Genomic DNA, 68024 nt, shown 5'->3' on the forward strand with positions numbered 1-68024 from the left:
CATTGCCAACTGTACATGCTCAACTTTGTGTTACGTTTTTCTCGAATGTCATACTCAAAGTGTTGTCTAATCATATTTAACCTTTTCTATTCACTGTCTGCAAGAACAATCATATCATTAATGTACAATGAAAATGGTGTTTAAAAAAATAAACTGCGTTTATTTACAGATTTCTAAAATAAATTACAAACCGCACTTGATCTGAGTTAGTCACGCGCCACCATCACATCACGAATAGAATAAAACATTAAGCTTGTAAAAAGTTAAGTCCACGGAGCAAGATTCGGGAGAACATTAAAAGTTTCCATTCCCAATGAAAAACAGTGATAACCGGTGAAAAGACGTCTAAATCGCACTAATATAAACATTTCTCTGCACTGATTCCAGCAGCAGACGCAGAGCGTTCAGAGCGCCTGTGCTGCTCTTCGGTCGCTCCATCGCTGATCAATGATTGAACTGAACAAAGGCAGAAGAGGATCAATTTCTAATAACTATCAATGCAACACCACCGATTTCACCAAGCAAAAGTCTCTAAAAGCAAAAATTTGTTAACTACAAGGTACGACACCTCCTATGTTATCGTATTCGGCATAAAGGTAAAAGATAACACTAACCTGAAGCCGCCGTAGATCAAATTTCTTCCAATATTGAAACATCGATCCCACATCGGCGGCCATCTTGGGGTATATTGAAGAGAATTTTTTCACCGGCTACAATAAATATATGGGCTGGATTCCCCTCGTTAAACAACGTTGACGCTTACTCGCTCCACATGAAAAAAAAATGTTATGAAAATAAGAGTCAGTAAAAAACTTAACGTGGATATGTTCAGCAAACGAAGGCAATACACGCACAGTCCACCGTTTACATTTTAAAAAGTACAAGAATATCCGAGCTTTAGAGTAGGTTCGAGGATTAACTGGCCAATTGCACTTGATTTTGGTTTGGTAAAGTTATCAATACTGACGTAACGGGTTGATCAATATCGTCTGGAAATGGGAAGGAGAACAACAGAATAATTAACCAATGTGTAGTCGCGGTATGTGGTATGAGTAATATATATTTGTCTCGTTTATCTTTTTTTTTTTTTTAGAAAAAATTCTAGAGTAGCCAAAACGACTTAAATACATCACATACGATATATTCAAATAATCTCCAGGGTAAAAGTTAGTTATATCTGGGATAAAGACAGCTGGTTTTGGTTGGTTTTATAGGTATTGTTTTTAAGATAAATCCACCAATGTTTTAGCACATGACAGTTTTCCATGAGGAATATGAAGATATACTATAGTGTTCACCCATTCATCACAGAAATCAATGTAATATATCGTCAGAAAGCTACCTAATAATAAAATGCAACTGAAGCGTGCGCGATAAGGTTGGTTTATGCATTTCATTTCTATTGTGACAATATTGTGGTTTCGCCATGTGGCAGGTGCATCGCACAGGTAGAACTGAGAGAGTTTTAACAATTTCCGAACTAATAACCAGTCACCATGATAGTTATGATGCACTGTTACCTATCTCTTTCATAAAACCTGACTATTAGATTATTAATATTACAATGAATACAAAGCTTAAACGCGAAAAAAATCTTGATATTAATTCTAACATAGTAAATATATTTATCGTGTCATATCAGTGAGTAAACATGATACTTCAAATCAGCATGCAAACAGATCACGTCTATTTGTTGTTTTAAAGCAGAATTTTGAAAATCTGTCGGTCATTTGTCCAGGTTTGTCTAGGGATTAGGTGGGCCAAATGGTCAAAAAGGGGAACTGCAGGGACTCGTTCACCCTCCTGTAGCTCAAGAATTCAATGTTAATAGCATTTAAAGTCCAGATTTTTTTTCACTGTATTCATTTTATCACTCCAATAAACCTTAATTGTCGCTACATAAATACTGCTACTGCTCCCTGTCAACTCATTATTCACCCTAATTCAACATTCTTAATTGAAAACTCGGAACAGTTCTTTTCGACACTTGCTCCCTCTGGTGGAATATTCAGTCAGCTTCAGTTGGTCGTAACAATTCCGTTACAAGTCCGGCTGTAAATGGTATTGAACAGTCTGACAATAAAATCTCAGATGAAGCTTTGAATTCTGTATTGAAACGGTGTGAGTCACCGGCAACACTGTTATCCTGAGTGACTTTCAAAATGAGATATGATTCCCGCTAGAATAACCATTTTCACCCCACCTTTACGGTGGGGTATTGATGTGACGTTTGGAGATTATTTTTTTTTAAATATTGGGCATTATTTAGTCAGGCTTCTGTTATGTTCTGTTAGGTTTTTTTTTTATTTGTTTTCTCTTTTTAATAAACTCCTGCGATCACCAGATTATTACTTGCTATTTAGAACTGAATCAGTTTTTGAAATGTAATATTTTGACAATGAGAAGATATGAGCAATTACCACATAGGCATCCAAGTCATTTTTCTTTTTGTTACTTATACAAGACTCAAGTCAGGTCTCCATTTAAGAGGGAATTCTGATGTCGTTACAAATGGCAAGTCACCTTGGGGAAATACAAATCGTGCTTATTAAAAGTTTTTGCTTTATTACTTTTTATATGTGGCTTGAGGGAGGAAGAAAATGTTGGGGATCTTATAAAGAAGCAATACGTCTTCTTTTCATAATATTCGTTTGAAAATTTGAAATTTAAATCAGGACTAATACAAAAAGATGTTTCATCCACTCATATTGCTTTTGTTCAGGCAGAGTCATGACAACCAGTGAGTAACCGTTTTCATCAGAAGATTCACTGGAATATGTGTAAACAGATATTTTTGTCAAACATCTGGAAATTGATCATCTTTTGCAATAAGCAGTGACCCATTCCGTGACTGAAAATATATAGTGACATTTTACAGTAGAGTAACTCTTCTTTTCAATCAAACAGTGAAATTCTGGAAATGAGAAAAGAATGACCCATTTCAAAGTCATTTAAATCTCAGTTATAGAATTGTTCTGAAACCAAATGTGATAATGAGGAGAATACAGTGCAGGCTGTAACATCTATTCAGACTGAATGTTCGTACAGTACATCTCATGAGATATAATATATCACCCTTAGGCTCAAAGGGACAATTATAATTTCAATTATATCTGAACATCATTCTTCATCATTCTCCATATAGTCTTACATTCAGTCTATCTAGTGTATTTCTGTTATTGCCAATAAATGTTTGAATATACTTTGAGTTATTTTAACTAGGAGTAATTGAGAATTATAATTTCTTTGTTGGATTTAAGATACTGATAAACCCTCAGAGACCAACTCAGGGTACCACGACAGATGAATGTTGAGAGTGCCATCTGGTGGCCGAATGAGGAAATATCAACTCAAAATTGACTGACGACCAAAGGTAGCAGTTTCCCTCTTCAGATAAGACCAACCATATTGAATCAAACATACTGAAAACCAGTTAACAAGTCATTCGGAGAGATAAAAAAGTGGTGTGTGTTTTGCCTCTCTGTCTGTAAATATTCATATTATTTATTTGCTAAATTATTGAATCCTTCTTACCCCCCCCCCCCCCCCCCCCCCCCCCCCAGTAATGACCCCTCATATACAAAGACATATGAAGCAGCAGCTGCCTCTTCTGTCTTCAACTCAGAACAATCTATATTTAAGGGAAGGTAGACTGAGAAAGATACAAAACAGAACAAGATATTCAGAGCTTTCAAACAGGACTTCTCAAAAAAAGAAAAAAAAACTCTCTGGCAAAAAAAGCAGACACAGACACAGACACAGACAGGAGTCATTCACCTATAGACAGACAGTATTATTCGCACTGAATATCTGTAGGTCTGCAGTGTGTGCAGCTTGGTAGTATTGCCTTTGTTCAGCTAAAAATAGTCTGAACGTGCTCTTCTCTGTGGGTTGCTGTGTTGAGGAAAACATGTCATTTCCCCCTTTTTTCTCGCCTGCACATTTTCACATACTGTTATCACGTTGGCTAAAATGACCCGACTTCAATTTCCTGGACATATATTATGTCAATCGCTTGCTTAATATAGACAATATGTGTATAGACTGGGGACATACCTAAATATGGACGATTTGAGTGGGATGTTTAGAATGCTGGAAAAAAACTAAGCATTGTGTATGGCTCCCTCTCCCTCCTAAAATGGCTGCGGTGATGTTTACGGCACGTCACAAGATCGGGACCAGAGGGCTGACGGGTCTTATCTTTCCTGACATTGGTCGAGCGGTTCCCTTTGGACTCACGCCTCTAATGGGAAAACAGTCACCTGGTATCATTAGACATCCGGAGATTTGGGCTGAAGGGCGTGTGGAAGACTGAAGAGAGACAATATACCATGCAGTGGAGCATTGCACTTTGAAATCCAATCCATTCATCCATCTCTCTCTCTCTCTCTCTCTCTCTCTCTCTTGCGCTCTCTCCTTTACTCTTCCTCATAAAGAGCATCACCTTTTAGATTCTCATAAAGTTGAGTTTCTGTCACAACAGTGATCAGAAAAAATGGTCATCTTCAAGCCTGGTATGTGAGTTTTGTCTTCATGTACCAGTTCCTCAAAGAGGGTGGATTAAAAGTTTGAAAACAACTTGTAACTGTCAATGAGAAAACATTTGGAGTTTCCCACAAATCTTCGTATACCTAAAAAAGGATTTGTTTTTGCTCCTGTGCATCCAGATAGTCATGATTTAACCAAAAATGTACCCCTCTCAAAAGATCAAATCTCATTTTGTTTGAATATGTGATAGTGAGAACAAATAGGTCACACCTGAACCAAGTTCAGAAACACACAACTGTTAAGCAATTGACTTCTATTAGAATAATCCCCATTGTGAAACCACAAGCACTAAATAAATATCCAGGAACATTGTTAGTCTCTTTCCCAAAGAAGGAAATATGGAGCAGCCACTGAATTGGAGTAAGCCTGAATCCAACAAGTTGTGCCTGTCAATCAAATTTTATACCAGCTGAAGCAGTGAGATCATAGGAAAGGTCCAACCCCCATTCCATTACCTATCAGCTCTGTGATGTGTTAAACCCATAGGCTCATCTTCTAAAACCCATTTCAACAGGATTCTGACAATGGGCTCAAGGTAAAAGCCCAGCAAACTGGTTTGTATCCCAGGATAAGGAGAGAAAGAGAGAGAGAGAGAGAGAGAGGGTATTTATGGCAATGAGGCAGGGCAGGGATCAGCACAGGGGTGTATATAAAATCATCATTGGCCTCCCCATTATGTCTCTCCTCCACACAGGGTTCCATTTCCTCCTGGAGTCTGACAGCAATGGTGAGTGCTCTCCATCCTGGTAAAAAAAAATCCCATTTGCAGGGCTGTGGGGGGTTCCATTGACTCCATACAGGATGTGCTAATGAGAATGTTTTCAGAAGGAAAAGCAGAAGTGTCTGAAAGAGCTACAACATTTTATGGTCACTGAGGAATATTAGGCTTGTGCGTGCATCTGTGTGTGTGTGTGTGTGTGTGTGTGTGTGTGTGTTTCATGATGAGGTGTGAGAGATTCAAAGGAACGAGGTATGTCTGATGTTCAACTTGACCATCTTGTAGTTACAACTGCTTCAGTCTGATGTTCAACTTGACCATCTTGTAGTTACAACTGCTTCATTTGTTGGCAAGAAAAAGACTAAACCTGATCCCTGGCTGTAAAATAAAATGACAGCTTGAAGAAGTTTTTTTTTTCTCTTACCTCATGAAAGATTCTCTGTATTTATTCTAAGAATTATTGTTTTTCTCCACAATCTGGTAGAGCAGTCCACAGATTAGTGAAGTTCGCACAGATATGGAAGACCCAATAGTAACAGAGTTTGATGGAGGAGAAATGTTATTCACAAATGTTTGTACAACTGTTTCCCACTAACACTTTGCGTTGTAATGAACTGATTCAGCTTTCTGGGATTTCTCCACCTGGATTATTGAGCGTGCATCAATACATTTGTACACACACACCACTGTAATAGTACACCCAGGCTACCTGCACAAATGTTATTTTTAAATTCAAGTTTTGTCAAATTCTGTGTCATCTTCTTACAAACAGATTCTGATTCTAGGGTGCAATGTAATGTTCAAAAGCGGTACTTTGACCTTTAGAACTACAACTGTTTGGGGGGGGGGGGGTGGTTGGGGGGGGGCTTATCCACAATGAGAATCCAAAAGCAGCTGTCCATGGCGCCTTGGATCTGAGTCTGTGATGACACAGAGAAGAACCGCAGTGCAACCCTCTGGTTTTTTGTTTTTTTTTTTTTTTTCCAATTCTGCTGCAGCAGTGTAAATAGCTGAACATAATCCCTGCCTCCATGGGATTACCACTCAAACGTGGCTCTGAGATGGGGCTGTCAACATTCAGTCCTACCATGTAATCCCACATCTGATCCCTCAGACTGAAGAAGGACTTCTCCCTCACCATGCTAATTATACAGCATAGAGAAGAGCCCAGATATTTCCATTCTGACATAAGAACTCTACAGTTCTATTGTGATGAAGTATGACACATGGGACATGTTTTTTGTGAATGTGGTGACATTTAAAATCTGCACTGACAGCAGTATTTTCTGAATATTTTAAAGCAAAAGGAAAAAAAAAAAGTTAAATTACGTTTGACTGAGAACACGTTCACATTCCTTAAAGTTGGTAAGCGTCTGAAGCAAAATGTGAACTGGCCATAAAAAGATTTTCGGCGTTATTAAAAGTGTACTTAAAGTACTTTGATCTCACTATATTGCGGCGCACGGTGACGGTCCACCGGGAAAAACTAAGAGCAGAATGATTAAAACGATGTGATTTAAGATGTTTCCATTTGCAGGCACCTAAAAAGGCAAAGAAAAGAGCTGAAGGGGCCAACTCCAATGTATTCTCTATGTTTGAGCAGGCGCAAATCCAGGAGTTCAAAGAGGTAAAGGCCCTGAAAAAAAAAAAACATTTTAATCTAAATATAAAAATGTGATTAACTTCTCTGTTACCGAGCTAGACTGTCTTCCCCCTACCTGGCTATTCACCAAGCAACAGTAGCCTCCTGTTACAGTTACTATAACTCCTTGACTGTTTGTGTGTGTTTGTGTTTGTCTTGAGTTCAGCTGCACTTGTGAATAATTTAGAGTCTGTCAGTGGCGATTAGAGCGGTGAGGTGATTTACACACTGAGCAGACACTGTCAGCTCTCTGAAACCTGGGCAGAAAATACACAGGGACACACATTCTTCTCCGATTCAAGTCAAGCATGGAAAGAGCAAACAAACAGGATAAACATGAGACTGATTCAGAGTGGCAGTGATAGGCACACATACATACGTGCATATGCATGCACACACACACAGACACACACACATACACACACACATACACACACACACACACAGACAGACACACACACACCCACACATACACACACACACACACACATACACACACACACACACACACACATATAAGCTTACTCAATCTTTCTGTCTCCCATATACACATACAAATACCCACTTAAACACACATTTACCATCACAAAGCAGATACAAAAAGAGAGGAACAGACATAAATCCGTACAGACTTCACAAGATAGGCAAAAGAAAGAGACCTATACAGTTATAAAAGCGAATGGAGTAAACAGGTGGTGGATGGATGGAAAAGGATTACAGACTCATATTTTTTTGGTGTCTCTGACTATGAGTGAAAAATAGTTCTCACGCCCTCTCCTCTGACACAGGCCTTCACCATCATGGATCAGAACAGAGACGGGTTCATCGACAAGAACGACCTGCGAGACACATTTGCAGCACTGGGTGGGTTAACCAGGTCTCCTAACACAAGGATTCTCCTGCGTGTCACTGCATTTCCGCCCGGTGACCGTCTCACCAGACAGCCGCGTTGACCTCTGTGCTTGTTCCAACCGCAGGCCGGCTGAACGTGAAACAGGAGGAGATTGATGAGATGCTGAAGGAAGCCCCAGGACCAATCAACTTCACCGTTTTTCTCACCATGTTCGGAGAGAAGCTTAAGGGTAAGGGAACCACTCATCGCAAAGGCACGAAAGCGACGTCATCTTAATTTACATAACATAGGCAAATGTTTGGAAGCATACCTCTCGAAATCAAGACAATTTTAATACAGATTTGTACGTCTTAACAAAACTGAGGTTTGAGAGAAATGTTTCCAGGCCTTAGGGAGCACACAGCCTCTCACGCAGTCAGTTCAATCGTCACTTCGCCTGTGTCTATCACTAGGTGCCGATCCAGAGGAGACTATCCTCAACGCCTTTAAAGTTTTTGACCCTGAGGGAAAAGGGACCTTGAAGAAGGATTTGTGAGTGTGCAATCTTCTCCTTTACTCCCCTGGGATTAAACCGCACCGATTAAAACAGGCTCAAGTCCCTCAGTCTGCCTGTGTGGTGTGATAAAGTTTGTAAGAAAATGTGCTGGCTGCCCAGGGTCTGTTTCCTTCATATTTGGTGACTGAACCCACCATAGGATTAACAGTATACTGTGAAATATCAATATTACCTATAACAGCTAGACAGTGCAGGGGAGCTTGGGTAATGTTTACAGTAAGACTGTGTTAGGCTCTGTATAATGGCGGTAAAGGTTTACGTAGACTGACTGAAATCCTTTTCTTTTTCACAGTGTTACTGAGATGCTAACAACCCAAGCAGACAGATTTTCTCGAGAAGAGGTCTGAAAATGTTTTGCGGAGAAAACTAAATTATAGAGGCAGAGGCTTTTGCATTAAGAGGGCAATGTCAGTGTGTGTGTGCATGTCATTATGCATACACATACACACACACACATATATACGTATACAAAATTGATATATGACATTGCCCTCTTAATGCAAAAGCCTCTATCAACCATAAATCTCATGAATCAAAATGTTTTGTGCGATTTTGACATACGTAGTGGTTCACTAAAGGATCTTTTGAGCTATACTCAGTTGTCTGTCTTCTCTAGATGGAGCAGATGTTCACGGCTTTCCCACCAGACGTAGCTGGAAACCTGGACTACAAGAACCTGGTCTATATCATCACGCATGGGGAGGAGAAGGATCAGGAGTGAATCTTCCTCCATCTGCTCCTCTTTTTCACTTTCTTCCGAAGCATCAGCACGTGCAAGAGTGAAAGCATAGACTGAGAGTAAAAGCATAAGTCATTATGTTTTTCACGAATAACTTCAATCAAAATAAACACACATCTAAAACATGAACAACTGATGGTTTGTATCTTTGCTTTTTTGAAGCTTTAAATGTTAAAATTTAAAGACGCTGTTAGTTTTTCAATAAATCGTGGTAGCACTGGCATAAAATCAGTACTGCTGTCACTTTGCATTAGACAAGAAAACTGATCTGTACTGCCACCTAGTGTCACTCTAGCCATTTGAAAGCTACTCTTAACAAATTACCTCAAATAACCTTTCTCTACTGCGATGGACTGGCGACCTGTCCTGGGTGTTTCCCCGCCTTTCGCCCAATGAGCGCTGGGATAGGCTCCAGCACTCCCCGTAATTAGGACACATGGCTCAGAAAACGAACGAACGAACGAACGAACGAACGAATGAATGAAAAATTCTCTTCTAGATATCGTTCTTAGGTACCACATATTATCATAGGAATAACAGTCCAGCTGACTTTTGAGGTTGTTATTATTTAAACCAAGCTGAAATATGAATGGTCCACATGTCTTGTTTACACTATAAAGAAGATTAAAACTTAAGCGGAGAGAGTAACGTGTGTAACTCATTTCAGCACAGAGCTGCAACCACTAATTGACGTAATTAATTGTTTTATTGATTATATAAGAATGATACACGAGAGAACGAAACATAAAATCACGTAAACTGTTTTAAGGGGTCACACGACAGATTTAATGAGAAAATTGTGTTAACAGTAGTATTGTTATATAACGCATACGTGTATCACGTGTATGCTCTATACCATTTGTAAGAATGGAAACCAGGAACACGTAATTGCTGAGTGCCGTATTAGTTGTGATACACAGCAGGAAATGCCCGCTGGCAGAATGTGATTATCCAGGCTTTGACTGGGCTTTCCCAGTGGTTTGTTTTTTTGTTTAGTAGTTTGTCTGAGCTCTTTTTAATTGTTCCGACTAAGAACGCTTAAGTAGAAACAGGAGAATAGCTGTCTGTAAGGTCTGGCAGTTTTGTGGGACAGTATAAAAGAAGGATAGCAGGAACCTGTGGTGGGATGTAAAAAAAAGGCAGATCCATATACATTTTGACATAAGGGTTAGAAAACATCCACACATCTGTAATAGCCACCTCACTCCGAAGGAAATATAAGTCTATAAGACAACGCTGCGCCTAGACGTTGGTGTTAAAATATTTTTACGAGATAGAATAAGCCGTTTCCGCTCGAAAACATAAATAATGTCATTGAACGAGCATAACATTGAACAATTGATAGCGATGATTGTGACAAATAACATAATTACAATTACATATGATGATGACAAAGGCTTATTCCACTGTCTATTTGCTAAAGTTTTCGACAATTCTGTGTTAGTTTCCCCTGATTGTGGTTGTCTCTGACGCAAATAAATAATGGAAATATTACGACAATTTCAAGGCGCACTACGCTCAAGTGAACACAGGAGGGAGCCAGTCTAACACAGTTGCTCCCACGCAAAACGTCATGCACAGCTAATAGGCATTTTAAAGTTTGCAGGTTCAATGTCAGTGTGAGAATATTTTGAGCGACCATCACCTAAGATATTTAGGCTAAGAAAGCCAAACTTTAGGCCTACCATTAACACCATGTACACATTTATAACGTAAAACAATACACGCATTAATTGCCTTAACACTTTGAACAGAGATTTTAAAAGTATGATTAAAATAATGTCACTGACATAAAATTAAAAAATGATTTATAGTCAAATGTACTAAGCTCACTGGCTGGAACATTTCGTCTGGGGCGGTCTGCGGGCAATTTTAGGGAGCTCGAATTGCGTAAGAACTCGTGACGTCAGAACGGTCACAAGACTCTACTAGTTGGGTCTTTCGCAGTAGTTAGCTAACAGTGCAGAGATGTGGGCAAGGAAGCCTGCAGACAAGAACGATAATGGAACACAATGGAGGAACCGGTTCTGTGAAATAGCGTTGTATAAATAATTCCTTAACATTTTAGGTCTCGGGATACAGGATTGAAACCCTTAAAGGATTTATTTTTTATTGTTATAACGTTGTCAAAGGCAGAGTAGTATATTATCGCGTGGCGTATTGTTTATTTATTAGGGTTGTTTTTTTTTTCAAATCGAACAACCAGTTTGGATGTTGTTCTGTGGCCAACAATAACTAAGCCGAGGCAGAACGTGGATCCCATCTTTTCTCGGCTAACTGGCCTTGTGGCTGGTTGACACAGTTGGGACCGGTGCTTAGGGGATGTTGTCCGTACTCTCCTATGGTAGACTGGTTGCCAGGGCTGTCATCGGCGGTCTATCCCAGACAGACAGCCGCGATTACAGCCTGGTGACAGCAAGCTTTGGATTTGGGAAGGATTTTCGCAAAGGAATTCTCAAGAAAGGGATGTGCTATGGAGACGACGCTTGTTTCATTGCACGACACAGATCTGCCGATGTCTTAGGTAAGTAAGGCTAGTTAGCTTGCTAGCTTTCATTCGACAGCCTACGCTCTGTTCCGTAACTTAAATGTTCCCTTTATTATAAGAAAAGAAATGTGTGTTTGACTAACTTAACACATCGAATGGATAATGTTAACAAGGTTTGGTATATTGTGGTGATACGGCATGACTGGTGCTTAAAGAGTGCTCGCTTTCCTGTGTGCCACATTGTGTAACATAATCGTTGTGGTGTCGGCTACAGTGACGGGGTTGCTCGCGATTTTCTACTTGATCTTATCTCTTTGAAAATACATCTGCCGTTCAATAATCAGCCACGGAGATAAGCGAACATGACAGACATGAAGGAAAAGAAATTTATCAGACTTCACGAGTGTTGGGACTTTCGCTAAACATGCATTAGCGTAAGGATTCATGAGCTGGCAACAAAACAATAGTGACGTTTGCCTTTGTGGGCGTGATATTCATTTTCATCCAACCAGCTGCAACTGCTCTGCATGTGACTGTTGTGAGGTTTTAGAAATATCTTTTATAGTCGCCGCTATAGAGTAAAATACCATTTATATTTCAAAACATATAGGAATGTTATGCTCAGAGTGTAAAAAAATGGCCATATTCAAACTGTTAAAGATCTTGACGGAAGCAGCTCGAGGAATCTGTAATGATGTTTCTAGAAAAACAGGTTGCCGTTGCTAACTGTGAGAGCTATTTGTCCGTTTGATTTGCGTCTTCGAATATTTGTACATATAGAACGTTTTGTACCTAAGAGGTCAGAGGGGTCATCTCGGGGGCTGCCCGGAGAAATCACTTTGTCTTAGCCGCAGTAATGCAGTCCTGTTTATAGACCTTTGAAGTTATCAAACAAGCAGTACGTCACAGATTACAAATGCGTACAACACTGTTCTCAAAATAACTTTTTCACACAGTTCTCGAATGTATAATGAGCAAACAACTTCTGTCACGAAATACTAGGTGACGATGGACTAAAAAGAATGTTGGCGTTGTACCACATTTAAGAACACTAGAGGACGGTAAGATGGTACAAAGGCGGTAATGGACACAGTAGCGTAAAGGCCTCGTTTGCCTAAAGAACAAAAGCCCATTGTGTACTTTGGTGTGTTGTCTTTACGGATTAAATTAATATTGCAACACTACTGCTTTCAAATATTAAAGATGTTCTATTAACCAGTAGCTCTACATCTATCATACCCATTTGACAGTATCGATATAAATAATAACTGCAGTATTCGGTAGTATTTCAGTGTGGTTAGGTTCCACAAAGTATAACAAGGTCTCATAACTGTCCTTTATCTGTGTGTTGATTGGTGAATGAAGGTTTAATGTTAGATAACACATTGTAATAATCGAATTGATGATCTAATATAATCCATGACAATCCGATTAATGTTTTTAAATGAATAGACTATATCCAAGATCATTTGTCTGTAGAGAGGCAGACTGATTTTAATGGCATCGTGTCACCAGGTCACACCCCATCGTAGATATCCTTGTTGGCCAAACTGCCTAGACCTACTTGGCACATACTCTTACTGATCTTACACAAGGCAAATTAACCTAATTAATCCACCTGTAAAGCAGATGAGTACTGATGCCTGAAGGCTTCTTGTACTGATTTAAGTGGAAGCTGAGCTGAAAGGTTTTTTGTTATCTCTAAAGGCACTGTTTAAAAAGGTGTTTACTCTTAGTTTGAGGATAGTATACATTTCGTGATGTAGTAAATTAACAGAATCTGACAAAAGAGGAGGCAACTGCGTGCTCAAAATGTTTTGTGCAAGAAGTGAATGTTGGTTTTGAAATTCTCTAATCTTCTCTCGATGTCTCTTTCACTCACTTCGGTAAGTAGCTTTGCATACGACATTTGCAGCACTGCAATCGATAGCAAAACCCAGAGGAGATGCAGGTTGACAGAGACTTGCCTTGTATGGAAACCTAAGAGGATTCCTGCATTGTGTCTGTGGAGCCTTTTGGAGGAACTGCCTTTCTTGGAAAAGTTTCCAAAAGGGATACAAGCCATGAGGTTATGAGGGTGGAGTGGTGGCTATGTGCCACAACATTCTTTCTCGATTTATGGACATTTTTCCTCACTCATTTAGCGTGATCATAAAAATAAACATGAGCCCTCCTCCCTCACTAGGTATGAGTTCTCAGAGAGATCTCACTGGATGACGCCTCCCTTCTCCTGTTGTCGATTCTATTCACAAGTCTCCCAGAGTTGTACATGTGTGAAAACACAATTTGATACCTCTCGGTTGACCGCACTGAAGCAGTAGAATAAAAATCTGTTATCGTGAGAATATCAACCTATGTGCTTTCAAGATTATGAATCTTATAAAAGCAACTATAATCACAAGTATCAAAACGGACTGCAGAACACTTCCCAGTTTTTTTTTGTTTTTTTTTTTGCTTTTTTTTTCCCAGCATTCAGCAATGTGTTCATATTTTGCCTATGAAACACATGTTTATTGTAGTAGCTGTGTTTTCATTTGCAGTCCCGACCGTTCAAAACCAACAAACTCTTCCTTTTTCCAATAGGTGTAGCGGATGGAGTGGGTGGTTGGCGTGACTACGGGGTCGACCCCTCCCAGTTCTCTGGGACCCTGATGAGAACGTGTGAACGGCTGGTCAAAGAGGGACGTTTCGTACCTAGCAACCCAGTGGGCATCCTCACAACCAGCTACTATGAGCTCCTTCAGAACAAAGTACCTCTATTAGGTGAGTGCACTACCATTGTCTGGTTCATAGAGGTAGAAACTAATTATTAAGATGTAAGAACAGTGCACACAAATGAATAGCCTGCAGCTATTCAGGGAAAATTATAGGTTGTAGCTTTTGTTAAGTTGATGGGTCTAAATGTGAAAACACATTGAAAGGTGTAAAAATAAACTCAAGAGCAGCTGTTTGTTGGTGAAACACTGTCATTTGCGTGTTTTTCAGATAGGTTTTTTTTTTTTTTTGGAGACTTTTTTTAAATTGCTCGGTTGATGCTGATATTTAAAAGTCATAATAATACACATCCTGTAAAACCGATCCAAATCCATTTGCTTTTCATCTGATCTCGGGGCAGCTGATCCCACTTAGACCCACTCTCCTTTGTTAGGCTACACTGACTGAAGTGAATAACAGTTCATTGTCACAAGAAATTGCTGGGAGGCTTGTCCAGACTGTACAGATACAGACAGCAGTTATGTATTAGCGGTATGAGTCATAGAGAGACTCTCCACAGGCCTTTGTGTGTCGTGAGTTTTGAATCTGAGGCAATGCTTCTTTCTGTTAAGGCGATTGCATGCGTCGATATGCTTCCGCTATTCACTGCTTGCACCAACATGTGGGTTTAAGTAAACACATTCATTGTAAAAAAAAAAAAAAAAAAAAAAAAAAAAACCCAGAAGAACGAAAGAAGAAAGAATGAATAGCATGTCCAAGGTCTGTAACTTTCCACCTCGGGAGTTTTCCAGCACTACGGTATTGTTTAGGCGTTTTATTTTTCCTGAACTATGTAGTAAATGTTGTCTCTGATGGGATGGAGCGTTCTGCCAAAGAGCAGGTCATGCTCTGACAAAATGAGTCACTCGCCGCACTACTTTGATTGAAAGTGTATGGAGTTTGTTTTGTGGTCGAGATGATTCATCTGTTCCAGAGTTTAGGCAGACATTTTCTGTTTTTGACCAATTATCGCAGGAGTTCTGGTTGAAACTCTACAGAAAGACCTCACATGACACACATTTGGCTCTTTTTATGGTCAAAAGGGACTTTTTGGGCCCAAAGTCCCTTTTTGTGTCCTCCCAAGAAGCGGCCAAAACGACAAAATAATCGTTAGGCTGGTAAAAAAAAAAAAAAGGCAGGCTAACTGTATGATTTTCTGTACTTTTGCCTACATCATTGTGATATCTTTTTTTTTTTTGATGTGGTTTCTCAGGAAGCAGTACAGCCTGCATAGTTGTACTGGACAGGCAGAGCCATCGCCTCCATACGGCAAACCTGGGTGATTCGGGGTTCCTCGTGGTAAGGGGCGGTGAAGTGGTGCATCGGTCTGACGAACAGCAGCACTATTTCAACACCCCGTTCCAGCTCTCCATCGCACCCCCTGAGGCTGAGGGCTCGGTACTCAGCGACAGGTATGACAACCCCTCCATTGTGGCTTTAATACTGTGGCTTTGCAAGCAGAGATTCTCCGCTGGTGCTTCAATGAAACATAATCCTGGCTTGGAACGGAAGAGTGTGATTAGCTACTCGCGCTAAGGGCTTTTAATGTTAGCTTGGCTGGATTAATGTCCCCTGTCGGTGGGAAGTGAACTGTTAGGCAGAGAAGGTTCTCTGCAACCGGCAAAATGATGAAACACTTTGCCCGTTGGTGACCAACTCTCGCTGTCTCACAAGGGTTCGCCTTCTCAAAGCGCTCATCAAAAATTAAGAAACAATCCAGGGTACGGTTTGCCGTCGCTTAACCTGGGTTATCTTAAATGGAACTGGCAGATGTCAACGAGGTCACACGTTACGAGGGCAATGGTGGCCATGTGCCGCCTTCCACCTCATTCCAGTGGTGTGCCAAGATCTTTGCCGTGTCTGGTCACCGGGGAATTGTGTGGGAGGAGGATCGTATTGGATGACTGCCAATACATAGTATTCGTCCAAAGTCTAATCACCTCGGGAGGGGGGCGGACTAGAAGCCCTCTCAGTATCGACCAATCCGGTTTCTCTTACAGCTGCTGTTTTTTTGCCCTTTGTACTGTTACAGACTGAGTAGTTCTGAGAGCATCACGTGTATCTGTGGCTTCTAGGCACTGAACCCAAATAATTTTTTCTCCCCCTTTTTGAGAAACTCTGCACCCTTACAGTAAAACAAAAAGCTGACTAAATTAGGTGGAACAAGTCTTCTCGTAGAAACCCATATTGTCTGAGCCTTCACAATAAGCTGCCTTACTTGATTTTTGCAGTTTTTGACTCATGCTTGACATGTATACTTAGGAGTAAAAAACGAAGATAATCTCACTAAGCACATACTACTATAACTATATACCACAAAGACAGTTCCATCGCATGAGCAGTGAAGCTTCAGCCTTGGACAGAACTGATGTCTGTCCAATAGGTAGGCCAGTAGAGTGATGTGCTTCGCTGCCAGATGTTCTGTGCTTCATACTCGGGGCTGTATCCATAATACTTTAATCTGCTCTACTTTTTTCTTTTTTTTGTCCTATTCCAGAAGCATGTACAGCATCACTTTTAAATCTTTGTGAAAATTGTGTATAAACTTTAAATGGGAGACCTGTTACAAGGTTGTTTTTTTTTGTCAAAGTTTTAAGCACAAAGTACATGAAAGCTTTCCAGGAACTGAACTTGATGCCTGAGTGGTGATCCTGCCTCTATGTATCCTCTGTGCATTTCTCCGTAGTACAAGGACTGCTTTTTTCCAAAGAAAACCTAACGATAGTTTTTATTTTCAATCTGGTGCCCTTCTTTGACCACTACTCTGTGAGGTAGAGATGATTTCTTGTGTGTAATAACAGGTCCTTGTTAAAGAGGCATAGTCTGTAGTTTGTACTGAAACGCACCGCAATAATGCCCAAAACCTCCAAAACCAAAATTTATGGACATATCACATAAAAGAGGGGGACACAGAACCTCGTTTGCTAAAGTCTGTTTGAAGACGTAACCCAACCTCTTTTTAATTATTTCTTTTTTTAAGTCCTTGTCATAACGTTTAAAACTTACAAAATACTTATACATCAATGGTTTCTATGACAAAGAGGAAAACTGTACAGATTTTTGGAGCGCAGAGGGGGGAAAAAAAACCAAGCCTCCGTCATAACCGTGGTCTAAGCAGACCACAAACAGTGCGCCTGCATTTTAGGCACAAACGGTAGGAAATGATGTGTAGACCCTTAGCCGCCTGAGGATGAGGGAAGTGGAGCTTGTGGCTAAGCTTACAGGGTTTCACAAGGCCCAGACACAAGCGATTTCTGTGGCACACCATGTGGGCGAGCCAACCCAAAGGATGTCAGGGATGGCTGGACTCGGCCGCAACCTGGTTAGACTAAGCAGGGCGCAGTGAGGAGGAGGAAGGGAAGGTTAAGCGGTGCAGGAAACCGTATTATCCTTCTGAACCAAACCGTACGCTCCACAGACGTCTTCTGTCAATATTCAAATGTTGCAAACACGAAGGCGAGAGTTCTCTCAAAAAAATAAGGATAATGTTTTATGATTTATAGCTTTTTTTTTTCTTACAAACTGATTTAGGTCCATACTTGAAGAAATCCTGAACAGTAAAGATGAAGAGGAAGAGCATGTTTTTGCTCTTTAGATAACTCTGAAAAACGTCTTTCCGTTGAACTTTGACAAAGCTTTTGCTTTTGTTGGCTGACACTTAATCTCTCCAAAAACTTAACTAGCTTGTTATCTCCCGCGTCATGAACTATTCCAAGTCTGAGAGCCAATTTACCCGAAGTTCTCATGAATCACACAAAAAATCCACCTCTATCTCCCATAGTCCCGAGGCTGCTGACAGTTCATCCTTCGATGTCCAGCTGGGAGACATCATTCTCACAGCAACAGATGGACTCTTTGATAACATGCCTGACTACATGATCTTACAAGAACTCAAAAAACTCAAGGTACTGATCTAACTCTTGGCACACACTCTGTAAAGATCTTTTTTTTTTTTTTTAGGTTAGATTAAAAGAATGTGATAGCAGTGCTTGCATCTCGCTCGTTTCAGAACACCAACTACGAGAGCATCCAGCAAACGGCCAAAAGCATCGCGGAACAGGCTCACATCCTGGCGTACGATCCCAATTACATGTCGCCCTTTGCGCAGTTTGCCTGTGACAACGGCCTGAACGTACGGGGTGAGTAACTAGCATTTCCGTGGTGAAGGTAACTCTGTTGCTTCTCAGGAAGTACATCTGCTGAGGAGTCTTCAACAACAACCAATTTGCTCCTCTCTGAAGCCAAGCGAATGAAATCAATGTATTCTTTGTGCAACAGTTGTCCAAAAAGATTGTATTAAAAAAGAAATGTAGCGATGATATACAATCTTGCTGGGGGGTTTTTTTCCTACTGCACCATAGTGTCTCCCAGAGGTCTATTCATTCTAGTACGAACTTCTGACGAACAATGCAAGGCGTGGAGCTAACAGATGTTCTGCCAGTCTGTCAGTCTTTCAGTCATTGTCTCTCACACTGGTGTTTTCTGTTTTGCATCTCTACAGGAGGAAAGCCAGATGACATCACAGTTCTTCTTTCCATAGTGGCAGAGTACACAGACTAGCATTTGTTCAGAGGGCACTGTGCCTCGCGCTGTCTTCCTCTCTCTCGGTTTATTGGACTGGTGTCTGTTTCCTGCTGGCAGGATTGGGGGGGGGGGGGGCGCTATTGTTATTCAAGATTGTTGATGGCTTAACCTGAACCTCCCTCCTGGGGTTCTCATGTCCCGACCCAACCTCTTGCCTTGAAGGTTGTTAGTCTTTCCTCCCATTCATGATTGGCTTAAACAGAAGGAAGATTCCATGTTGATCCAACCTGATCTTGAACCTTGCTTAAGTTGAGGGGCCGTCTCCATCCCTTCATTGCCAATCAGTTGAGATTAAAATTAGTTTTGATCAGCGTCACATGGGCAGCGTCTCACTGGATCACAGTTAAGGAAACAGACGTCTCATCAGCGGGCAGTCAAACATGTCATGGAGAGGAGATTTTTGTAGAGGGCTACGATAGCAACATGTCAAATGTCTCTAAAATGGCAGCAAGCAAGTAAAGAAAGGATGGAGAAGAGCAGAGTAACTTAAAAGAGTAACAAGGTTGCAGCATCATAGAAATTTTAGAGAATGTAACTATGCAGAATTGAGAGACTCTGGAATGGGCGTGGCTTACCAAAGCCAAGGTCATACGGCAAAGGTCACTGGCAACTTTTTTGCCTGGTCAGTGTTCCATTAGAGCAGCACCTGGTTTATTAGCAGCTACCTGCTATCCGTCGTGGTGTCAAAAGGCCACTTATCATGCCAAATCTTATTTAAGCTTATTGGGTCTTAAGTAGCTGCCACCTTCTGTCAGGTCCAGTCTGTTGAGTTTAAAGGGCAGGACTTTTAGTTCGGAAGGAAGATCCGACACTTGCTACAAAATCACAGTGTTCAACCACTCGAAACTGCACAAGATGAAAGTCAAACAGCAAAAGATAAACTGTTATATGACTGAACATGCAATCATTACACGTGGATGCCATAATCTTTGGGAGTTAAAACATGCATGAACGAAGATGGTGAAGGTTGAAGATTCACTTTCGCATGTAATTTAAATTGAGGAAAAACTATGGATGTATGTCTTTTTACTCACCAAATGGGTTTATTATTTTAAATATATATATATATTGGCACTAAATTAAAGATGCAAATACTGCATAACATTTTTAAACTTCAGGGTCCAGGGCAAAGAGATGTTGCTCTAAGTTTGCTTAAGAAGAAAATTTTACATATTTTAAATATTTATGGTGTCAAGAGCAGTGTTCGTCCCCTTTACCCTCTGTTATGTGTAAATGGCAATGCAAGAGACTGCAAGATGAGTTGAGTGCACAGACAAGAAGCCTCCTGTCCTGTGTCCAGCACTCTGTCTATCTGTCTGTCTGTGTGTGTGTGTGTGTGTGTGTACGTGCGTATGTACGGGTGCACAATTGTGTGTATGTGTTTTCTATCTGAGGTGTATATATTTTAATACTTAACTTGTAGATCTATGTATGTACTAAGATGTATGAAATGTGTGTATTTGGGGAGAGTAAGCGATTTGACAGATGTTGTAATGAGAGTGTATTTGCTGAGTTTGTAGGTTCTGTGACTCTTACAAAAATGTCTTCTTTTTTTTTTTTTTTCTTCAAAAAACTTAATTTTAAATGTCCCTTGAGGTGTATACTGTTAACGCACAAAGCTAACGCTAGCATCTGTGAATGCTTACAGTGGATACATGATGGGTCACATGATCTAATAAAGGTTTATTTTTATAATTTTCTGGGGGCAGTTTTTCACAGGTTCACGTTAGATTGAGATTAAAAATCATGACAGTTTTAAGTATTGGCTCTCATCCAAAGTGACACCAAAAAAAAAAAAAAAAAACACACACATTTTCTTTTCAGGCAGAAACAAATAGTCACACTTCTCACAAATTCCATTGAAAAATGATTCATTTGACATGTATGCATAATTTTTTTTTCAGTGCATGATTTATAATTGTGCCTTATTCAGGGTCTTAGTAGCAAAAAAAAAAACCCCTGCTGTTTCCCATGGTGTGAATGCCAGCGCTTTAGAATTGCCCACTCTCGTCAAGGAGCTATTTTCATGGCGGGGTGCCCCCCCGCCCCCACTGCCTTAATCGGCTCAAACTGCAGCATCTTATTGTGAATTCCTCCGCTCTCCCTCATGGGAACCATGCCTGTCAAAACGTTCAAGGTGAACTACTGAATGATATATTTTCGCACAAAATCAGTACCATTTCAGGATTAGCTGTAAGATCCTCAGGTAGGGTGTACAGTGGCATGGCTTATGTAACACTCCATTGTTTGCACTCTCGCAGCCAGTAGCTATTGAAGTCAACAGAAGCAGGATTTAGCGTTCTTTTTCGCTAGCCGACGCTGATTATTTAGGTGACAGAAAAAAAAGAACACGTTATCTGTTAGAAAGCTAAAGATGTTTGTGTGAGAAGAGCACGACAGCAGTGACGCGTTATCTTTTGTATCCTGCGCTAACGAACTATCTGATAATTATGCTTTCGCATCTGTTCTGCCATTCAGAAGAAATGACTGGCTTTGCATGTTGGTCATATTCAACACATAAAAAGCACTAATATTAGCCTTCAAGTGAGGATGTTTTCATAGTTTTGACATAACTTTTAGGTTATTTCCCACATAAAACTTAAACCAGCTTGCAAACTGTGGCGAGCACAGATTTCACTAAGCAAACTTGATGCACTTACAGGATTACAAATGAAGACAGAGTCATTTATTCACCACCCTTACTGAAGACAGGAGAAACAGCATGTGCTTGAATATAATAACTTTTATTTTTCTCCACCGCATGGCAAGGTCTTGCAGTGTACGCTCTGCATAACTTTCTGAACTCAAAGTAACTCACAATTTTATCACACATAAAAGTGTTATAAAGTCAGCGTCCAACCGACAAGTCAGTTATCCCTGACCAACATACAAAACTGTGTCAGATTATAAATCCCATGCGTGGATTAAGGATTACATTGCCACTGACCGAACTCATGAGAATAAGGCTAGATGAACACACAAAGACAGTGCAACATCCCATTTCACCTGAACCATATTTTCAGTCTCTGACAAGCACATTCATTCTCCAGTCAGGAAGAACACCACATCACACAAAGCTTCCTTTTGATTTGGACTGATCACCCAATTACAAAAAAAAGTCATTATTTGTAATTTATAAAACTGTATAAAGAAACCGATATGCTGTAAATATGTGATGTAAAGGTTCTGTAAATATATTTTCAGTGCTGTATATTTAAATAAAGACGACAATATTTATTACTCATCTGTGCTTGTGGCCTTATCTAAAATGCTCCATCATCCATTTTGCAAGATTTTGCATAGCACACTCGACTTGTATTCAGGATACACTTCCGTAAGGCGTTGAAGAACAGAATTTCTTAGTGGTGAGTGAGTCAGTGTCATGGCTTTCAGCCCTGAACAGAGAGACGAAACAAGGGGCGTCTCCCTGGCGCTGTTTTTTTTTTTTGTTGTTGTTCTTGTGGTGTAGCGCCGTATCACCGAGCCTCTGTGAGAACACAGAGTGCACTATGTTTGTTTAGGTACACATACCACACTCTTTAGACAGAATGCCAACTGCATTGCTGCAAAACACAACACGCCGAAAGCACATAACCTCATTTGTCCTCTGGGGCCATTTCATTTTATTTTTTTTTCTTTTCCCCCTTTTTATCTTTTCTCAGGGTGTTTCTTAAAGATATCAGATGGGAATAGCATGTTCTCGTAAATTACCAGAGAGAATTCCAACAAGATTTGATCATCGCTTCCGCAAACACATTTGAAATCATACAGCAGGTATCGTGCTCTCCCAATGTATTTACATCCAGTAACTTAACAAAAGCAGGAGCAGCTTAAACGGAATAAACAAGCTCCTGTTATCCACCCGAAACTGAGGGGAGGTTCTCTGTCCTCCATGTATAGGTATACCCTCTCAGTGTCCATATATACTCCACATACCTCCCTTTATTTACCTGAATTAGTGCTGCATTTTTACTCCTTCGCCTTCTCCTCCGTCATCCTCGGTGTCACTGCCACACACCAGACTGGGCAGCTCTACGTCACAGTCACCGCGCTGCTCACAGGACACAGCGCCGAACAGAAGCGAACGAATCTGTTTACAGACCAAAAAAAAAAAAAAACACGATGGAAATCATTCTCAAACACTTACATACTGAGGTATTAGACTTTTGACTGTTTGCTCAGGAGAGAAGAAAAAAAAAAATCTTGGAAAAGAAGCAGTCATGCCGTGATGAGACACTATAGACATATGTTGTGCCAGCAAAAGGTTGGGTTGAAGTTTAAGGTCAGAAGATTGCGATTACACTTAGCCTGGACATTAACACATGAGCTGACAGCACAAGGCAGTCCAGGCAAGAGAAAGACTGGGCATTTGGAGTAAGAGATCAAAACACCCAGTAGGATTAAAAAAGGTTTTTAAAGGGTGAACGAACAGCTAACCCACAGATAACCCCATGGATCAACAACAACAACAACAAAAAAGGACAACATGGCTGCAGCAGTGGGTAGTCTATAGTAGACTAATAACACGCTGTTCTTTACCTCCTGGCATTCAAAGCCTTCCACACATGAGCCACCACGTCGATGAACTTGCTGACCCGAAACTTGTTTTTTGAGGGGGTTTTTTATGAGCTCGTACGTGACTCCTAGCTGTCCAACGTCTCACCTTGTATGTGGCAGGAGTTATGGGTGTGGGGAGGGCCTGGCCCAGGTCCTGCGTCACTCTGGGCTCATCCCTGGGTCTTCCTGCCTCCCGTAACTCCATCAGCCTCCTCATGTGAAAGGCAGGGCTGAACACGGGACTGCTCTGACTGGAAGGCACCCGCTCATGGGTCGAGACACCGCTCTGCTGGGGTGCCGCGTTGGCCACATTTGCCTCCAAACGACCTTCGTTTTGGGAGGGCGCCGCAAGGTGACCTTCACCACCAGATCTGGGAAGTGACAGACAGTTAATATTATGTAATAATAAGTAAATCGATAAACCGACTGTTTCTGAAGTGTAACTACACACATAAATAAGGACCAATCTTGAGACCTGCAGTCTGTTCTCAGTGTATTCAGCTACAGTTATAAGCGAAATATTAATCTGACAGAATCTTTTTTTTTTTCCCATTCAGAGGCCATAGGCAGTGGACAGCTGTAGCAGCACTGGAAATGTTCCAGTTTATGGTCACCAGCAAAAGGATAATAACTGTGCATATCGAGGTGGAGAGCGACGACATTTGCATACGACTGTCCGCGGAGGAGGGAGACAGAAAAGGGACTGGAGGCCCCTTGAGTTAACACCAGAGCCAGAGCCGCGTGACTGCCGCGTACACTGCCGCACGTGCAAGCATGTGTGACAGGGGAACAGAGGCGAAGACGGTGCGGGGGGGGTGTAGTGACAGTGAGGGTCTGACAGCAAGAAAGCAAGACAGAGGGGGCGAGCAAGAGAGAGAGAAAGAGAGAGAGAGACTTTGATCAGGAGGGAGGAGGGGAGAGTAAGAACAGGACTAGTGAAGGCAGGCGTGTGAATATGTGAATTATCCCCCTGGGGGGGGGGGGGCTCTATGTTGAAAATGGGCTCCCGCCTAGGGCTGCCTGCCGTAAGAACTCCACTCCACAACACGCGGCTCACCGAAAATTTAGCACAACAACTGTTTAGAAACAGAAACCTGGTAACAGAATATCCGTCTCCCTGATCGTGTGTGCGGATCTCCTGTAAACTGTGCATACACCATAGATACCACCTCTGTCTCATCATCCATCAAAAAGGGAGATATGCATTAGCTGTGAGACTTGAGTAATATGTACAAAACCAGCGTGATGCATTGCATAATGACTTTTTTGCTGCTCAATTTACCATATAATTGCCCTTCTCGTATGATGAATAGAGGAGGAAGAAGTTGTTACGAAGAGACTTCACCTGCGTTGAGCTGATTTACGCGTGTGTAAAGACAGCACTGTTTTTCAGTCTTTCAAGGAAAAGAGGAAAGGAGAGGAATCTTTAACCAATTACTCAAAAGCACTGACAGGGCAGAAAGGCTCACCGGGGTACAAAGGTAAATGAGTGCGAGGTGTGTATTTTGAACTTATTTTTCAGAGGAACGATTGCAAGATAGTAAATGTGTGCATAGTACTGTAGTTAAGGTCACCGGCTGTGTATTTTTCATCCAGACAAATACATAATGAGCAACGAATATTGCGTTTCAATTTCTGTTAATGTCTGCTCAAACATTTTCACAAAGGAACCCATGTCACACAAAATCCATTTGACATACAGTCTAAAACACGCAAGAACGTTTTTGAAAATTGCTCTGATTCCTACGAGGCATAAATACTGCAATGAGGAGGATTTTTTTTTTTTTTTTTTTAAAGTTGTCATTGAGCAGGTCAGAGAGGCTACCAGAAGCTCTCCGGCGACCCAGATGTGCAGACCGGTCCAGACCGGCTTCTGTAGCCCTGACACTGAGAGAGAGTGACAGAAGAGAGAGGAGAGAGGGCTGGGGTTGGGTTGGGCTGGCGTGACATCACTGCCCATGCTGGACACATCCTAGAGGGTTGTCAGGCTTAGAATGGATGTGTGCCTGTCAGGACACTGTCCCTGCCTTTACCTTATATGGGCAGGAAGCACTGCATTCCCACTCATCTACTCCACGCCCACTCACAGTTTAAAGGGAAGTCGGCGGTGGCCGAGAGAAAAAAAACCCCCATAAAGCCAAGATGACACTGCACTGGCCAGGAGACGTCACGGACGCAAATATGCGGTTAAAGCGTTAACGTGTTGCGCACGTTGTATCATTTCTGATTTATGCGCTGAAGGCTCGTTAAGTGTTGGAATGATGATAAGATGATAAGTCAAAGAACTGTCCCTCGAGATGAACAGGTGAACATCAAGGAGAAAACTGTGCCCACAGTGTGTTTCGAATGGAGGATAGAGCTGGACACATTCTGAATCTGATACAGAGGATGGGCCCCAGTGAAAAATGACTACCATGTTACAGTGTGTATGGGCTAGGATATCCCACTGCAGTAAAGTCAGTAATAATAGTGGAGATGTTACCTCATTGTACAGTGTCTCGCTGTTGGGTCAGCCTGACATGGTTCTGTGAGGTCTGGGTCTACCAGGGTGGCCAATACTACACTGGCCTCCAATAGCATATCCTCCACACTGAAAGACACAGGTCTGGAGAACAGCATAACAATAATACTACATAAATACACTAAAACACTAAATAATAAATACCATATAATACACAGTATATACAATATGATATGATATAATATATAGTTTATTTAACAATAATAATAACAATACTAACATAATACAGTATAACTATACAATACTATATAATAAACACTAATTAATAAGTGTGTATCATAAGAGTTACTCTGTCACAGTGGAACTAGAAAACAGGACTGGAACAGTCAGAGCACAGAGGAATATCCCCTACACACGTACATCAGGTGCATCTAGTTAAAAAGTTGAGGAGTGTCTGAGAGACTGACAGACTGACTCACTTTCCAGATGCACCAAAGTGAACCGACACTGGCAAAGCATGAGAGTCTGCGAAGGAGAGTAAGCCCTGGGAAAAGCACACACACACACACACACACACACACATTTATGACATCAAGTCTGAGGTCAAGGACGCTGGAATAGCAGTGACTGACGTTTTAAGCTGAAACGCTGTGGGATTAATCACAAAGGGCTTTAGCATCTCAGCCAGCGCCTCTCCTGGATGAGAGGAAAACATCACAACGCCTTACATAAATACATAAAACATCAAAAAAAATTTTCTTTTTTTAACAATTTACGATTTTTACAGCGTTTCAAAAAACAGGTGGCAAATTCATCATCGCCATACCATAAACCCCAAAGAAGTTTTCTTTACCTAGGGCTATTTTTGACTTCCTGTCCCCTGCTCTCCATATACAGGCAAAATTTCCTTGGACAGCTTTCAGTTAGTTTCATAAACACAGCACTCCTGAAAACTATTCAGAAAATCCGGTTCTGTAGCGCATGAGTAACTCTCGATAAAAAAAAATGGTACAGCGATCAAGGAGAAGGGACAGATTAAGCACCGGACGTGGGGACAACCTGTGACCTCTTTGGCTGCGGGAGTGGGGTCAGTTCTAAAGAGAAGGTCAGTGGAATGTGCGATGGACATGTTGTGCTCTCCAGCCCTGTAACTCACTGTGACAGGTTAGGACTCCACATAAGTATAACAGGGCTGACCATCTGTCCCGTACAATCAGCGGCTGACAGAAACACACGGGGATCTGCACGCCACGTAACAGCCGTCTGCAATACAGGCCTGCCTCGGGCGCTTCGATTGCCAGGAACGAGGCTAAAGTTCGCGAGACCCAAACAAAACGCTGCACGCCGAGACCTTGTTTCTAACAGAGTACGAAATCAATATTTAAATAATGAAAACAAAAGTGAAAGGATTTTAACACATACATGTCTGAATAATTTGCTTTCTCTTGCCTAAAGTGCATTTTGTCACCTTCATTATTACACTTTCTAAACCATTACAGCTGAACCAGAAAACAACCTTTTTTGTTTATTTGTTTACCAGAATCGTTTGGCTCGACATATCTGTTTGAACAAAAAAAAAAAAGAAAAAAGGGCATTACAAGTTCAAACTCATTATTCATCATCAAAGACTAAAAAGAAAAAAAAGAAAAAAAAAAACGAGGAACATTACGCTACCGTATTTGATAGCAATGATTCAGTTCCTCGTGGACTGGGCACAAGTGAAAATGATAGGTGCAGCGCCTCCAGAACATCTGGGTCCCGGGACAGAAATAAGCCTCCATAAAAACAAATCCGGACAGACCGAATGAACCCCCCCCCCAACCCCTCCCCAAGTGAGCGCAAACACACAAACGCATCCTGATTTATTCATGACACGCTGGCACACGCGGACCCAAACACATACGCGCTCACATGGCACATGTAGCTTCACACTGTGTCAATGTCTCCCCAGGTCAAGTCCTTACCCTGAGTTCCTTAAGACAGAAGGTTATGTCCGAGTCCACTCCGACTTGATAGTAGTCAAATTCGTTTGGGTGCAGGGATATTTCGGTGTGCACTGAGTTCACATGATCTGCACTCAAACAGTGGGCAGAGTGAACACTCTAGTGAACACTGTGGTGTTAAAGAGAGTGTTATGCATTGATAAAATAGGCCTAAATCTGTATATTATCTTCACTGCCAAAGGCCAAAGGATTAGCAGTTTTAGAGGTTAAACGTGTTAAAGGAATAGGTTTAATTAAGCACTGATGTTCAATTTGCTAAATGCTAGATTTAAATGTCCTAAAGCAATATGTTTTAGAGGTGGCATATGACATTCATGGCTGGTGGTTGGACTCATGGACAGTCCTAAAAACTGACATGAATTTCTCACCACATTCCTCGTCACAGTAATTTTTGAAGTTCGCTCTTTGGGGAGATATGGAGAGAGTGATTTCCTGCTGTGAGACTGGAAAGTGCATCACTATACCACCTAACAGTCTGAGATAAAAAAACATATATATATATACACTGCATTACTATGCCACCTAACATGATGAGATGCATATATAATGCATATATATAGTGTATTACTATACCACCTAACAGTCTGAGATAAAAAACATATATATTTATATATATAAAGTGTATTACTATACCACCTAACAGTCTGAGATGAAAACATATATATACACGCCTTCATCCATTTGTCAAAACTAATAACTATCACACACATCATCCATACTCTTTCAGTCTTTCTGCATTTTTAAGTAGTACTATAAATGAGCAAAATGCTGGTACTCAGTATTTCATGTCCTGTTTGGTTAATTGGATTAGATGTGAACAGACAGTGTGTGCTTTACTTTGCTTGGGCTTTCAGGACATTTGGACAGAGATGGGTTGGAAACACTGCCTGAAGAGCCTCACACTCCTGGTAACCCAAGTTATGAGTCTTGGTGATCCCTACCGTGAGAGAGGACAAAGACAAAAAAAATCTACAACTTGGTCATTGAAATGACCCTAAAAAACAATCTGATTACATTTACAATATTATCAAGAATTTTCTGTCAACCAACCAACTTGCATTGCACAGCTACTGATTGAGCTGCCTCTTTTTCCTGGATGTGCTATTGTGAAATGTGGATATATTGTGCCCCCTTGTGGTTACTTTGGCTAATGCTTCCAATACTCATACACATCATCATACCCAATTCACTAGGGAACACATGAGCAGTAACTTACCATGGCGACAGTAAAACTGGAACATCACTCTATTTTCTGAGACATTGAAGGATATCTCACATCTGTCTACACTGCGCTCAATGGTTGCTAGGCAGCGGAAGAGTGGCAACACTGACTTAAAAAAAAAAAAAAGACAAAGCAATAATTTCTGAGTACTACATGGACACTGAAGATCCTGCTTTTGAGATTCTGACTGAAATGGTTGAGTCTGGATTTCATGCGAGATCAAGAACAAGGTTCTCTGAGAGAACTTGCCTGGATCATAATTAAAACTGACTCTTCAAAATCATAAGATCCGTGTAATTTTTCCTACACTCTTCTGTCTTTTCTCCTAGATTTTGTTTATACTTTTTCATTCATTCATTCATCCATTCAACCTTTATTTAATTCTCGGAGATACACTGGGGTAGCCCTCATTTTCAGAGATGCCGAGATGTCAAATAAAAATAAATCACACTTTATTCTGTACAACAGATAAACAAACATACTCTGATAACCATCTCAGAGCAGGATGACTGCCCCCTGTGAGTCTTGGTTCCTTTCAAGAGTCAGTTAGGCCCTTTACATTCTAAAGCTATTTCCTGACAGCGTCTACTGTATAAGGCATTATATTAAATAAAGCTGAATTTAACTGAATTGTGAACTCTCATTTTCACTGTAGTATGCTTAATCTTCGTTTCTGGCTCTCAGGTTTGTTCATTTGTTAGCCTGTAGCCATTTCAGGATTTCAAGAGGAAAAGGTGATGAAAATGTTCATTTAAAACAATGTTATTGGTCTCTATGATACCTTCAGAGCTAGCCTGCATTTTACAGCTCCACAGTCTGTCTGTAGCTCTAGGCTATAGTGCTGGAAGAACAGCGGAGAGAACAGGAAACAAGCGTATGCTGAGTGGGCTGTGTTCACAGAACGCACTGCAAACTAGAGAAAAAGAGAGAGAGAGAGAGAGAGAGAGAGAGAGAGAGAGAGAGAGACAGAAGCTATTTGCTTAATTGTACAGCACAGTATTAATAAATGAAATTCACAATGAGATTGCTTTTGCTTATTGAGTTATTTTTACAACTCGAATACATGGAAGCTCCTTGTTGGCACGAATCGATATAAACGAGGAAAAATTGTTCGTGCTCTCCCCGTCGGGGAATCGAACCCCGGTCTTCCGCGTGACAGGCGGAGATACTGTCCACTATACTAACGAGGAACCACATGCAGGTAGTAGTTACTGTGTACTTTGGAGGCCACGCACACATAAAACAACTTGACATAAATAAAGTAAAACAACAAAAGCCGTGGGAAATTCACCATTTCAGAATCATCTTAGTTTCTATCAATAAAGAGTTTACTGAAGAAAAACGTGTTACATATAATTGTCACGGTTATGTCGTTTCGCAAACGACTAAAATCTACAATAGTTCAATCCATAGAGGTTCTCTCGCCTTGGTGACGATCACCGTACCATGACACCAAATTCTAAAACAGAGAGATAATTTGCTTAGAAGTGATCTCGGTCGTCTCATTCCAATCCTGTCCACTGACCTACAGGTGACGCTGTGTTTTTAATTGAGTTTATTACAATTGGTAACAAGTCAAAAAAAAAAAATGGAACGAGAACTTATTTACCCCTCTCTTCATGGGATCCAACCATATGTCCTCGCCAATGCGTGACAAAGCATGAAGGGCCTTTCCAAAGACTGAAAAAGAAAAACTTGAAAGATCTCTAAAAAATACTGCTAAATTTTATAATTACCCAGCTGGTTATTATCTAACTTCTCACATAAACTGTCAGGTCTCCTGTGGTTAACGACTGGCCCTGCAACCACCCCCCTAACTCCCCTCAACATACATCAGTAGGCCTATTCAATGATTGCTGCTCGCTGACAATTGACACTTGCTGAGATGTCAAAACTTTGTAGGTCATTGAGAAATGTCCTCAGCTTCCTAACCATATTAGTCTGAAAATGGATTTTTACCTTTAACACCATTTCCTTCGATAATACACCTCATTTCTTGTATTTACAAATGGAGATAGCACCGCAAAGCTAACAATCTATCCTAAATATTCTAGTCTAATTTTGATTAGCTAACTAGCCATATAGCTTTAGCGTGTCTGTTTACTTGGATTATGTCTGTGTACGAAGTAATAATGGTCAGCCGTGATGTATAGCTTGTAGTTTCAAGGTAATTAAATCGTTGTCTAAACGTGTATGGTTTTTTTTCTGGTCTTCAATGCATAATTTAGCTTCTTTCCTTAAATGCAAATTCATACGCACAGACACGTTAAGGTGAGCGGGCTGCGAGTAGAAACACCAAAGGACGCGCGATGTTTGCGTTTTTTCCTCAACCTCAAGTGTGTGATGATGGATTTACATAGCAAAGTGACAGTCAAATATTTACTTTGGGCCAAATGACTACGAACATGAAAGAATGTCTTTGTATGTCCGTTTGGAGCCTCACGGTCATGATTTTCAGTATTTGAGAATATATTTCAAAGCCTTTCTGATTAAGTCCAGTACAGTGAACGCATCCTTTGCAGAAGTTTAAACAAAATATTTTTCCAGTTGGAAGCAGTTTACTGGTGGTAGACAATTAATTTAAAAAGTTTATTTTGTTAAAAAAAAAAAAGACAGTGATCGATTCAGATAAATCCCACTGGTACGTTTATTAATTTCCCCTTTGAATCATCATGTCACAGTGAACAAGGGAAAACACATTGGTGAGAATAATTTCTTGTCAATGAACATTAATTCCGGAACTTCAGCGTTTAAACGCTGTTGCAGACGGCATTCTTTACGTGTTACACCAAAACAGTCACTTCAGAATGGTTCGAGTTTCTGTCGCGAAAAAGTTGCACGAACGCAAGTTATCTAGTAAGGCTTCCTCTGTGAATCATTGACAGACGCGTGAGTTTTTGTGTGTGGATGTTAGCAATTAAGTGATCAGCTAAACGGGGTTCCTCCCTCTCAGTGAGGGATGGACAGTGGTGAGTGGCAGGTTGCACGGCGTCGTAAAGGGGCAGCACGTCGTGAGAAACCTGCCTCGACCATCCAGCAACATTCCCCTCATGCCGCTGACAGCCACCGAGACAAAGAGCGAATCAAAGATGCCATGTGAGGAAGTTCACTTTTTTTTTTTAGTTTATTACTTTAATAGTGTTAATGTTTGGGACAAGTTCAGTTCAATCTACAAAACTACTTTTGGCAGTCGAAACACTGCTTTAAACAGACTCATCTCATTCTGTCTCTCTGCAGGAATGAGTTAAGAGGTGAAGACTTCTGGCTGGAGTGGAAAGGTAGATGCGCTTTAAGAACCATTCATCCACAGCAAAAAAGAAAAGAAAAGTACTCAGTGTGAAAGACTCAGCGAAAGACTGGCTTATTTTCTCTCTCTCTCTCTCTCTCTCTCTGTTTCTCTGTTTGTCTCCCACACTGACTTTCTGTTCTTTGCCCTAACGTTAGAGCTCTTAAAAAGCTGCCTGTCTGCCTGTGCCTTTGGGTCCTCTGAAGATGGTGGAGGCGTAGTGAGCGAAACCCAGCTAGACTGTGTTTGTTATGGTCTGGGAAGTTTCTCCACTTGCGTGTCTGCCCGTTATCAGCTTGCCATGCTTCTCATGCTGCTGGACACGCTGCAGGTGAACATGTTTGGATTACAGTATTTCATTAAAACATTCCTAGCGGTCAAACTCCTAACTGTCCCTTGAAGGCCCTTAGCCCACAAACATGGAAACTGACTCAACCCACATGAATTCCTTTTTTTTTTTTTTTTTTTTTTTTAATAAAATTACTGTCATAACTGAATGCCAGAGTGCCATTTTTCCTGTACAGTCATCATTGCATATTGTAATTGTGTATGTTATGCATGCACATTACTGTTTTATTACAAAGTTACATTGTTGCTACATGGTGATTTCATGTTATTGTTTCTGTAATTGTACTTTTTATGTTTTTACATTGTTTTTGAAAGACATACCTGGCTCACATTGAAATTTGTCATTCTCTCTCTCTCTCTCTGTCTCTCTCTTTCTCTCACTCATTCTCTCCCTCCCTCTCTCTTGCTCTCTTTCCCTCTGTCAGATTCCGGTGGGTCGGTGTTGTGTCTATGATCCTGTGTTCTCGGTCTCAGAATGTGAGACTTTGAGAGACTTGGGCCTCAGTGTTCTGACGGAAAATGAGGTGAGACTTATGTTCTGAAATAGCAGCAGGTTTAGGGTAGTGACATCATTGTCTGATGTTTAATATTGTTTAATGATGCTCTTGTTTCGGGCTATTTAAATGACAAACACACACTGGAGGTTAGTTCTGTTAACCTGTGAAAAGAGAGCACACATGTGTCTACCTGTCTGCTTCAGGAAGGCAAACGGGCAGTGTCTCGGCCCACCCTTTTTTACCTGATGCATTGTGGGAAGGCTCTGTATAATAACCTGCTGTGGAAGAACTGGAGCCCTCAAACCCTGCCTAAGGTTATTGTCATTGGCAACAGTTTCCATGGCATCCAGGAGAGGTCGGTGCCATTTGTCTTAATACTTCTAGACACTGTCCCATTCAAATAAGTAATCATTTTTTATCAGAGAAAGTACTTGCTGATACATATTTACATTTAAGAATTTAGCATACCTGCCCCATTTTATAAACGCAACATCAATACTTCTGATGTCTCAAGATCAACTTTCAGTTGGAACATTGCATATTTCATTGTTCAGCTCTTCAGAGGTAGAGCTTATACTTGTCAATAATTTAAAAACAATCTTTTGCCTGTTAGAATGTATTATTTATTGGCGTCATTTATATTGATTCAGTGCCACAGAACTGAAAGAGAACTGTTTAGTAGGAACAAGTTTTGACCAGATTTCAAGGACGTGAAACTGCACACACACCCCATTCCCACAAGATCCTGAGTGAACATATTCATTTTCAGGGCTTTGAAACAGTCCTTACCTAATTAAAAAAAAAACAAAACTGACAAGTTTGTTGTTGAATCACACAACCACGTAATTATGTAGCTTTCGTTATATAATATTATCTGTCAGTGATATTGAAACACTTTCCATCCTGTGTACATAATGTATTTGCATTGCATAGTCACACGGACACGATGGACCAATGGTCTGGAAATGTTTGTCAAGACAACCGATTCTATTCACTGCAGTGAATCTCTTTTTTTTCCCTTTTATCTGTGGTTTTCAGGACTGTACCTATGTCTTGATTGTGTGATATATTTTATATATTGTTTGGCATTGAAAATAAAATGTCCTCTAGAGGCTGATCTCATGTCTCTGATGGGGGTTTTTTTCCATCTCATATCCAGGATCCTGCAGAGAGAGCTCCAGAGAGACTATAGCTTTCTTTCAGATGTATCCTTCATTTAATTCACTGCCACGGAATTTAAAGAACAGTGCTGAGAAGGGACAAGTATTGACCAGAATATAGGAACTTGAAACCACACACACCCTTTCCCATGGGGCGTTGAACAAATGATAGTTTATCGTCACGGATTGGAGCACGGCTTAGGTCATTTTTCAGAAATTAATGAATTTATGCGGTGAATCACGTAGGTTTTTGTCGGTACTCATCATCTGTGGCGTGGGCTTTTAGAAACTAGAATTTTCAGGTTTCTGTCAGTTGTCTGTTTCAACCAGTCTGAGCTAGTCCTTGACCGGTGCCACTGTTGCCAGGTGATCCCGGCGTGTGAAGAGACCATCCTTCCCTGCTCCCAGCGTTTCTTTGATGTGTTTAACGACACAGCGATCATCAGATTCCCCGCAGAGAGCATTCAGAGACTCCCAGAATGCACCTGGACTCAGCCCCAGGAGCCTCAATATCAGCACTGTCAAGATCTGGAGATCATCCAGAAAGAAAGAAGGAGTTGAAAAAAAAAAAAAAGAAAGCAAGATAGAGAAGGATTAGATGTGTAATGTTATAGGTGTGAGACACAGAGTGGTAATCACCCGAGAGAATGAGCAAAAGGGAAAGAGAGAGAGAGAGCGAAAGAGAGAGAACATTTCGAATGAGTTGAGTCATTGTCGGTTGTGTTATTGCAGTAGAATGGTACCAGATGTCTCGTGGTACACTAATAAAGTCAGTTGGAATTTAAAACCTTGAAGCTATCACTGGCCTTCAGCAAGTTATGCACACACCAGGAATAAACAAGAGTGTGAGGGAGTTTCTGTAATCCCAGGTGTGCTTGTGTCTGTGCTAAGATAGAAGAGAATGTTCCAGTTCTTTATGTATATACATATAAGTTTACTTTTATCAACATCCAATCATTGTTGAGTGTCTATCCTTTTCACAAATTAAAATAAATCTTTTTTTTTAATCTAGTACAATCAGTGGAGTATTTTTGCAGCATGCAGTTAATTGTAATGTACGTGTTGTAGCATTGTTTTGTATGTGTTTTCTTGCATGTGAAGTAGTGATAAACAGTGAAACACTGTGTTTGCAGAGACGGCAGGGATTTCAGCTGGTGAATTTTGAACTATTTCGCTGCCTTGTTTTTTTTTTGCAAAGACACTCAATGCTGAATTTGATAAGTTACAGACCTAAGAACACCTAGACACAACCACAAAATTCCACATAAAGTATTTAGTAGGAAAGTAGTGTGTTTAATGAAATCCATCAAAAAAAAAAAAAAGGGGGGCAACAAACAACTGCAGAAATATTTCCCCACATCCCACCATCACATACAGTTTCACTGAGACTTAAGTCAATGAAAAAGAGATTTAATAACGACTCAGTTTTGTTTTGGATTATCTTGCCTTTGTCTCTCTCTCTCTCTCTCTGTTCTGTTCTCCTCTGATTACTGGCTACATTCTTTTTCCTTCAGGATATTCATTTTGCTCTCTAAGCCTGTAGAGGGCCTACAGCTGACATGCCATTGTGAAAACTCAGAATATATCTCTGTGCAAAGTTCTGTATCTTTTTTTGGTATCTTTTTATTGAATTGACCATAATGGAATTTTTCTTTTTTAATTTCCTCAGTCAAAACTTTGTATCATTAGCTACAGTAGATGTGGCTTTCCTATTTTGTCAAATTTAAGTGACCAGCTCATAATATCTTATCCAGTGCTATGCTCTGACATTTCAGGTCTTCACTGGTCAACTGTACTGTCAGTCTCCACAGTGATTGGCTTATCATTTGCTGCTGGGATCTCATTTTCGGCTCCATTCTGCATCAAAAGATGTTTAGTTGGGAGTGGCTCTGACTGGTCATCTTGAGGTGTGATGACAGTCTTCTTTGGCTCTGATTGGCTCTCAGGGGTCGTTCCATTTGGTAATCCTGATTGGTCCTTGGCAGTTATGGGTCCTTCTTCTTCTTCATCAGTGTCACTTGTTATCGAATGCCCATTCTGAAGGTTAGACTCAATATGGCCATTTGTTTGGGGTTGGTCAGATTTCGGCTCGAGCGAATCAGATTCTTCCTGATGGTTTTCAGCGTTTCCATTGGTTTCCTCCTTCACCAGCCCATCACCGGAAGCTGCTTCCTCGGCGACGGCTTCATCATTGGCTGTTGGCTCTTCAGCCTTCTCCCCATTGGTGCCCTCTGAAAGTTCTTCTTTGGCCTTGGCCGCCTCCTGCGCTGCTCTCCTTTCTTTCAGTTTCTCTTTGAATTCCAAAATCCTCGTGCTGAAAGAACAACACATATAATCCATAAGAACGGTAATCATAACTTTGGGTGACACCACCTGACAAACAAAGGTAACTTTTATTCAATAAACGCCCGATGACGATCTAGTTTTTTTTTTTTTTTAACAAACCCATCAGAGTATTCAAAGCATCTTGCCAAAACACTTAAACCCCTAATCAGTATGGCTGCCTTGACACCTTGACCCAACATACCTGTACGATGTCTTCAAGATCCCATTGACTAAAGCCAGCTGCTCCAGAGTGGTCTCCGTTGAGGGACACAGGTTCTGTCAGTAGATAGTGAGAGATGTATCAGATTTATGATGTAAACTCACAGGTTAACAACGTTTATAAAATTACAGAATGAATTTTTCTTCCCTAACTAAGCCGAGATCGAGAAGAAATCTGGACAGACGTCTATTTTCTTCATTTGTCATCCAACTGGCATGTAGGAATTCTAATACTGTGTTCAGTTAGTATGAGCAATTAATTGTTTAACTGGGGCAAGTGGCTACAAGGTCAGAAGAAGAATCCCGCCTTCCTTTGTGCGTAGGATTGACTGATTTCTGGAAAAACATTTTTCTTTTAATAAAAATGATCATATCCGGTCTGGTTTGATATTTTGACATTTTGACAGATAGAGATACAGATGTGTTTTCCATTAGCTCCTTTTCAAAACCGTATTTGAACAGAACAGTTGCAAACGCCACAAACTCCCCCGTAATGGAGCCCGAGACTACTGACCGCTACACTGACCGCTCTTTGTAAATAAATGACCTAAGTCACCAATTAAAATATAACTTTTATCGATTACCTCAGGTCATTTTTTTGCAGATTTTGGAAACCACTATGATGTAGTTCAGAGTTATTTGGTGTTAATTGGTGCTTTATTCAGCGTCAAAAACATTCATTCAACCATTTGTTCTCTGTGTTTGGCACCTGAGAATGAGTGAGCGGCAGGTGTGTTTGTGGATGACGTCAGTACCTTGCTTATACCACCCTTACTGAAACAACGCCACATAAATTACTTCTTCAAATGTAGGTTATTTTAACATGTTCCTTTCAATTCAAACATGTTAACTGACATGTTAAGTCAAGAATCAAACTCTCAGTAATGACTTATCAGTAAATCACTACTTTGACCTTTCCCCATTAGAAAGGACCTTGTTTTCCCTGTTTTTTTTTTTTTTGTTCACCTCAGGTGTGGCCATCTCTGACGCTTCTGCCCCTCCTTGTCTTATGGACCGCTCCACCCGCACAGCCTGCTGGGTAATGGCACTCAGGAAATCAGAGCTACATTTGGTCTGTGGATGATTCTGTCCCCACTGCAGCAGAAACATAGAAACAGTCACCTTTGAAAAACCTTATAGACTCAAACTCATATGCTCCGTAGATACTGTGTACACGCTCAAGACACCAAAGCCAAATGGTTCCTGACCTGGTTCTGAAAAGCGTTGAGAGCCTCCCTCTCGTGATTCATGGCCCCTCTATAATCTCCTACCACACACATTCTCTGGGCCAGCAGATGGTGACTGTAGCAGGGCAGAAAATTAGAGAAATTTAGAGATAGCATCACTAAGCAGTTCCACACCTCGAACCAAACATCCCCCTCACATTTCACACAGGAACCCACATTTTACACAGTCGCCAGAGTTTACTGTTGGTTTGTTCTTTTGTTCATTCCACTCTTTGAGGTTGCCCACAATAGAAGTTTGTGTAATCCAGCCTTTCCCAGCTGGGAACTCTTCTCTCATTCCAAGAGAGAGTATCACCGTACCCTCTGTCCTCGCATTCGAAAATGTGTTATTACGCCACAGGGTGGGGGAAGACCATGGGGACAACAGATAATAAAACTGAACGAATGAGAAACTGAAGGGGGGGGGGAGGGGGGTGTGCACACGTGTGTTGTCTTACTTAAGGGCAGTTTGCTGGTCCATCGCTCCTCTGAAAGAGATGTTGAGCTTCAGTGCGTTCTGAAGATACTGCAGTGACTGTTCTCCCTGAAGAACTAAACCCAGAGAACTCTGACGGAAGAGAGAGAGAGACACGGTCACTCTGGTGGATAAGTCAAGTCGACGTGAGGGGACGTTTATGATTGGTATGGGTTCATAAGTTGTTATATATGATCAGCCAAAGTTCGCTGTAAAGGCAGGTGGGGGGAGGCAGTTAGTATTCATATTAGTATTAGCAGATGGTTGATTGACTCACATCCAGTGTGGCAATGTAAGGATGGTCCTCTCCATGAACAAGCAGCATCAGCAGCCGAGCCCGGTACAGACAACGCAGTGCCAGGGCAATCTCACCTCCGGCAAACATATAGACCGACAAGAGAGCCTGGACACAGAGAGAGAGAGAGAGAGAGAGAGAGAGAGAGAGAGAGAAAGAGGGATGTGACTATGAGTTCTACAGATGGTTAAATAGGTCATGGATTCCACTGGGTGGTGCTAGATGTTGCATTGCTTACGTATTGTTGAATAGTGTTAGGATGGTCGAAGCCCAACACTCTCTCACTGATGACCACCACCTTAAGCTGAATGCTACGAGCCTATGGAGAAGAGAGAGAGAGAGAGGGAGAGAGGGAAAGGACTTGGATCAGAATGGAACTGAATTTATTAACTGAGTAAGTGAATTTGAGGATGGATTAAAAAACAGCATACCGATATGCCGAAACAAAAAGCACAAAGACATACCTCAGCTGGGTGACCCTGGATGTAGGCCACCTTGGCCAGCAGACTGAGGCAGTGACAGGCTTCAGGGTTCAGGTCGTCACAAACGCGGCCAAACAGATAGGACGCTTCCTTAAGCTGCTCGTACGCTTGTTCCAACAGCCCTGAGGGGTGGGGGGGTGCAGAACCATCAGTTAAACATCTACAGTACACTACTGCGGCCAATACAGAGGCTCACGCCATCAAACAACCTGCTTCAGCAGCCCAAAGAAGCACAAGAGACTGTCCGTCAAACACACACACACAGAGCTAAAAACGGAAAACATACATACTACTTTTCCACCAGTTAGACGCCCCAGCATATACTAACACACACCTTTCTGAAGGCTGTTCTGAGCAGAGCGGAACACTCGTGAAGCATCGCTGGTTGTCATCGTTAAGTGTTTAACAACGGGGAGGATGTTGAGCACGTCGTCAGGGGAGATGGGGGCTTTGTTTCGGTTGTCGAGTACATATTCTCTGAGACGGAGCTGTGAGACACATTAACACAAATAAATGAGAGGGTCAGGGTTCATCAACGGTGAAAATTGGTTTGGAATACCTGGTAAACCCGACAACGCACGTTACCTGTATACCAATCTTCAAACACAGCTCCCGTAACAAAGCGATCTTCTGCACGCCGTATTTCTCCACCAAGTGGTCAACAGTGGTACTGCAACATACCCCCCCCCCCCACATACGTTAACATAGTATCTTGTGGGTGTTCTGAAGTAAAGTATGGGGGATGTATGGTTTTAGAGAACTCATTTCTCTCTTACCCAAGTCCCTGTTTTAAGCCGTATGTCTCCACAGCATCTTGGCAAATGAGGCTCCACAGTTCATTCCCACTGAGCGCGCTCCATGCGGGGCTATCACTGGCAGCTCCGCCTCCACGACCCCGCCTCTTGGAACGCTTCTTAGACTCCTCCCCGTTAGAGGCGGGGCTAAAATGAGGTACCAGTAAACAGCAAAGGAAGTGGCTGACGGCCGCTGAAAGGCTGGACACCTCCACACCCTAAAGATACAAAAAAAGAAGAAAAACATGAAAAATAATTTTTATGACTATTGTGATTATGATGAATGAATATTTAAGGCAGTGGGAAACTTACCTGTATGTAGCTGTTAAAGACCCTTCGAGCACAACGCATAACAACTTCACTATATGCCAGCCTCTGAAAGAGAAAGACAGTGAGAGAGAGAGAGAGAGAGAAAGGAGAGGCAGTGTTAACTACAATAATGCTGAGTCATCCAACACTGATTGAGAAAACTTTTTTTTTTTTTGTGAATTAGAACCTGTCAGAGCCTTACCGTAATGTGCCTGAGCTGATCCTTCTGATCTGATTGGCTGATAGAGGAGATCAGTTGACCCAGATAACGCAGGTTTATTCCTCTTTGATGCATGGCCTGACGCAGAGTTGCACCATCCACAGGCATTTCACTACCACACAGACATTCCTTGATCTGAAAACACACACCCACACACCCATTATAAAACAATAAGCTACATCATACTCACACTATCGAGAAATCTCAAATTTACAGTATCAGGATCGACACTCACAAATGCAGGGATTTGGTCATTAATGATAAAAGTGGCCGCCTCTCTCAGTAACTTCTTCTGAAGGGAAACAGCCCCACTGTCAGAGGGGTGAAACTCCACACCTACAGACAGAAAAAGAGAGAGAGAGAGAGAGACAGGGAGAGCCTGCAAATGAACATAGCGAATAAATCGACACGCCTAAAACAGACAGCTAAGTAAACTAGAACAAAGTGACATAACTGATGGAGATGATGCTACGTATGAGTCATACCAGGGGAGAAGACGTTCGGATTGAAGCGCATCTCAAAGATAATGTCGCTCAGTGATCCAACATCTTTACACGCCCCTCTCACGGCGTCCGTGCCCCGAGAATCACCTATAAGAAAGAAAAAGTCACCAGAACGCATCCATTAACACGTACAGACGCACTTAATCGGGTCGTGGCATCGAAAAATGAGTCACAGCATAGGCAGACGTTTTCACACACACCCCCCCCCCCCCCCCCCCCGTGGGAAAGCGACATTTACCGGGTTTAACGCACTCCTCCACTCCTCCGTTTTCCTCCATTCTCTCTCTCACCCGCGTTGTAAACTGCGAGTGCCTGAAAGAGGGAAGGGAGAGGGAAAAAAAAAAAAAAAAAAGATGAGTGCAAGCTCCCACATGTTCATGGTTAATATGTTAAAAAGAAAACCACTTAAGACGGAGTGATCCTCACTTATGCTGAACGAAAGCTTTGACCAGCTCCGGTCTCAGGCGGCAAAGACCGTGAGGGTAGCGCCGTGGGAAAGAGGAGACATCCCCGTCTTCTCCTTGCTGTTTCCTTTCTTCTTCTTCTTCTTCTTCTTCTTCTTCGACTTCTTTTTCTCCTCCCTCCTTCCCCCCTCCGTCTTCCTCGCCCGGTTGGAAGTTGACGTCGGCCGGCATGGTGCGGAACACGTCCAGCAGATAGTAGCGTCCGTCCGCTCCCAGCAGGCCCTGGGCGTCGGAGGAGGTGAAGAGGGGGAGCTGGTGGCCGGTCGGCCCGACGACAGAATGCCTCTGAAGGGAGAGCGCCTTCGCGGCTTGGGCCAGAAGCTCCAGAAGTTTCCGGCGGGCCGGATTCTCCTGAATTCCCGCGCTGTAGCCGTACAGCAGGCCCCTTGGAGCTCCAGACTGGTCGGGACCGTGTAGGCCAGGGGCCAATCCCTGCGCGGACAAACGGACGCCCCGGTAGTCCGCCAGGGCAGTGGGTAACGTGTGCAGAGCCTGAAGGTCGCCTTCCAGGTCACTGTAAGCCTGAACCCCACCCAGCTCCAACCGCTGCGCCGCCTTCCGCCCTCGCTCTCCGCCGAGCCACTCTCCACCCGCACCACCCGCATTCAGGAATAAACCTCCCCACAGGAAAGCTGGATCTTCACTGCCAGCATTGACTGGGTCCACGTAGCCATCTACGACCTTCTCAGCTGCCTGAGCAAGACCCCACACAAAGGCACTGTTTACCTGGATAATTAGAGACAAGGAGATATAAGTGTGTTTGTGTATCAGTGTGTGTGAGAGAATAGCATGTATGCGTGTGTCAACAGCGTGGTTTTCAATCCATTCCTCAGGGAACCCCCTGTTGTGCAAGTTTATCTTATGGCACAGCACACCAGATTCGACTGATTATCCACATCATCACAGCTGATTCAACTAATCAAGGGTGTGATTAGTAGTTGATCAGTGAAAGTGGAGGTGTGGTAGTGCTGGGCAGAGACAAAAATGTGAAGGATGGGGGTGGGATGGGGAGGGGGTGGGGGCGATTGGAACTGATTGAAGACGATAAAGCCGGCATAATCATCTTATATTGTTCATTTTGTGCATGCGCAGGGAGAGTTTGTTAAGAGGCTGAGCTGGGGAACCTGCAGTAACGTCCGTTCCCTCTGTAGTCTCTCTTCCAGGGTAGTCTGTGGCAAATCTCTGGCCGCTTGTAACTCTTCATTCCAGTCTGGAGCCTGTTAATACACACCAGCATACCTGACTTATACACACACATACACAAATACTAACACACCTGTAGAAATTCAATACACATCACTCAAAGCGTGACGGAGCTAGGGGAAACATGCACAGAGAGAGAGAGAGAGAGAGAGAGAGGGAGAGAGAGAGAGGGAGGGAGAAATGAAAGCAAAAGGAAAAAGAGCTAGAAAGAGAGAAGGAGGGTGAGTACCTGTGCGTTGAGTTGCTCTAGGCCCAGTTTGTGACTATAGTCATTTTTGTGTGAGTGAAGTGTGGAGGGACCCAACCAACAGAGTGTAGGGTATGGAGTGGGCATGGCCTCTATAGCAGGCAGCGTGGATCTGACATAACAACATACACACACACACACACACACACAAACAAATACTTTTACTATCTGTGCAATGACTGATATTACATTACTAAGAGAGACTCAAAGAGAGAAAAAAAAAGGTGATATTGTGTTACCTGTGTCTAAGAGCAACAAAATTGTGCTTAAACTTTGGGCTGATTTGAGACAGCAGGTCAGTCAGGCAGTGACAAAGCTGAGATGAGGGCGCGGGCCGAGGATCAAACATTTCCATCGTTGACCTGAAAAAAAAACCAACCAAGCAGAGAGAGTTACAGTCACCTGTATGAAAACGGGATTATGTTATTTGTGTTGGTTTTGCTCTTCCCTGGACAAAACAAAACAAAACAAAACAAAACAGAAAATCTCTCCAAATCCCTCCTGAGCTCTCTCACCTGTTTAGAAAGAACCCCCGGGTACAGGAAGTGATCTCATAGTGTTGGCCTTCCAAAGTTCTAACGCTGATATACAGGAAGTCACCCTGCAATTTTCTGGAGCCAGGAGGAGGGTTCCAGTTGCTCAGCGACAGGTCAAGCAGACAACTGGGGACCTTAAGAAGAAATCGTCAATGTTATTCAGCAACTTGCTCACCAAAGAGCTGAATCATCCCCCCTTCAAGTAACTGAAGAACTCTGCAATGTCTCATATGCTTGTAGTTTGTATTGCGCTCTTAATAAATGAATGCATAGGACGACTTTGTACATCACTGTCTGTGAGTGTATTGTCTCAAGATTGCATGTTCGTGTGTGTGTGTGTGTGTGTGTGTGTGCTCATCACAATTATCGATACCTTTGCGTGTGAGCCTGTGGTCAAAGTGTGTAAATATGTGTGTGTGTTTGTATTGGATGTGTGTACCTCATTATTTGAGGTACTGGGGAGGAGGGTTGTCAGAGGGGGGCGCTCTGATACCCCAGGCAGGATATAGTCAGGAGGGGAGGGCAGTTCTGCAGGAGGTTCTGTCTTATTGTTAGCTCCCGAACGCTTGCCTTTGGTCGAATGAGCTGGTGAAGGAGAATCTGACACACACACACACACACACACACACAGGCACAAAACACGGGAGAGAGCTGTTAAAACTTTGACAAACACACAAGCTCGTAAAACACGTACACGCCATCCGCACGCCGGTTTTGCGTCCATTACCTGTGGTCTGTGTGAGCGTGTTGAGAAAACTAGGTGATCTGCCCTCTCTCAGTGAATCTTGGGGACTTGGAGCTCTCAGTATTTCCTGCACACGCGCCAGGTGTGCTTGTGCCGATCGCGGAGTGTACAACTCTATGAACAAAAAAAAAAAAAACCCAAAACAAACAAACAAACAAAAAAACGGACAGAGTCACACACATTAAAAGTCAAAGGGTTCAGAGTTCAAAAGTCACGTTACACCACTGCAACCAACCAAGGATGCTCTCCGGCACACTTACTCCTGGGATTACACCACGTACACACAGTATGTCTGTAAATGACCAATGCTAGCTTTCAATCCTCTCTTTTAGCGCTACGTAAAACCGCTAAATATCCTACTTCATTCCACGACGCTTTCCTCCCACAAGAGCAAGAGAGAAAAAAAAGAATTACAAAGCCAGACATCTTCATTCATTCTAAATAAAAAAAAAAAGGACATTGTAGCGTTCTCCCATGTCAGTGGGTACAGGAGAGATCCCACGGATAGATTATCCAATGTGCTGTGTAATCACACATCGGATTTGCATATACGCTAAGGCAAACCAGTGTCGTAGAACTAGTATTGTTACACTCACGCTTATTCTAAGCATGTACTTCAAACGTATACTTCTATTGTGTGTGTCTATGAGACTGGAACTAATAAAGAGCGTGAGAAATGTCATGTTATTCAAATTTTGACAAATTATTCCAGTTTTAGCCGTGTGTCGTATTTCAAACTGCCTATTGTCTTTGAGCTGTCCCCACAGTCTCTGGCACATGTAAACTGCCACATCTGTGAAAAAAAAGGACCAAACAGAGCGTCTGGATCTAGCCTGCGGGCCAAGCAGGTGCTGTAAAAACTCAGAACACAAATGACAAATATCTGAGAACACAATCTTCGGAGGAATCACAAATATTCCAGGCTTTACGCTGTAAAAAGTCTTTAGTGAAGGGTTACTTTCCCCCGTGGTCAAAACAGTCACTGGACAGGCCGGAGAAACCTCATATAGATTGCTTCAAGGTATTTATGAATCCACTCAGGCAAATGAGACCCACTCTCACAGTCTTTCAACTTATACTAAGTGGTCACTTCTCAAATACGTTCAAGCACAGCACGGTCAAGTAAAGTACAGCAGATAAATCTTAGTCCTCAGGCCTGGGAGTTAAATCTGTCAACACACGGCTTGGAATGTTCTGGCTTGTATAAGCTGACTTTGACTGTGACGAGAAACTTACCCTCCACCAGCCTGAATGTAACTCCAGCTTTAAAGCCCTTGATGCTCTGGAGTTCAGCCAGGGGGTCAAGGACTACGCCAGACAGGGCCAGAGAGAGAGATGTGCGGGGAGCCACCTCCTCTTTGCCCATTATGGATAACAAGGCATCCTGGACCAGCCAGAAGCCATGTACCTGCACAGCAAATCAAAAAGTTATTAAAATGCGTTAAGATATATATATATATGTAAATGTACTGACTGAGAGCTGCAGGGGTCTATTATTTCTGATTTTCTTTTTTTCTTTTGAGCCTGGTGACAGGATTGGAGGCTCTGAGTTTAGATGAGAGATAAACCTTTATTTGTTTGGTCTGTTGCTATGTTATAATATGATTTGCGTCATGTTCATTCATTCAAATCTTTGCACTTTTCTCTTCTCACTCTGCAAAGAGCTAGCTTTGTAACAGCGTCAGATATAACACAACTACACATATTCAAACATACAACACACATACACACACACCACTTCACCTGCAGCTCAAAGGGGTCCACCCCAGCCCCCTGAACCTTGACAGGAAATGACCCATCCTCTTCCTGTTTGAGGCCAGAAGTTCTTTTCCCATTGGTTGGATGGACATCTGAGCAAAATATGAGTATAACTCAATACATATTTGTGAGACAGCTGTGTGATGTAAGTGAGAAAGAAGACAGGATCTTGCCTGAGGTTTGAAGAGAGAGAAATTACATAATCCTTAAACAGTGTGAAGTTATAGTTATTTAAAAATTTCAGCGATTACAAAAAAAAAAAAAAAAATGTAAACACATTTTTAAGTTTAGGGATACACCAGTGATTCGCCAATCAGTTTCTAGATACCAATTTTACCATTCATGTATTGCAGAGGATGTTGGGGCGAAAGTAAGGATTAAATTGACCACAAGGGTTTTGTTCTAACTTCAGGCTAAAAAAAACATTAAAGGCAAACCCAGTACTGCTGTAGTTAAAGTTAATTTCTTTAGCCAAACAAGACTCAGCTTGATTCGGCTTGAGCTTGTTCAGGCACACACAGCATCTAAATTTCCCTTCAGAGATGAAGGGGTGTCACCTTGAGGCACTCCACCCTCTGCCGTACAATCCCCCCCACCCCCTCCCCCAATTAAACCTGGTACCCAACAAATTGCCGCATGGGCAACATTAAGGTCAGATAAAAACACTTAGACTTCAACATTTGTTCAGTGTCGAGGCAAAGTTGTAACAATATGTGTCGTTTAAGTCTGGTTTATGAGAGTGGGGTTAAGGAAAGCTTATTTTTGATGATGGACTGTAGCCTCGAGAGAAACGCGTTCTTAATGAAGGATAGGAATGCCCCTGAGTGGGTTGCGTTGGCAGTGCGCCACAGTTGCCAAAACATGTACCGCAAAGTACGCTACAATGTGAAGAAAACCCCAAGACATTTGTCTAGCAGGTGAGTGAGCGTGTGTGTGTGAGAGAGCGAGAGAGAGAGCGTAAGAGAGAGAGAGAGAGAGAGAAAACGTGTCAGAATAAGTATCTCCGAGTGAAGCGGAGAGACGTTGAGAAAAAGCGACAGAGAAACTTTGGCAGTAGTAGGAACACGTTTATTTAATCAGAACACTTTAATTACAAAGGAGGAAGCGTCCAGCGGTTCAAAGGTGGAAAACAACGTGAAACTTCTGAGTTAATTACGCCGTAGATTTCAGAAGAGATTTCAGTAGATTTCAGAAGAGATTTCAGTAGATTTCAGCGGAGATTTTGGTAGATTTCAGAGGAGGTCGAGGAAGAATGGAAAAAATGGAGGAAATAAGGAGATCTAGAAATGGATGTCTGTGTAGAAGAGCTGCATAATAATAAAAACCAGGCGAGCATTTTTGAGTAGTAAGAGTGGATTAATGAGTGACAGAAACGAACACATAGGCACATCTGCAGAGCCTGTAGCTTCTTCCCAAAGATTTATGATGACATTATCTACACTATTCGCTACTCTAAGCTGTATGCCTGGACTCAATCCAGTGTCTGTTTCTCCCCATGACCACACAGAACTTTCGCACACATACCAGTCCACAGAGCACAGTTCAGTTCAGACTGTAGTTTCGTCAAATCGTGAAGAATTGCAGGAAGACATGACAGATCAAGGGGAAAAACGAAACCCCAGGAGGCAATGATTCAAGTGCAGTTGAAGTACAAACAAACTAGAGAATGAAGTTCCAGCTCTCACCCACTATGGCATGTCCTCCATTTCCTCTTTTTGCCGTGTCCCTCATTATTCTTCCCGTCTGTTGTATTTCTTTTCTTTTCTTTTCTTTTTTTTCCTTTATATCGCTCTCGGTGTGGATTTTTCTTCTCCCAGTCCTCAACAGTGAAGCGTCAGGGGCTGTCAAATGTGTGCAAAGCTAGAAGTGCTTATTGGTTTTTCTTTTGGAAAGTCAACCACTCCCCTTTTTTTTTTCTTTCTTTTTTTTTTTTACTCCGCAGCTTCCTACCACGCTCCCTCCTCCTCCTCCTCCCCCTCCTCCTGCACGACGTGCCTAAACCCAGCATGTTTGACTGGGTGTGTCTTCCACTCACTCTTACTCTCATACAGCAAGTGTAGATTCCCTTCCCCCACTCCTGGCTGACACACCCCTCTCTTCTCCCCTCCCTCCTCTAGCCCTGAGGCCAGGGTGGGACATCTCTCTCTCTCTCTCATATACATACGCATACACACACACACACACACACACAAGCTGATGAACCCTACCCCACACCTGCTGTTGAAGTCATTAAAGTTCAATGACCATAACCTGTGCACATACACGTACCTGGATGTGTGTCACGGCTCACCGAAGCACAACGTTTCAATTTAACCCAAACACTATAGGCAACGACAAAGTCGGTTACAACTAAAGGTCATTAGAGGGAAAAAAAAATGTGTGTGTGTGTGTGTGTTGCGAGTAGGAATGTCTGCAATTTCTCTAACCTTTACAAACCTAACCAGTCCTGATGGAATCTGTTGGGAGTTTGTTAAAGCTGCTTTTGTATTCAGTCTCCAAGGCAAACATGACATTAAAAACTTGGGGGGACAGGTTTCTGGCAGCATGGATATCAATAATTGACGGGTAGAAGTGAGTCTGGGAGCTGAAGCTGAAGAGAGATGAAACCGTATGTTCACTATTGTGTCCTTGTAGGGTACGTTTTGTACTGTTGTACTCACTAGATACACAGTGACATGACAACTTTCAGACGAGTTGTAAAAAAATAAATAAATAAATAAAAAAAGTAATAAGTATGCTCTATTGCGCAAACGACTGCAAATTTAAAGCAATGTAAAATGATGAAGAAAGGTTTTCAAGCAACCAAAATTTTGTAAGCCCCTGAACTTTTGGATTTACTATGGGTGCTATTAAAACGAACTTATGCTGCAACTACAGACAGTTGTTTTGAAGTTGCTGGAATACTTTGCTTTGAGATGTATGCCAGTGATTTATTAAGCTGACAAGCTGAGTTAGCAGTCCGACCAGAATATCCATGGCTTTTTCCTTGATCTACGAGGAGTTTCGCACTCGCCTGATTCATTAAGGCTTTACAGCGATAGACATAATTACAGTTGTAGACATAATTATTCATTTACCACAGTGAAATATCACATTGTTGTAATAATAGCGACAAGAAGGTTAGCTGAGAAACTCTGCCCTCTTGACTTGCCCCTCTTGGATATCTCTGTTTCTTGGCACATACATAAACAGCGAAAAAACAATTTTTCTGTAGGTGGCAGCTGAAATGTTAGAATGTATAGTTATTTTGATGGTGAAGATTTTATTTTGCTACACAGATGCATAGCGCTGTCACCAGCATAGGTATGTGTCCACAGGTTCAATGCACTGAAAGAAATCTTTCAACGCGTACATGTTTCTGAACTGTGCACACACTCACACCCACACACTCATTGGCCATAAGCCTTGTTAGCATCCACCCAACCTCCGCCATTTTCATTTAAGCATCCGTAGGAGGAAAATCATTTTTGGGGAATATTGACTGTTTCGACATGGTGATTCTCAAGGACTTCAAAGTCCCCTTTTGTCCTGCGATTTTTCATATTTCAATTTTGTTTCAACCTGTCTCAGCATACCCTCATTAAGATGATTCACAGTACGATAATTGGTTGAATCAGGTGTGTTTTCTGTTTGAGCTGAAATAAAAGATGCAGAGCGTGGGAGAGGTGTTGACAAGTTGGAGAAACACTAGTCTAGGTTCATGATGAAATACGAAGACAATAAAAAGAAAATCATTTGTTTATATTACAAAAACAGTTTATTTTTACTGATGAGGTCCTCCTTTAAAAGCAAATCGCCTTAAAACAGCAGCTTGAGGGCTTTGGGTGACAACCAGAGGGCACTTTTGGGTGTGTCTTTGACAGGTTGAATGAAGATGATGATTTCCATCTGTTTCATGTACGCTGTCAGTCAAAACAAAGATGGCCAGGTTCAATCCAGTAAAAACACTGGAATGGTTTTCTTGCCTTGCCAGTCTGAGAGATAAGCAGGACAGCCTGTTTGCGGTTCAAGATTAGGTTGTTGTGCTGTATGCAGACCACAGAAGTGGTGTGGCAGGATTCCGCTCTTCATCGTCCAATCAGATCGGAGGCCAACTCTTAGACAACTCCTCATGAACAGACTCTGGGATCCACTGACAGTATGAAGAGAGAAGATCTGGAGAGAAAGAAAAAAAAAAAAGCGTGATGTAAAAAGAAAAAAGAAGAAAAAAAAAAAAAGGTCTGAACTAAAAAGTTTAGCTTTTCTGTGACACACTCTCTCTCACACACACACGCTTACATTTGTCGTTTTTCTTCCACGCGTTGTGCAAGGCGTCCCAATGGTCCACTTTCTCAGACACCAGGGCCGACAGAAGAGCTTCTGTCCGGGGCTGCAGCCTGAAACGACACCGGCACATACCATTTTAATACGTCAGGAACCTGGGCATGTGTACGGCTCACTGTGACCTGTACGTGCTCCCTTACTTAGCCCAGGTCTTCAGCATGGTCGAGGGACTGGAGAGTAACCATTTACTATGCTGCTGCAGCTTTGGACACACCTAGAAAACAATCGCAAAAAAAAAAAAGATTCCATTTTAGTGATAATACTGTTGATATATCCCATTCCACATCTGTTCTTCTATCCTCTCTGTCAGTCTCATAAGTATTGTTATATACACACAGTACCTGCCCCTCCAACAGAAATTTGGCAAAAAACTTGTATCTCTCAAGGCCTTCTGGGTAATCCCTCTCTACTGTGGGGAGTTTCCAACCGACTTTGACTGTAAAAAAAAACACACACACACACACACACACACACACACACACAGAGTTCACAATCAAACAACTAGACTGACATAAATATAACTTGGTTTGACTAAACAAGACAACCACACACACACTGTCCTAGATCTTACATAAGGTTTAACACTGGACTGTTGTTCGATGGACAGAGTAGAGGGAACATGGGGAGGGGGGGGGAGAGAGAGAAAGGCACAGGCTTACAGAAGGTGCTTTGTTGATGGCATTTTACTCTGCCGCTGGCAGGGCAGTACCAGGGGGCGGGGTTTTCCTCCGGTGGGTTGAAGTGGCAGTACTGTGGGAGGAGCTTAGGGATCCATTCAGGTTGCACTGCACATACACCTATAACACAAACATATTTATCAGCCTGCAAGACTCTCACACGCTCAAACACAATCACTAAAACAACTTCCAACACACACACACACACACGTGAACATTAAACATAATCTCCCTTGATCAATCACATAATACATGCAAACACACACACCCCTACTCTACACACACAATAAAAGCATGCAACACTGCACTCATATCTTCTGCCTACACTTTACATTTCCATACACATTTAACTTCACACACACATACACACACACACACCTACCTTTCATGTACATCTTGGAAGTCTCCATAATTTCCTGGTAGACCACAAACTCAGGTAGTGTTTTATGGAGAGCAGAGGATGGGTGGATAAACACTGGATCATCGAGCAGAGGAGTCTATAATACATCAAGCAGAGGACAAAAATATCAGGACAACATACAAACGCCTTAAAAAAAAAAAAATCTAAACGCTAGCTGGCGCCGAAAACAGCCGAGCAACACGCCATCTCAAAAACGATATGAAATAAATCTTCTTCTGTCTGATGGAACTGGTTTTAATTAACATCTGAAACGATTGAGACCATTCATTAAAGAGACAAGTCAAGAGTCTAAGATCAAAACCTACATACTCTGGTAGACATCCTTATATGCTGTGGGTGGATGGCAGGGGGTGTGTGTGTGTGTGTGTCTGTCTGTCTGTATGTACCTGTGTGTGTGTGCGCGCGTGCGTGTGTGTGTATTTGTGTACACGTGAGACAATGCGGTCATGTTATGGGTCACCTTATAAGCGTTTTTCCATTTGGGATCCAGCAGTTCCTCAGCCTGTACACGTCTGGCCAGGTGGTCCCCCAATCCTGCCAACACAATCTGCCGCAGACACAGCACCTGAGATTCAGTGGGGGGGGTCATTTTACTGTCCACACACACCCCAGCCTCAGAGCATACTGCGTTCACTGTGTGACACACAGGGAGAGAGAGAGAGAGAGATGTAATCACTGTCTTGCATGGCAAATAAATCATGTAGATGATTACCTGATGATACAGGTGCTTTCTGTAAACATGCATCAGGGTCTATTCACCTGCATTGGTCAGCTGTCCCCTCAGACGTCTGATCTCCAGCATGGCTTTGTAACGCAGTCCGTTCTCCTCACAGAACTGAGGAGTGCACCCGGCAAATTCACAGGCTCCCACCGCACCTGTAACCACACAAACAAGAAGTACCGCGTCACCTTTTTATGACTAAAACAATATTTACTCTGCAATTAAGCACAACTATAAAAATGAATGGAAGGAAATCAACCGCATATTTCTCAGCCTGGAAAAACAAACAAACAAAACGTAGTGCTGTGTATGTGTGTGTGTGTGTGTTGCTGTTGTCTTACCCAGCATAACCATGAGGTCTCCCAGCAGTAGAGACGGGCCTTGCCCAGCCCACAGTCTCCTCATCTGGGCAAACCGAGCCCTTCTTCCTGCCAGTGTACTGTTCTCCTCCTCACTATTCGCTGGCCTGAGAGAGAGAGTGAGAGAGAGAGAGCGCGAGAGAAAGATACAGAGAGAGAGTGAGAAAGTGAGAGAGAGCGAGCGCGAGAGAAAGATAGAGAGCGAAAGAGAGAGAGAGAGAGAGAGAGAGAGAGAGAGAGAGAGAGAGAGCGAGAGTGCGTTTGAATGCTTGCTTTAACTTGCCCTCAGCAATAATCGCGTCTGGATTTACACACCCCGACGTGCAGTACCTGTCCAGCTCCTCGAAAATCTCGCGGACGGTCATGGCCGCCGCCACGGTGATGACGTAAGGCATACAGCCCTGCTGTTGCCCCAGCGCTAGCATCTTCGCGTAGCGCGGTGACACGGGAAACGCAGCCATTGCCCGACCCAGCGGGGTTATGGGACAGCACAGACGAGCTCTCTCCATGTCCACCACCCTGAGACAGAGCGAGCGAGCGAGAGAGAGAGAATGTTACTCGAGTCTTGATGCCATTAAAACACTTCACTCTTAGAACCATCAGGCAGAGCGTTTGCTCACAGCTCTCCATTTAAAAGTCTTAAACTTAAAAGCGACTGAAAGAATGAAAAAAGGGGGGGGGGGGGAGGGGGGGGGTGTCCCACCGTCCACGACGTGGGGGTTCTTCCAGTGCTCCCAGTGAGATCAGTAACTGCTCGGCGGCCACCAGTGCCTCCGAAGAGGGAGGAGTCGGGAAGGGGAAATTCACCACCTGAAGACAAACACGCACACGCACACGCACGCACACACACACGCACGGATTAAGCTTCTGACAGAAACACGTGATTAAAAAAAAGCCTGTAATTTGCAGCAGAGAGTGGTTATTAAGTGCGGCGGCAGAAGCAGCGATTGTGTCTTACCTTCTCGATGTTCAGGTCTTTCATCTGTAAGACAAGGTCATCCACAGGTCGACGCGTGATCTCAGCCTCGGAGAACAAACTGAAATCGCTAAACACCGCGGAGGAGTACAGTCTGTGCATACACACACACACACACGCACACACACATGCACACAAACAAAACAGGTTCATAACATACCTTTCATCACACTAAATGTCATATCAAACGGTTCTTACTCTACCACTACCATAAAAGGAATCACTATAAGTACTGACCTATAGCAGTGTCCGGGTTCTGTTCTCCCCGCCCTCCCAGCCCTCTGATTGGCAGAGGCCTGCGAGGTCCAGGTGACTTTAAAGGAGGACACTCCAGTCACTCTGTCGTAGAACCTCTTTTTCACCCGGCCGCAGTCCACCACGTATTTAATGCCGGGGATGGTCAGAGAGGTCTCCGCCACGTTCGTCGCCACCACGCAGAGACGAGTGCCCGCAGGCGAGGGGCGGAAAACCTGACCACACACACACACACACACATTTACCCCCATACACATTTAATCAAAAACAACAACAACAACAACACAGAGATACACTGGTGTATATAGGTGTAGAAGATGTGCAGAGGTGTGGAAGTGTTTTACAATTGTTATGAAAACAGTACAAGAGAGAAAGAAAGGAAGAGGAGAGGGAGAAAGAGAGAAAGAGAGGGGGTGGGGGGTTGTGGGGCGGTTGTTGTTTTTTTTTCGTACCTTGGCTTGTTGTTCAGGTGCGAGAAGTGAGTAAAGGGGAAGGACATAAAGAGGAATGGAAGGATCTGCCTTTTCTTCTAAAAAAAAACAAACAAAAAAAACAAAATCACACAAACAACAATACACAGCTTACCGTTAAATAAATATAACACATCATAACTTACGCACATTCAAAAAACCCTGCACACACTCCTCAAAGGCTATTAAAATCTCATGACCGTTAGACTGAGTGACTGGCTTTGTATGTGGGAGTGTCGGTTTTGGGTTCTCACCTGTGTCTTCTGGATGGTCGCCAAGATCTAAATCTAGATCTGAGCCTTCATCGTCATCATTGTCATCATCTATGCCAGCTTGCCTGTCTTCGTCACCCTCGTCCACGGGCAGGGCAGAGTAATTATCTAGGTCTATACGAGGGAGGGGCTAAGAGACAGAAAGTGTGTTAAAGACTGCCGGGAAAAGTGAGAGAGGTTGTGTGTGTGTGTGTGTGTGTGTGTGTGTGTCATACCACGGCTTTCCTGTGTTTGGCTTTCTTTGACTTCTTATGTTCCTCTGGTTTTTCCTCATCTGCTCACACAAACACAAACACAAGCACACACAAACACACACACACACACACACACACACACACACACACAGGCATAGTTTTAACACTGACCTTTTAATCAAACTGGCTGTCTTTCACAATAAGACTGTGTGTGTGGGTGTTGACACAGAGACGAGGGAATGGGTCACTAAGTTACCTGTTTGTTCTCTGTTGGGTCTGTAAGGGAAAGCCTTCCTTAGTCTCCTGCATAAAGAGTGAACTTCTGCCTGGCCGGTCAAGAACACCAGGATACCACCTGACACATGCACACACACACACACACACACACACACACACACACACACACACACACAGAGCATATGAATAATATGTGAAAGCAACTGCTCGTATAGGGGTGTGGCATCACACCAGCATGGCCTTGGCATTTATCAAGAATTGAGTCATTCTTACGCTGTTGACAGATTACAATGACAGCCCTTATTCTAGACAACGAGAGAGAGTGAGAGAACGAGAAATTGTGTGAGAGAGTGAGTGTGTGTGTGTGTGTGTGTGTGTGTGTGTGTGTGTGTGTGTGTGTGCCTGACCTGGTGGTAACATGCGGTGAATCTTGCAGGTTTTGCGGAATGCCTCTCCGGTGTAGTCCTCCATTGCCGTGTGTTTGTTGAAGTGGACCGTGACAGGGAACTGTCGTGCTTCCACCTAAAGGTAAAAATCAGTCTGCTCTAAACGCCTCCCTCTACGACTGAAATGACCGTATTTAAAAATAAATAACAACAACAACAACAACAAAAAAAAAAACAACTAAAGAAGTGCTGATTGTGGGAAGATCCTCCTCTCCTCTCATCTCCACAATCAGGGCAGCCAGTCTTTAGGTGAAAAGGAGGAAGAGGAAAAGAAAGAGGGATGAGACCTGAATGACCGGAGGAGGAGTACGGAAAAGCCTCTTGTTCTCCGTGAAGTCTTCCACTCGCAGCGTCGCTGACATAATCAGCAGCTTCATCGGTAAACCTTTCTGTTGAGCGAATCAGACAGTTACAAAAACCCCAGATACATAATCGTAAAACTATATATACGTTTCGTACACGAAAGGCAATATTCTCTGTTAAAGAGGTGTTGTATGTTACTGTGCTGGTAGGTCCATCTGTAGAACGGTAATGACTCATGACAGTGAGGCAATGTGGAAGACTGTGTCCGTTTGCTGCGGATTGTTTCGATGTGTGAAAACATGCTGATAAAGTGTGTGTGTGTGTGCGTGAGCATTTTAGTCGGGAAGACACAGTTTGCGTGAACAGGTGGGAAAAGTTTGCGAGAGTCTGCTGTAGGGGAAATTTGTACAGGGTCCCCTGCGATGATAGTTGCTAAATCTCAGAGACAACAAACTTCAGAGGTGACGAATCGTTTTGCTTTATTACACAATCCTGGGAGAAGCAAACCTCAGAGATGAGGTGCAGTTCTCACTGAGGTTAAGGAGCGCAGAGCTTTTCAGACAGTAAGGCAAACAAGTCCAAGGACATGTGTGGGGGTTTAGGAGATAACTTTTCTCATGGCGCACAGGATACTTGGTGTTCGCTCCCAGGTGTTGCAGCAGACACACACAGGCCTTGTCTTAATATGTTGTCTTAATAATAATAAGTCCTCGTTGTTCTACCACACAGATACATTTTTTGCAGTGTATAGTAATTACACAAGCACAGGTCCCTATAATATTAATATTTCATCGTGACAATAGCCATGAGGCACATTTTAGTTCTAAAAGTTACAGCCATAAAGTAAAGCAATATTTTCCCCACACTGTGTGACTGTTTTATCTTGGCTGCAGAATGATTAAGTCTTTGAGAGTAAGCCAGTGAAATGTGTGTGAGAGTGTATGTAGGTTAAATGTGATAAAATGTGTGTGAGAGTGTATGAGGAATAAATGTGATAAAATGTGTGTGAGAGTGTATGAGGAATAAATGTGATAAAATGTGTGTGAGAGGGAGTGTGAGATAAATGGGATAAAGTGTGTGTGTGAGGGAGTGTGAGATAAATGGGATTAAGTGTGTGTGAGAGTGTGCGTGAGATAAATGGGATAAAGTGTGTGTGAGAGTGTGTGTGAGATAAATGGGATTAAGTGTGTGTGTGAGTATATGAGGGGTAATTGTGACAGTGTGTGAGAGAGTGTTTTACCTTGTTGCGCAGTGGGACAATGCGAGACAGTAGACCAATGAGGATATCTGTGTAAACACTGCGCTCATGGGCTTCATCAATGATGATCACACTGTACTTCTGCAACAAGAAGTCCTACACACAGAAAAAGAGAGGGATGCATGAGTGTGTGTGTGTGTGTGTGTGTGTGTACATGTGAGAAAGCATGAGAGAGAGAGCGAGCAAGAGAGAGAGAGAGAGAGACAGAAAGAGAGAGAGGGAAAGAAAGAGAGCAAGACAGAGAGAGAGAGAACAGTTGAGAAAGAAGAAAGGCAGTTTGAGCGCGTTTTGCGCGTGTCTTACCTTTTGAACCTCCTTAAGCAAGACACCGTCTGTCATGAACTTAATTTTGGTGTCTTTGGTCACATTCCCCTCATACCTGATCTGGTATGACACCACTCTGAGAGAGAACAAACACAAAAGAGTTAACAGTTACTGATGAGCAACAGGTCTGAATGGGAAAGTGACAGAAACAGCTGTTAGTCCTGCTGTCTCATTTGTTTGTGGCTTAACGTTTCAGTTAGTAACGGGAAGGATGATGTCATACCCTGTTGAAACATTCATCTCCTTGGCAACACGGTGAGACATGCTGACAGCTGCCACTCTCCTGGGCTCTGTCACTCCTATTATACCACCAGAGCTGAGAGAGAGAGAGAGAGAGACAGACAGACATAAACAGAGAGACAGAGAAAGAGAGAGAGAGGAGAAAGAGAGAGAGAATGCAGAAAAAAGAGAAAATCGAAATAATATAAAAACAAGCTGAGATATTCCTTTAGATGTAAACTATATCATACTGAGACGTGCTGAGATGTGATATGATATATAAATGTTTTGAGTGTAAGTCTGGGGGCAGCTGTGAGACAGTGCTAAGTCTGGGGGCAGCTGTAGGACAGTGTTAAGTCTGGGGGCAGCTGTGAGACAGTGTTAAGTCTGGGGGCAGCTGTGAGACAGTGTTAAGTCTGGGGGCAGCTGTAGGACAGTGTTAAGTCTGGGGGCAGCTGTGAGACAGTGTTAAGTCTGGGGGCAGCTGTGAGACAGTGTTAAGTCTGAGGGCAGCTGTGAGACAGTGTTAAGTCTGAGGGCAGCTGTGAGACAGTGTTAAGTCTGGGGGCAGCTGTAGGACAGTGTTAAGTCTGAGGGCAGCTGTGAGACAGTGTTAAGTCTGGGGGCAGCTGTGAGACAGTGTTAAGTCTGGGGGCAGCTGTAGGACAGTGTTAAGTCTGAGGGCAGCTGTGAGACAGTGTTAAGTCTGGGGGCAGCTGTGAGACAGTGTTAAGTCTGGGGGCAGCTGTAGGACAGTGTTAAGTCTGGGGGCAGCTGTAGGACAGTGTTAAGTCTGAGGGCAGCTGTGAGACAGTGTTAAGTCTGGGGGCAGCTGTAGGACAGTGTTAAGTCTGGGGGCAGCTGTGAGACAGTGTTAAGTCTGGGGGCAGCTGTAGGACAGTGTTAAGTCTGAGGGCAGCTGTGAGACAGTGTTAAGTCTGGGGGCAGCTGTGAGACAGTGTTAAGTCTGAGGGCAGCTGTGAGACAGTGTTAAGTCTGAGGTGTACCTGGCATATCCTCCCTCATAGAGGAACTGCGGGACCTGCGTTGTTTTGCCGCTGCCGGTCTCTCCGCAAAGAACCACACACTCGTTCTCCCGCACGGCCTCCATTATCACCTGCTCCTCGGCAAGGATGGGCAACTTCAAACGAGCCTCCTGTAAAACACACACACACACACACACACCGAACACAGTGAAGAATCTCTAATCACATAGGTATTCTTAGGAGCAATGTCAAAAGTAGGGCTCCTTTTGCCTGATACACACACACACACACACACACATATATATATGTATTCATACCTGGATGTCTGGTAATCTGTCTACAGGTATAAAGACGGCTGGCTGGGCTTTGCTGCTCACTGGCCCTTTCTCTTCTTTACCATCCTTCTCTTTCTTCTCCTCTTTTCCCTCCTCCTCTCTCTGTCCCCCCTCCTCCTTGCCCTCCGCTTGTTTCTCTTCCGTCTCCGCTGCGGGCTCTGTCTTCTCCATAGACTCTTCCTCTAGAGCATTCTCCTCCTCCTCCTCCTCCTCCTCCTCAGAGGAAGAATCTGATTGGTCCGTGTCCTGGCCTGCGGACTCTGACCCCTCGCTTCCCTCGTCCCCTTCGTCATCCGCTTTCCTCTTTCTCTTCCTGTAAGCTCCACTCAGACTGCTGATCTTCACTGGGGCTGAACCCCCATCCTGCTCATCACTAACAGATCTACAAATGCAAAAAGCATGTAAAGACACATATAAGCATATTTGTGCACATAGCGTAAAATATATATGTGCGTGTGTGTGTGTGTGTGTGTGTGTGTGTGTATGTGTGTGTGTGTGTGTGTGTGTTTGTGTGCTGTTGGGACATGAGTTGTATATGCTTATGTGTATATGCTTACTCTTTTGTCTTGAAGAGTTTTTCTCCAGTACCAAGTTTGGAGGTGGTGTACAATAGCTTCAGCTCAGTCTCTGGTAGCTGAACTTCTGCCAGCTTAGACAAGATATCTGCTCTCTAGTCAACAAATGAGAGAGAGAGAGAGAGAGAGAGAGAGAGTGAGAGAGAGCAAGAGAGAGGGAGGAACAGTGAAAGAGAGAGGAAATGAGAAGGGGTCCTAGAAATCACTCAGTCAAACATGTCAAAACCTAGGGATACAGAAAGACAGTAAGAATTTACGGCTGGAACACGACACCAAAGATTCAACTCGACGCAATCGTGGTCTTTGTCTTACTTGAGCTTTCTTCTCTTTGACCTCCAACACTTTCTGCAGGTTTTTCCTTTGTTTCTTGGTCAGCGGCTGTTTCTTAGGCACGGGTTTTTCTACTTTCTCCTTCTTGGTTTTGGACGATGGGAGAACAAGGGCATTGCTCTCATCCACACCCTTAAGGACATCTCCATCTGAGTCAAAACAGCAGAAACTTACAACTGAGCTTCCCTGACATACATATGACACTCAAAACAGCAGTGTCACTGAATCAGCTGGCTTAACGATATCACCAAGTTACCAAAGTAAGTAAACGTCTTAAGCGTGGAAATACTGTAGCAAGGCACTGCGCCCAAATTCAAGTTTCGATTCTGCTTCATACAATACAATATGTCGACTTAACACATGATTAAAAATCATATATGAACAAGAGAGCTGTCTGGTTGGCATTACCGTTGAGTTCGATTACAACTTCACTCTCTTGCTGTTTCGGAGCTGTTGTCTGTGGGTCGCTTTGCTGTCTCCCTTTCCAGTTATGTTTCTTCCGAAGCCTCCCCATCCCCGCTGATTACACTGGCATAAATAAGTGGAGCATTACGTTAAGTATACACAAAACTGCCTTGAAACAGTAACTGTTACTGGATGTGAGTGTCTGTCAACTGGTGGTATTAGTTTTAAAAGTCAAACTAACAAACCTGGTGGATTTCTACTTCATGTCATATTAGCAAGAAAATGTAAATTGTGAACGTGCTTTTATTATATTGTGAATACAGCTGCTGTTTAACTGTGTCGCATAATGCGTGGTTAAGTTAACAAGTGCTGTCTGAGAACTCCATCAGTGTTTACAGTAAGGCAGGTTAGCTCGCTAGGCTAACTTCAAATTAACGTCATTAACGTATCCCCTTTCTCGCGCAACTGGTTGAACGACTGAATAAACAGATGTATGTCTAGCAAAGCAACACAAAATCCTTTAAAATTCTAAAGATGTCATCTGTTCAGCGTACAAAACACAGGTTCTCTAATGTCCAAAAACTCACGTGTGGGTTCCTAAGTAGTAGCGTCTCCTCTTTAAATAACACCGAGTTGCATCCTAACCTCTTCACAATAGTTCCTATGGAAGCAGGGCACGGTTCGCTGTGGGTAGCAGTACTTTAACTGGTCATTCTACCTGTTTCTTCTCCTTGGGCATTCTTTCTAATCGTTTGTTGTTGTTTTTCTACTAAATTATTATCTAATACGACCGTCAAAATGTATTTCAACTCTGCTACTTCATCAGAATCTGCAATAATATAAACTTTATGATCCGTTTAGGCAGTAGGCGATTTGTAGGGTGATGTGAGGGGATACCACCCCCCCTTGTTAGCAAAATGACCAAAATGCATCCCCTTTGTTAACCTGCCATCCCCTGATATACTCTATGGAGTTGTGTCAGTGACCACTGGGCCACAACCCCCTGTTTAAAAATAGCAAATCGCCTACTGCCTTTAGCTATAGAGCTGGCAGGTTTTGCATACACCGCAGTAAAGCTCGCCAGCTTTGTTTCTTTGTCTGTTCTTTTACTATATCGCATTTTGGCGTCATGGCCGAACTTAAATAGTGTGATCACCCATATGTTTCAGTTGAAGTAGCCTGTCATATCTGGTACCCAGATGGTCAGCAAACACGTGAGAGTGATAACCACAGATAATAATTCATGTTAAAAACTGATATGCTATAGGGCCAAAAGGAAACTGACATAACATGAAAAAACGCAGTTGTCTTTTAAACTGAAGAGAAAAAATGGCTTACATGATATAATTGGTATATTTCAAAGTCACTGGTATAACCAAAGGAAATTATGTACGCGCCCACGTTTGCAGGCTACGTTGGCAAATGGTGACTAGCGACCCCTAGTGGCACAATATTGAGTAACTGTAAAATGTCAGTAAAACTTGAAAGTGTAGTGCGTTGACCTCATGACAGAACAATTACACAATCGTTTATTAAATGAACCAGTATTTTAACTCACTTAATCCTTCCTCTGTCAAACTTGCCCTGTGATTCAGAGAGTCTGACCTAGACTGAATTACAACAGAATACTTATTGTCTCTGCAAGTTGTCTCTCTGTCAAATCTCAGAAGAAGGCTTTGTTAGTCTGGGCTTCTTTCAAATTTCAATCCCTTAAAACTGAGAGAACTGGGCCCGAGCAATAATTGCCCCACAGACTAAAGACTTAAGCTGCTCCCTCTCTGACTGCAGGGTATACACTGTAAAATGGAGAAATGAGAATAACTGTGTTGAGTAGTCCAGCTGATACAGGGCAGTTTAGACTGTACTCCTCCTGTTCAGCTGGTCTGTTCTTCTTTTCAGTACAGACTGAAACAAGGCAGAGAGTGCGGGAAGAAATGATGACAATGCTAAGTCTGACTACGTCAAGTGTGAGTGTTTGTTTAATCTTATTAAATCATTATTAGGTGTATGCACACAATGGATTCCATGTTTATATGTGAGATTTCAAATGGAAAATCGTTCCTTTCCTGAATGTTCCTGGTTTTCGACTCCTCCTGATGACTACGTCTTGTACGGTTCTGCCTTTCAGGACAACTGCTGAAGAGCAGCTAGTGATTACTTCACAAGTGATTAAAGTCATAGAAAATCGACTTAAAACAGAAACTCCTCCCTTGCTATTTGTATATGTGTAACTATGGAAACAGGTGCATGCAACAGTAGCTCCAGCAGCCTTGCGTGTGAACGGATTACCAAGAATGGACTTACGGTGTGACCTACCGTACTTTGAAAAAGGACTAGGAGCGTGGGTTTGAGCATCAGCAAGGCCTTAGACTTCCTGGGCTTTTTTAAGGTGGCAATGAATGTACAATGAATTGCCCAGAACACAAGGCACTTCATCGAAAACTTTTGCCACGTGCGAGGCAGACCTTGGTGGATGAACGTGGGAGACATCAGGTGATTTTGACCACAGAAAGGAAACACCAGTCCGCGGTATGACAGTGAACATCATAATGCAATTGTGGGGAAGGACAACCAGTTTCAGAATACACAATACATCGCACTGTGGTCTGTATGTGGAATAAAAACAGACAACCGCACCAGGTATCTCTCCTCTCGTTGGAAACCACCAAAGACAACTGCAATGGCCTAAGAAATATCAGAATTAGACTGTTAATGATTGGGTCTTTCACTATCACAGAAAACTGTAGTGTGTAGTATACATTCTCAGTCACACACTTTACCTTACTGTAGCCTGCTGATAAACTGTTATTTGAACTTTGCTGAGTTCGACTTCTGCAGTAATACATCATTTTAAATTTCTACAGTAATACATGATTTTGTATGAGTAGACAATACAAAAAGACAAAACATTTAAATCAAACCCACTTTATTTATATTTATGTATTCAAAGTCTCTTACATGTAAAGTTACTTAAGCTACATCTTAAATCAACCAAATCAAACCTAAGTAATGACTGTATTTGATATAAACCTGACAGTATTTCGTTTTGTGCATATTCCATAGGTAACCATTACACACAATAGTGCTCGTACCAAACTGCACAGTACAGTAAAACAGAATGCCAAACCTGGGAAGTAGTATTGTTCCTCCTGCTTATTGGTATGAATGTTCGCAATGCGGGAGATGAAAATTATTTTGGGAGAGAATTACTATTGTATCCATGCAACATATGCAAGACATTCATATCGCTTTTGACTAATTGACAAATTAATATAAAGAAAAAAAAAAGCCTGAACGTGGATCCTGATTCTAACTCATTAACAAATAGAAAGAGAAATAGAATTCATGTCAAAAAAAAAGCTACTGATATGTGTTAGAGCGGCCAACGCTGGTCTTGGGCTCCAAAGTCATTCATTTTACATCCATTTCAGCAGTTACCAAACCTATCACACATTATTTAGCACTTTACCCATTACAGAATATCAATGCATCAAAATGTACACCTAGTCTATCACATGCATACCACATTGGCACACGTTCAATAATGAAGTATCCCAAAAACTGTAATTCAGGTAGGTGGAAGTTGAGAATTTGACCCTTGCTTTTACTGTAGGTATTGTAGGTATATGTGAGGTGATTGTTATACTACTGTGTTATTCTGTTGTCTTTTTTCTTTGTTAAACTTTTACCGCATATGTTATAGAGCTGCTGTGTAAATATGAAGCAGATCGAACAGAATGCTTGTCTCCGCAATCCCCTCCCACTTCACTCTGTCTCGCCACGTCATTGGACGCAGTCTCGGTAGTCCCGGCCCCCTCAGCTGTCCCTGTCCTTTAGCATGACGTATTCATTGGCTGGGGAGACATGCTCTCCCCCAGTGAAGCTCTCCTCAGCCGTGCGACGAGCCTCCCGGGAAAGCCGGTTGAAGCGACGGAGGAAGAGGATGACGGTCGCCAGGAGTAGCACCTGTATGATGATGAAGATGACCAGGCTGATCTGCGAGGTCAGTGCCAGGTCACACAGCCAGTAATGGCATGTGTTCAGCACTTCTTCCTCAACCAGATACATCACTAATCTCCCCCGCAGGCTCGGAGGAGAACTACAGGTTACATTCCTAAGGTAGGAGACAGTCATTCACAGACACATTCAGACATTCCTCAGTTGAGACAGACAGTGATATGCTTTTAATTGGGTCACAGATCATTTCCAGTCGGTACAATATTTTTGATTTGACATGACTAACGCAATGGTCATCCGAAGAGGCCAAGGGAGGTGTCGTGGTACATAAGGGGCCCTGGAGAATACTTAAATAGAAATTAAGTAATACTCCTCAGAATTTAGGAATACTTAAATACACTGTTGGATCTTAATCTAATCTTTATCTAATCTTAATCTCATCTTTAATCTAATCTTAATTAATCTAATCCTTAATCTAAAACACACGCTCTCTCATATGTACGCACCCTTTGGGAACATCTCCGCTCTGTTTCAGGAGCCAGCCACGCAGGTAGAGGACTCCGCAGTCGCACGTCCACGGGTTGCCGTGCAGCGTCGCTACGCGCAACCTGGGCAGGGAGTCCAACAGGCCGTTGGGCAGGGTGGTGAGGTGGTTGTCGTGGAGACGGATCTCCGTGGTGTCCGGGGGGAAGGACGAGGGCAGGTTTGCGCCGGTGAGCTGGCGGCCGCTGCAGTCCACCACGGTGCCGCGACAGGAGCACACGCCCGGGCATCCCACCGCGGCCTTGCCCGCTCTGATGCCCAGCACGGAGAGCAGCAGAAACAGGGGGGCAACCACACACTTCATTCCAATACACACTGCAATGGAGAATAGAGAGGGGTTCCCTGTGAGCAGACAGGATTCCTAATATCAGTGACATAACCACATAAACTAAAACATTGTGTGTGTGTATCTGAGTGTGTGTGTGTGTGTGTATTACATATTGACACACCCTTAAACTGCAAGTCAGCATTGTCACACACTACACATGTCTAACTCATACATTTCACACACATCAGTATCATAAAACTGCAATGCAGTCAATGGTAATATTTTAGACTTTGCTGAGACATACGTTTGAATGCGTTTCGTTAATTCAATTTCTTTATGACAAAAGATTTTGCCTCGGACAGTTCCATGGAAAGCATATTACGCGTGTGCTGTGCGTGTTTGATATGTCATAGGCCACCATCACATTATTGCCTCAAAATCAATTATTCATGGGAGTAACATGCTCTACAAACAATACACGGCAAACTTTGTATACCGCATGCTGAAATAAAACTTTAACAGTACCTGAAAGGTTAACTGGTGTTTGAGATTGAATACTGGGGATAAGTAACCAATACCTGAATGCTTGTGTGAGAGAGGGACTGGGCTGAGTGTCTTTATGTACTTGGTAAAACGGAAGCATGTAAGACAATGATAACAACCCCACAATTACTCTAGCCGGAAAGAACGGGATAACAAACCAAGAGGGGAGGATGAGACTAAGAACAGAACAGTTCCCGTAACTTCTTCTGAAAACCTGCGAATTCTAGTTCTAGTAATTTTGGATTTAACATTCAAATGCGATCGACATTTAAATTTCTTGATATCACTCAATTTCATTTTCTTAATCACGTTTGGCACCAACAACAAGACTAGTGGGAATCTATTTCTGATCTGAAACAGACATGTTCCACTGGAGTTTCTTTGAATAACGTTTTGCTCTTGGCAGTGCTGCGTTCGTGTGAAAGTGTGAACACTTTCCATGAGAATATGCCCCAGCGTTGTGTAACAGCCTGATACGGTACATGGCTATGAAATAGTATTGAGTGAATGAGTGTTAGTATTGGTTTTCTGCCCGAAACCGACGTGGCTGTGATTAGATCCCAACCCACATTACACCATCGGTTCATTATCACTTAATCTATCCGTAGAGAAAAAAAATAAAAACTACAAAAGAGGTCACAGTTAAGAGGTCAGAGTATGCCGTTAAGAGCGAAAATACCCACGTATCATCAGCTACACGCCTTAGTGTCTCACTGAGGAGAGGTTTCCAGTGGGCCAAAGGACGCTCTGATTGGTCAGTTCGGTCACTGAGGACAAAGGTGATTGGAAATCGAATGGAAACACACTTACCAGTGCGCCGACCGTCTTCCCTGCGTCTCGCTGGCAGTTATGGGGAGAGTTTTTCGTTGTTGTTCAAATAGGGCAGAATTTCACACACACACACACACACACACACACGCACACACGCAGCTGGAACTCACTGATAAAGTCACTCTGCACTTACACACGCGCACACGCTCACACGCGCACACACAAACGCGGACCCCACCCCCCTGTATGAGGAATATGAGAGAGGAAATAGGATATTCATAACGTCCTGATACATTCTAACGGGCTTTATCGTAGCGTTGTCATATTGAGTTAAGGCGGTGGGAAGAAGAGGCCTTTTGGGCTCCTCCAGACAAAAGAACATCGGCTTCATGGACCAGCGGGGATCAGCCCTTCACACATATGCATGACAATATGTCCAAAAATAGCAACTTATTCTTCATAAAATAGCCACTTATCCACACAGCAATGGCCTTGTTTATTTAACTTCTTAGTATTTTGTAGTCTTAAAAAAGATTGTTTTTTGGGGGGTTTTTTCCAGCAGTCACAAAAATTTCACAGTGAAGTAAGTCCAATTATAATGCAAAATATCTGCATTATATGTTTACTATAAGACTAGTATTAATAACATGTTTTAGGAATATTAATAACATGTTTTAGGAAAAGTCTGTAGATCAGTACAGCTCCACAGAACTCCTTACCTTTAAGCCTGCTATTAACAAATATGATTAAAAGGCAGGAAGAGAGAAAGAAAGAGAGAAAGAAAGAAAGAAAGAAAGAAAGAAAGAAAGAAAGAAAGAAAGATTTATGGACATACCATTGAATGGGTGTTAATTAATTTAGGTTTTCAAACCGTCACAATGTTTTGAGTGTACGAAACATTTAAGGCAATACGAACAAAAACCAACAAAACCTTGTTTTTTGTTTTTTTTTATGGAGTAATTTTATTCATAACAATAGCCTGTACTGTTCTTTCACATTCACTGAGTGCTAGCACTATAAAAAGCACAAACTGCTACCACACAGTTCACTTGAATCAAAGGGATCACTGAAAAAAATGTCTCATTTTCTCTTTCTTTCTCTCTCTCTCTCTCTCTTTCTCTCTCTCACTCACACACACACACACACACACACGCACACGAGCACAGGGAAAGTTACATCCCAGAGTCGATCCACTAAAACTGCTTTACAAAACAATTTATGCACATCCAAGATCTGACCAAGCCTGTAAAAAAATCGAGCATAAATATAAATTAGATACATAAGTCAATTCCATTTTTTTTATATTAATATTTCATTGCATGTTATTGTATACATTTGTTGTTATGACCTAAACTCAAAGTTTCATATGGGCACATTAAAAAGCTGTATCACAGTTATACTTGGCAGACAACGGATAAAAAAGCACCAGGCAAACGTACAGCCACTACTGAACAGATCAGCCCTGATGGGCGTGATCTTTTGAGCTAAAAGCAGAGATATTTTACCAATCAAAGGAAACTTTTTTTTTTCTGTTTGCATTCAGTCATATCTGAGATCGTATTTTCATCTGAGATCATAGGTTTGTAGTATAAAGTGAATATGTGTATGCATGGTCTGGCTGCATGTGTGTGTATCTGTG

At 42.5% G+C, this 68024-nt stretch overlaps 8 protein-coding genes and 1 non-coding gene across 14 annotated transcripts in view; 3 read left to right on the forward strand and 6 right to left on the reverse strand.

Moving 5' to 3' along the window:
• The window catches only part of cux2b (cut-like homeobox 2b), a 93423-nt gene extending 92746 nt beyond the window's left edge, over positions 1 to 677 (reverse strand). The window contains exon 1 of the mRNA XM_030767779.1: positions 615 to 677. Within this exon, the coding sequence (XP_030623639.1) occupies positions 615 to 677 (63 nt within the window). The remainder of the gene's footprint in view (positions 1 to 614) is intronic.
• Positions 678 to 4531: 3854 nt separating this feature from the next.
• myl2b (myosin, light chain 2b, regulatory, cardiac, slow) lies at positions 4532 to 9038 on the forward strand. 2 transcript variants are annotated; one of them, XM_030769259.1, is made up of 7 exons: positions 4532 to 4555; positions 6822 to 6893; positions 7697 to 7772; positions 7886 to 7990; positions 8214 to 8292; positions 8610 to 8658; positions 8934 to 9038. In XM_030769259.1, the coding sequence occupies exons 2-7, from the start codon at positions 6858 to 6860 to the stop codon at positions 9036 to 9038; spliced, it is 450 nt and encodes a 149-aa protein (XP_030625119.1). In that variant the 5' UTR covers positions 4532 to 4555; positions 6822 to 6857. The 2 variants fall into 2 exon arrangements, with proteins under 2 accessions (XP_030625119.1, XP_030625127.1); XM_030769267.1 differs by lacking the exon at positions 4532 to 4555 and having other exon boundaries at positions 6801 to 6893.
• A 1988-nt stretch (positions 9039 to 11026) lies between these two features.
• On the forward strand, positions 11027 to 20212 carry pptc7a (protein phosphatase targeting COQ7 a). The gene is made up of 6 exons (XM_030775156.1): positions 11027 to 11580; positions 14128 to 14307; positions 15512 to 15710; positions 18080 to 18203; positions 18308 to 18437; positions 18800 to 20212. The coding sequence occupies exons 1-6, from the start codon at positions 11379 to 11381 to the stop codon at positions 18856 to 18858; spliced, it is 894 nt and encodes a 297-aa protein (XP_030631016.1). The 5' UTR covers positions 11027 to 11378; the 3' UTR covers positions 18859 to 20212.
• A 2625-nt stretch (positions 20213 to 22837) lies between these two features.
• rad9b (RAD9 checkpoint clamp component B) lies at positions 22838 to 31118 on the reverse strand. Its single transcript, XM_030765399.1, has 11 exons — positions 31085 to 31118; positions 30735 to 30805; positions 29907 to 30038; positions 29120 to 29234; positions 28741 to 28840; positions 28272 to 28378; positions 27865 to 27971; positions 26380 to 26444; positions 25922 to 26044; positions 23546 to 23810; positions 22838 to 22972 (listed from the first exon to the last, which is right to left on the reverse strand). The coding sequence occupies exons 1-11, from the start codon at positions 31116 to 31118 to the stop codon at positions 22838 to 22840; spliced, it is 1254 nt and encodes a 417-aa protein (XP_030621259.1).
• Positions 30244 to 30315, reverse strand: trnad-guc (transfer RNA aspartic acid (anticodon GUC)). Its single transcript has one exon. It is a non-coding gene; the product is annotated as a tRNA-Asp (tRNA).
• Positions 31119 to 31944: 826 nt separating the features above from the next.
• Positions 31945 to 35287, forward strand: srrd (SRR1 domain containing). 2 transcript variants are annotated; one of them, XM_030786192.1, is made up of 7 exons: positions 31945 to 32221; positions 32363 to 32403; positions 32570 to 32742; positions 33185 to 33283; positions 33460 to 33611; positions 34416 to 34461; positions 34783 to 35287. In XM_030786192.1, exons 1-7 carry the CDS (start codon positions 32085 to 32087, stop codon positions 34975 to 34977), a joined length of 843 nt encoding a protein of 280 aa, XP_030642052.1. In that variant the 5' UTR covers positions 31945 to 32084; the 3' UTR covers positions 34978 to 35287. The 2 variants fall into 2 exon arrangements, with proteins under 2 accessions (XP_030642052.1, XP_030642061.1); XM_030786201.1 differs by lacking the exon at positions 34416 to 34461 and having other exon boundaries at positions 34783 to 34862.
• A 476-nt stretch (positions 35288 to 35763) lies between these two features.
• LOC115811306 (clustered mitochondria protein homolog) lies at positions 35764 to 47969 on the reverse strand. 2 transcript variants are annotated; one of them, XM_030773468.1, is made up of 27 exons: positions 47903 to 47969; positions 46203 to 46309; positions 45696 to 45867; positions 44442 to 44573; positions 44154 to 44314; positions 43694 to 43848; positions 43418 to 43540; positions 43161 to 43290; positions 42853 to 42945; positions 41872 to 42454; positions 41691 to 41784; positions 41503 to 41576; positions 41247 to 41351; positions 40991 to 41097; positions 40744 to 40890; positions 40545 to 40607; positions 40215 to 40450; positions 40024 to 40108; positions 39773 to 39926; positions 39421 to 39560; positions 39195 to 39275; positions 38939 to 39064; positions 38645 to 38754; positions 38169 to 38262; positions 37927 to 38055; positions 36944 to 37017; positions 35764 to 36730 (listed from the first exon to the last, which is right to left on the reverse strand). In XM_030773468.1, the coding sequence occupies exons 1-27, from the start codon at positions 47946 to 47948 to the stop codon at positions 36196 to 36198; spliced, it is 4056 nt and encodes a 1351-aa protein (XP_030629328.1). In that variant the 5' UTR covers positions 47949 to 47969; the 3' UTR covers positions 35764 to 36195. The 2 variants fall into 2 exon arrangements, with proteins under 2 accessions (XP_030629328.1, XP_030629322.1); XM_030773462.1 differs by having other exon boundaries at positions 40744 to 40896; positions 40997 to 41097; positions 41691 to 42454.
• Positions 47970 to 50032: 2063 nt separating this feature from the next.
• Positions 50033 to 60412, reverse strand: dhx37 (DEAH (Asp-Glu-Ala-His) box polypeptide 37). 3 transcript variants are annotated; one of them, XM_030768497.1, is made up of 27 exons: positions 60307 to 60412; positions 59881 to 60047; positions 59551 to 59663; positions 58976 to 59375; positions 58680 to 58828; positions 57677 to 57769; positions 57433 to 57529; positions 57112 to 57225; positions 55856 to 55957; positions 55530 to 55644; positions 55142 to 55240; positions 54907 to 54965; positions 54674 to 54821; positions 54402 to 54478; positions 53932 to 54164; positions 53677 to 53788; positions 53422 to 53528; positions 53049 to 53237; positions 52701 to 52825; positions 52398 to 52514; positions 52099 to 52271; positions 51600 to 51714; positions 51200 to 51337; positions 50882 to 50976; positions 50681 to 50754; positions 50496 to 50593; positions 50033 to 50372 (listed from the first exon to the last, which is right to left on the reverse strand). In XM_030768497.1, the coding sequence occupies exons 1-27, from the start codon at positions 60410 to 60412 to the stop codon at positions 50296 to 50298; spliced, it is 3492 nt and encodes a 1163-aa protein (XP_030624357.1). In that variant the 3' UTR covers positions 50033 to 50295. The 3 variants fall into 3 exon arrangements, with proteins under 3 accessions (XP_030624357.1, XP_030624365.1, XP_030624373.1); XM_030768505.1 differs by having other exon boundaries at positions 54907 to 54968; XM_030768513.1 differs by having other exon boundaries at positions 54910 to 54960; positions 55134 to 55240.
• A 3239-nt stretch (positions 60413 to 63651) lies between these two features.
• gp1bb (glycoprotein Ib platelet subunit beta) lies at positions 63652 to 65157 on the reverse strand. Its single transcript, XM_030768547.1, has 2 exons — positions 64767 to 65157; positions 63652 to 64417 (listed from the first exon to the last, which is right to left on the reverse strand). The coding sequence occupies exons 1-2, from the start codon at positions 65105 to 65107 to the stop codon at positions 64120 to 64122; spliced, it is 639 nt and encodes a 212-aa protein (XP_030624407.1). The 5' UTR covers positions 65108 to 65157; the 3' UTR covers positions 63652 to 64119.
• Between the last annotated feature and the right edge of the window lie 2867 nt (positions 65158 to 68024).

The sequence above is a fragment of the Chanos chanos genome, chromosome 1 (genome assembly GCF_902362185.1).
Source record: "Chanos chanos chromosome 1, fChaCha1.1, whole genome shotgun sequence".
NCBI classification, from domain to species: domain Eukaryota; kingdom Metazoa; phylum Chordata; class Actinopteri; order Gonorynchiformes; family Chanidae; genus Chanos; species Chanos chanos.

Excerpts from the sequence above, each read along its gene's own strand:
- myl2b (XM_030769259.1), top strand. The coding sequence starts at position 6,858 with ATGTTTGAGCAGGCGCAAATCCAGGAGTTCAAAGAG. Across the intron at positions 7,991-8,213 it reads GTTCGGAGAGAAGCTTAAGG|GTGCCGATCCAGAGGAGACT; the intron begins GTAAGGGAACCA and ends GTCTATCACTAG. Across the intron at positions 8,293-8,609 it reads GGGACCTTGAAGAAGGATTT|TGTTACTGAGATGCTAACAA; the intron begins GTGAGTGTGCAA and ends TCTTTTTCACAG.
- pptc7a (XM_030775156.1), top strand. The coding sequence starts at position 11,379 with ATGTTGTCCGTACTCTCCTATGGTAGACTGGTTGCCAGGGCTGTCATC. Across the intron at positions 11,581-14,127 it reads CAGATCTGCCGATGTCTTAG|GTGTAGCGGATGGAGTGGGT; the intron begins GTAAGTAAGGCT and ends TTTTTCCAATAG. Across the intron at positions 18,204-18,307 it reads AAGAACTCAAAAAACTCAAG|AACACCAACTACGAGAGCAT; the intron begins GTACTGATCTAA and ends CGCTCGTTTCAG.
- rad9b (XM_030765399.1), bottom strand. The coding sequence starts at position 31,118 with ATGAGGTGTATTATCGAAGGAAATGGTGTTAAAG. Across the intron at positions 30,806-31,084 it reads CGAAGGAAATGGTGTTAAAG|TCTTTGGAAAGGCCCTTCAT; the intron begins GTAAAAATCCAT and ends TTTCTTTTTCAG. Across the intron at positions 28,379-28,740 it reads GTCCTGAAAGCCCAAGCAAA|ACTGTTAGGTGGTATAGTGA; the intron begins GTAAAGCACACA and ends TTTTTATCTCAG.
- srrd (XM_030786192.1), top strand. The coding sequence starts at position 32,085 with ATGGACAGTGGTGAGTGGCAGGTTGCACGGCGTCGTAAAGGGGCAGCA. Across the intron at positions 32,222-32,362 it reads GAGCGAATCAAAGATGCCAT|GAATGAGTTAAGAGGTGAAG; the intron begins GTGAGGAAGTTC and ends GTCTCTCTGCAG. Across the intron at positions 34,462-34,782 it reads ACTATAGCTTTCTTTCAGAT|GTGATCCCGGCGTGTGAAGA; the intron begins GTATCCTTCATT and ends CACTGTTGCCAG.
- LOC115811306 (XM_030773462.1), bottom strand. The coding sequence starts at position 47,948 with ATGAGGGACACGGCAAAAAGAGGAAATGGAGGACATGCCATAGTGG. Across the intron at positions 40,608-40,743 it reads ATCAGCTCAGGCACATTACG|AGGCTGGCATATAGTGAAGT; the intron begins GTAAGGCTCTGA and ends TTTCTCTTTCAG. Across the intron at positions 39,065-39,194 it reads CTAACACTATTCAACAATAC|GCTCTCTTGTCGGTCTATAT; the intron begins GTAAGCAATGCA and ends CTCTGTGTCCAG.
- dhx37 (XM_030768505.1), bottom strand. The coding sequence starts at position 60,412 with ATGGGGAGGCTTCGGAAGAAACATAACTGGAAAGGGAGACAGCAAAGC. Across the intron at positions 59,376-59,550 it reads AAACTCTTCAAGACAAAAGA|ATCTGTTAGTGATGAGCAGG; the intron begins GTAAGCATATAC and ends TTGCATTTGTAG. Across the intron at positions 55,958-57,111 it reads TTGTCCCACTGCGCAACAAG|AAAGGTTTACCGATGAAGCT; the intron begins GTAAAACACTCT and ends TTCGCTCAACAG.
- gp1bb (XM_030768547.1), bottom strand. The coding sequence starts at position 65,107 with ATGAAGTGTGTGGTTGCCCCCCTGTTTCTGCTGCTCTCCGTGCTGGGC. Across the intron at positions 64,418-64,766 it reads AGCGGAGATGTTCCCAAAGG|GAATGTAACCTGTAGTTCTC; the intron begins GTGCGTACATAT and ends CTCCTACCTTAG.